A 72,089-nucleotide genomic window follows, 5' to 3' on the forward strand; every position below is an offset into this window, starting at 1 on the left:
CAGAACTCGGCTGCGAGGGCCATTTATGGCCTAAATAGGCGAGCCAGGGCTGCTGGTCTTCTGCAGTCGCTCCATTGGCTGCCCATCCGGAAGCGGATAGCATTCAAGGCCTTGACCTTGGCCTACAAGGCTCTTCATGCTGTGGGAGCAAAGTATCTCCAGAGGAGACTTGTCTTCTACCGCCCGGCTCGATCTCTAAGATCCGAATCTCTGCTTCTTGCGGTGGTTCCGCAGGTAAAAAAAGGCTCGTATTGGAGGCAGCTCCTTCAGCCTGTTGGCGCCACAGCTGTGGAATACTCTGCCGTTGGCGTTGCGAGGCGCCACTAGTTTGTTTACTTTCAGGAAGGACCTTAATACCTGGCTTTTTGCCCTTTAGCCTATCTACCTTGTTTTCTCTGCTTTTTTATCTGTTCTTATATTACTGTGTTGTGTTCACTCTGCCTAGGTTCTCAATAAAAGCGCCGGGACACTCTTTTTGAGTAGCCGTGCGCTATATAAAACAACGTATAACATAACATTACATAACATAACAGATTGCGTGTTCGGGAAGGTGACCGTCAAGAAGTCTGTCCTCCAGCGGTGAGGAGGCAGAAGGCTGCGTGCCCGCAGGAATGTTGGCTTGTAGGGAGTGTCGGACCTGAGCGTATCTGAAGTGTTCAGATTGGGCTAGTTCGTATGTTTGCTGAAGTGATGCAAATGATACCATCCCCTTCAGGCCCCACAGATCTCTCACGTGAGAGATGCCTATGAGGTCCCAGTTACGGAACCCCTTAGTGCGGCCTAGTCTGCCGAGTCTCTCTTAAACCCACAGGGGGCTTGCCATCGTGAGGGTATCCGCCCAGCCCAGTGTGCGCTGCACGATATGCCATATCCATACCGAGTGGTGCGTAGGCCCCGTAAGCGTTGTGTCATCCCGGTTTGGAGTAGAGTGCCGCCTCGAAGTTTCCACCCTCCAGCAGCCATCGGTCCATTCCAAACACTGGGTCATTCCCATCGCTGTAGGTGCATTGATTAATGGCCGAGAGATGCGCGGCCCAGTAATATTTGCGGATGTCAGGGAGTGCTATACCCCCGTCAAACCATCCCAAGGTCAACTTCTGTATGGATATGCGGGGCATTCCAGCCCACAGCAGTTCCCTCTGAATGGCCTTGATAGAGGCGAAGTACGCCTTCGGGAAAAGGTCCGGGTGATTTTGGAGGGCGTACAAGAACCTAGGCAGTGTCATCATTTTGAAGAGTGCCGCCCATCCGAGGAGGGACAGCGGGAGTCGCCGCCAGGAGGCAGTATCTTTCTTGAACCGCTGGAGGGGCGGAAGGAGGTTTCTCTCGTATCTCACCTCCGGATCTTTGGAAATGAATACTCCCAGGTAGCGGAATCCCTCGGTGGCCACCGTGATAGGGCAGTTCCGTGGAAGCATGGAAACCTCCCCCTGTAGTACGTAGAGAACGGATTTGCCCCAGTTAATGCTATAGCCAGAGTTTTTCCCGAAGTTGGTTATAATATCCATAACGACTATTAGGGACTTTCGGGGTCTGGTGAGGTACAGTAGGACGTCATCCGCGTAGAGTGAAATTCTGTCCTCCCAGCCGTCGGCCCAGTGTATCCCCTTCAGGAAGAGATCCTGCCTGATCCACGAGGCCAGGGGCTGTAGTGAGAGGGCAAAGAGGAGGGGCGAGAGAGGGCAGCCCTGTCTCGTTCCCCGTCCGCGTTCAAAGATTTTGTAAATTTTGTTGTTAACTGAGACTAGAGCTAAGGGCTTCGTATAGAGGAGGCGCACCCATCCTATAAAGCTGGGGCCAAATCCTAGTTTGCGGAGGACCGCCATCATGTAGGACCACTCAAGCGTGTCAAACGCCATTGTAGCGTCCAGGGAGAACAATACCGCGTCTTCTTGGAGAGTGTGGCAGCGGCCCAGGACTCCGTGTAGCCTTCGGAGATTGAGCGCAGTGTTGCGTTGTGGCATAAAGCCAGATTGGTCCGGGTGGACCAGAGAGGGGAGGACAGGCTTAAGACTGTTAGCAAGGACTTTGGCTAATATTTTGGGCTCTGCGTTCAGAAGGGATATGGGTCTGTAAGAGGCGCAGGAGTCCCTAGGTTTCCCTTCTTTGTGAATGGCCACTATCGTGGCTATGCGTTGATCCCGAGGCAAGATACCTCATTCCTTGCACTCCTCAAACATCTTTTTTAGATATGGACCGAGGCTAGAGGGGTTCAGCTTATACAGTTCTATCGGTAAGCTGTTGGGCCCTAAGGCCTTCCCAAACCGAAGGTCTAAGATTGCTCGGGTCAATTCCTCAACTGTGATCGGCGCCTCTAAGTCCTCCCTCTCCAAGTCTGAGAGAGAGGGCATTTGGATATCTGTCAGTAAGGAGACCGAGTCCTCCTCCGGCCGATCCGAACCTCTACTGTATACCTTTTGGTAATGGGACGCAAATTCTTGAACGATGACTCGGGGCTCGGTGAGTATGTCACCGGACTCCAGTCGGAGCTCAGCAACTACTCTGTCTGCCTGTTGCTTTTTGTCGAGCCAAGCTATGAGCTTGCCCGCCTTATCCCCTTGGTCGTACATTCTACCCTCTTTGTCTCTCGCAATGGTCAAAGCAGCATCGGTGACCAGTGCCCTATATTCCGCCGACTTGAGTTCCATAAGGAGGAGTGCTGCGGGGTCACCCCCCGCGGTAGCCTCTGCTTCTCGCTGCAGTAAGTCTCTCTCCATGCTTGCCATTTGCTCCGCCTGCTCCTTTCGGCGCCCTGAGATCGCCGATAGAGCCTCACCTCTAAGTACGGTTTTGAAGGCCTCCCAGAGCATCGTGGACGAGGTCACGGAGCCATCGTTTTCCGCAAAGTATCGTTCTATAGAGAGGAGGAGACTACGTCTGATGGGTTCGCATCGCAGGTACCACGCATTAATCGGTGCCGTGCACCCCTCTCGTTTGTCGCTCATAGTAAGGTGGGCCAACAGCAGCGAGTGGTCTGAGACCCCTCTTGCCAGATGAGTGACCTCCCGAAGTGTTGTGTCGTGGTATTGTGGTGCTAGTAAGTAATCGAGGCGTGAGAACGATCGGTGCGGACCCGAGAAGAAGGTGTACTGTGAGTCTCGTGGGTGACGGGTACGCCACAGATCTAAAAGGCCAAAAGCATCTAAAAAGTCAGTGAGCCATCTGTGGCCCTGTGGGATGTCTCTAGGTGGAAATCTGTCTAGTGTACCTGACACTACTGCGTTGAAATCGCCCCCTATCAGTAGGCGTCCCTCGGGGAGTGAAAGGATTAGTTTACCTAGCTCTTGGTATGATTGTGTTTGAAGCCCAGGTGGTATATAGACTGTAACTAGGTTGATCTTGTAGCCCTCCCATGAACCTGATATAGCAGCGAAGCGCCCCAAGGGGTCTGAATCGGAGTGTTCAATGATTATGGGGAAGTTGCGGCGAAGTAGTATGCCTACCCCTCGAGATCCTGAGGTGAAGCCTGAGTGAGTCGCCATATAGTAGCGCCACCAGTTCAGTGCTTGGCATGAGTTCCCCAAAAGGTGCGTTTCCTGAAGGAGGACTACGTCAGGGAGGTGTCGTTTAATGGCCTGTAGGATAGTGCATTTAGGCTTTTCCCCCATTCCGTTGACGTTCCAACTCAACACCTTTAGACTCTTATCCCACTTCATCGAGATGTGTGTGAGCTATTGGTTTTTCCCACCGAATCTCCTGCCAATGCAAAGAGGAATATTCCTGGCCGGATACCTTGCCCAGAGTTGCGCTTCTTGTACAATAACAGTAAAAGGATTGATGTGACATTGCCAAAGTTACCAAACTTTTCCCAACCCTTCCCACCCACATCCCCAACACCCTGTGCTCCATCCCCCCTCCCTGCCACCCTGCTCCGCGGTTTAGAACTACCCACATCCCCAATTAGCAGAGTGCCTTTCGCCCCAGATACACACCCCTAAAAGGAACCTACAACAATGAACAACCCACCCTCCCCTCAGATGGACCTTTCACTTGGAGCGTGTATTGGCCCGGCCCCACCAGCCGCCCGCGACCCTCCCCCCCAACCTCTATGTGAAAGTAGTTAATAAGTCCTGCAACTCGGAATTCCCTGTGTCTACGTTTGGTTATGATGCCAGATGGGTAACTAACCCCCTTTGGTTCAGAATCTAGGAGTCAAAGGCAACAGATCAATATATAAAGTGACACTTATCGGCTCTGTGAGTCTCTCGAAGTTCGCCTTCGGGCGTCTCTCTGCTGTGTCTTTCAGCTCGGACTCGCGGAGCGGGATCTCCAGGAACGTTGACTTTGGCCATATTGTTCAAATCTCCCGGCCGCTGAGCCCGGGGATGCGGTCTGAGTGTCTCTCCAGTTCTGAGGCTCCGCGCCCTCGCCAGTCATGGGCACCTCCTTGTCGATCCAGTCCTGCACCTCCGATGGCGATGAGAAGAAGAAGGATTTTCCTCCCATGAGAACCTTGAGTTTGGCAGGGAATAACATCATGTATTTGATGCCTTTCTCTCGGAGTACCCTTTTCACACCCGCAAAAGACCTCCTCTCGCGCTGGACCTGGAGGGTGAAGTCGGGAAAGAATCGAATTGCGGCATTCTCGTAGAGTAAATCTCCAGATTGCCTGGCCGCCTGCAGAACAGCGTCCCTGTCCCTGTAGTTGAGGAATTTAGCAATGATTGTCCTCGGCGGCGCTCCCGGTTTAGGTTTGGGGATGGGCGCCCGGTGTGCACGCTCGACGGTAAAGATTTTAGACAGGCGTTTTGGCTTGAGGTGATTGAGGATTAAATCCTCAACAAATAGCTCCATACTGGGCCCCTCGAGGTCCTCCGGAACTCCAACCAGGCATACGTTACTTCTTCTGGCCCTCCCTTCCTGGTCGTCCAGCCGTATCGTCATCTGTCGGTGTTGATGGACCAGATCATTGACTCGCTTCTCCAGTTGCTTCGTAGATGCCTGCAGGTCCGCAATATCGGTCTCATTAGCCTTTGTCTTTTCCGACGTTTTATTAAGGTCAGTCCGGAGAAGGTTCACTTCTATGGCCATCTTGTCTATTTTAGTTTCAAGGGTAGTGCCCAGTGACTGAATGGGCGTCATAATACTGGCCAGAGATGGTTCTTTTGGACTCTGATGGCCGCCCGCCGGCTCCTCCGTCCGCGGCGTCCCCCTCTGCACTGTGTATTTATCGAGATTGTTCGACTGGGTGGACGTACCCTGCTTAGGCCTCATGGTGAAGCTGACGTCGAAGAGCAGTCCCGTGGGCAGGGGCAGTTATCCGTCGCAACAGAGGGCCGCCGGCAAGCAATGTAGTGGCTAGTAGAGTGTAATCTCTCCGTGATCACCCCTCCAGCACCCCAGCGCATCAACCGGGCATGCGGCGGATCCCACTACAGTCAGGAGAGGACCACCAGAGTGGACAGGATAGGTCCGCTGTTTGAGGGAGTGCGTCAATGTTCAGGTAGTGCGAGACGAGCGGCGCGGGCACCAAAGGATGCACTACCCGGCCGCACGGCACTTCTGTTGATCACAGGCAGAGTCGGAGCCACTTCTATGGCATCAGAGTCCACACGACCGTCGGGCCGAGGCACAGCAGGGCCCCAGTTGCCTCCCCAGGCCTGCGCGCCACTCTCACAATGTCCTGGGTGCTGCACCAGGCCACAGCCACCTCCTCAGGCCCGTGCGCCGCAATCACTGGTATGCCGGCACTGCACTGAGGGCCCACCGACCCAGAATGTCCCGCCTCCACAGGGCGCCACGCAGAGGAGGCCGGGCGCGTCCCGCAGGGCAAAGGTCATCCCCGAGCAGACTAGGCCGCTAGTTGGGGCCTTGGAGGAGCGCGGCGCGCCGGACACGACTTACCACGCGCCGCCCCCTCACAAGGCAAGAGCGTCCAGCAAGGGGTCTCTCCGGCTCCTGTCCGAAGGTCTTCGGTCTAGGCGGCCTCACCCCAGCGGGTGCCGCTCAGTGGAAGCCGGGCGCTCGCTGCAGGGCCAAGGCCGCAAGTCGGGCCTCACGTTGCGCGGCACGCCGGCCGCGATGCAGGCACGCACTGGGGCCCCTCCCGGGCCGCTCCGTCAAGGGCAGTATCTCAGCTCCGGTGAGGCGTAGAGGATCCGGAGGCAGACCGCTGTGTGCGGCGGGGTTAGGGGAACTCAATGACACTGGGCATCCGCGGGAAGCAGCGGATTTTTTGCGGCTGGAATGAAGTTGAGGGCTCGGGCCGGCGGAGCTCCGGGATCAGGTGGCCATTCCTGCCGGCGACAAGCCACGCCCCCCGTTAAATCTGATGTTGATCAAAGTTTGCATAATTACAGGGATAGCTCTACTCTCAATGTCTCAGTGCCTGTAAGATTTAATGATTATTATTTGCACTAATAAGAAACAAACATTTATGACTTAATGTTTATTTATTCTCCCTGGGTTTGTTGCTAATTCTTTAAAACAATGTAAGATGATGTGGTGTATATAAGTTTGTGTTATGCATATTGTGTTGAGAAGTATTTGTTCTTACCTGCATATTTTCAGATGGTTTTCATATTTGGAGTTTCGCTTTCTGGTTCTCCTCTCCCTGGGTTCTAGCCAATGGTGCTCCGTAGTTGGATCCAGAAGTCACATTAGGAGGAGGTGTAGGATATGAGATCCTTTTACAACTTTGAAATAAAAACACTTTTCCACTTAACTTATAGTGAGAGTCCTAACTTTACACACTCATTCGCAATTATTGATGTGTACCCTAAGAACAGCTAAGTTTTCACAATGCACCCTTATTTTAACTTTCATATAGGGAGTAGCAGTGCTCCTTCATGTAATGTTCAAAAGCGTGAGGGCTGATTCACAAGTACCTTTGTGCATCAACCAGGTTGGAAGAGGTGATACAGTGCAATGTATGTCTGTTCATGATGTGTGCCCTGAAATTCCATGCACCAGCTCTTGTGAGTACACCCTGTGGGCACCACAATACTAAAGCTCCTCTATAAAGCAACAATGTTGGTCACTTTCAGGGTTTATTTATATGTAAAGTCAAAATGACCATTTAATACTGAGCTTATGAATTAATCTACAATTGTGACTTTGGGACAATAGGGTGGAATGAGGCAGGAAGTTAAGCGTGTGTCAGAAGCATTGAAGGTACCAAGACAGTTCTACTCAAATAGATTTGTTACCTGAATATTCTTTGCTGATGCATAAGAGTCTGGTGACATGATCATTGAAAAGTACCAGTTGAGAAGGAGAGAAATACAAAACTGAATAAATGTATTTGTTTTTGTGTTTGAAAAGTGGAATTTCCTGAAAGAAGGAGGATAAAAGCTATTTGTGTGATGTAGGAATGTTGGAGGTTGGAGGTTGGAGGTTGGAGGTGGTGGCAGCACCTCGATATTTCGCTTAGCGAAGGCGAGCAGATTGCGAGGGTTCTCCTCTGCTCTCTCCCACTGAATTACCGAGTCATCTGTAAAATTTCCTTCAATTGATTTTATAAATGTTTGCAATTAGTATTGTGCCTTTTTAAAACTTTTAAATACTGTTACCTTCATAGCGCTTGTGATTTGGGCCCCCTGTGCCCCGTTCCACCGCGGCTCCCTGGTGCCGATTGTTGTGGAGGGCTAGACGGGCGCCATCTTTAGTCAGGCTCGGACCCGGCTGGACCCGAGTTAGCGGTCCAGCGGAGGGAGGGGCTGTGGTTATAAATTGAAGCGGAGTAGGTGGGTCTGAGCGTTTGTTGGAGGTGGTGGCAGCACCTCGATATTTCGCTTAGCGAAGGCGAGCAGATTGCGAGGGTTCTCCTCTGCTCTCTCCCACTGAATTACCGAGTCATCTGTAAAATTTCCTTCAATTGATTTTATAAATGTTTGCAATTAGTATTGTGCCTTTTTAAAACTTTTAAATACTGTTACCTTCATAGCGCTTGTGATTTGGGCCCCCTGTGCCCCGTTCCACCGCGGCTCCCTGGTGCCGATTGTTGTGGAGGGCTAGACGGGCGCCATCTTTAGTCAGGCTCGGACCCGGCTGGACCCGAGTTAGCGGTCCAGCGGAGGGAGGGGCTGTGGTTATAAATAGAAGCGGAGTAGGTGGGTCTGAGCGTTTGTTGGAGGTGGTGGCAGCACCTCGATATTTCGCTTAGCGAAGGCGAGCAGATTGCGAGGGTTCTCCTCTGCTCTCTCCCACTGAATTACCGAGTCATCTGTAAAATTTCCTTCAATTGATTTTATAAATGTTTGCAATTAGTATTGTGCCTTTTTAAAACTTTTAAATACTGTTACCTTCATAGCGCTTGTGATTTGGGCCCCCTGTGCCCCGTTCCACCGCGGCTCCCTGGTGCCGATTGTTGTGGAGGGCTAGACGGGCGCCATCTTTAGTCAGGCTCGGACCCGGCTGGACCCGAGTTAGCGGTCCAGCGGAGGGAGGGGCTGTGGTTATAAATAGAAGCGGAGTAGGTGGGTCTGAGCGTTTGTTGGAGGTGGTGGCAGCACCTCGATATTTCGCTTAGCGAAGGCGAGCAGATTGCGAGGGTTCTCCTCTGCTCTCTCCCACTGAATTACCGAGTCATCTGTAAAATTTCCTTCAATTGATTTTATAAATGTTTGCAATTAGTATTGTGCCTTTTTAAAACTTTTAAATACTGTTACCTTCATAGCGCTTGTGATTTGGGCCCCCTGTGCCCCGTTCCACCGCGGCTCCCTGGTGCCGATTGTTGTGGAGGGCTAGACGGGCGCCATCTTTAGTCAGGCTCGGACCCGGCTGGACCCGAGTTAGCGGTCCAGCGGAGGGAGGGGCTGTGGTTATAAATAGAAGCGGAGTAGGTGGGTCTGAGCGTTTGTTGGAGGTGGTGGCAGCACCTCGATATTTCGCTTAGCGAAGGCGAGCAGATTGCGAGGGTTCTCCTCTGCTCTCTCCCACTGAATTACCGAGTCATCTGTAAAATTTCCTTCAATTGATTTTATAAATGTTTGCAATTAGTATTGTGCCTTTTTAAAACTTTTAAATACTGTTACCTTCATAGCGCTTGTGATTTGGGCCCCCTGTGCCCGTTCCACCGCGGCTCCCTGGTGCCGATTGTTGTGGAGGGCTAGACGGGCGCCATCTTTAGTCAGGCTCGGACCCGGCTGGACCCGAGTTAGCGGTCCAGCGGAGGGAGGGGCTGTGGTTATAAATAAACATGCACTCTAAGACGCGCAGCGGCCACGCGCAGCGGGCGCGCCGTCTGCGCGCCGAAGGAGCGCCAAAGGAGGGCCCGTCTGTGCCCGTCCGTGCCTCGGACGGGCCCAGGGCCAACATCTCTACTAACGCCCCCAGGCGCCCCTCTAACAATTCCATGCGTTACTCACGCGGGTACCTCATGATGCTGAAACCTAGCCCCTGCCCATGTAACACTCCTTGGGAAGTGGGAAACAGGGCATCTCGAGTCTGCCAGGTCTGTAACTTTTGCTTTCAGCCTACGCTCAACTATGTACACCTCCGACCCTCTGATTCTTCACTGGTTCAAGCGGGATTGATCAATGCCAGGTCATTGGTTAAACATGCCGCAGATATCTATGAGCTGCTGAGTGAAAGTCAACTAGATCTACTTTTTATAACGGAAACCTGGCTTAATGAAACCTGTGCCCCCTCTGTTGAATTGGCCATTCCACGCGGTTTCAAGATTTCTAGATCAGACCGACCCCTAGGTAGAGGTGGTGGGATTGCGGTTGTCTTTAGGGAACAGTGGACTTTCTCCTATGACTCCCAACAACAACTGCCTGAAGCCGAGATGCTCCACTTCTCCCTAAAGTTCAATGCTCATTCCTCCATCGGCGGTACGTTGGTCTATCGCCCTCCTGGCCACGTGGGTAATTTTGTACAAGCCCTAGAAGAGTTAATAGTCCCTCGGATCTTACGCCATTCCCGGTATCTTCTCCTGGGGGACTTTAATATTCATGTTGACTGTCCGGACCTGCCAGAGGCAGTTCGCCTTACAGAAGCTCTTTCTATGGCCCAGTTAAGACAATGGGTGGATGTTCCAACCCATCTAGGAGGACATATCTTGGATCTGGTATGCTCAAATTTCGACATTACCATGGCTCAACCTGAGCCAGTAATCTGGTCTGACCATAAGCTTGTCAGATTTTCCTGGCCTCTTTTGACTTCTGTTGCGGCTCAACCCCAAACTGCCCACACACAGAAGATTAATTTGAATACCCTCTCTGAGGGACTTGAGGCGTCTCGTCCTCTGCTTCCCCCTGATATTGAGGCTGCTGCCAGCACATTTAATTCATGGATGGAATGCGCGACTGCTAAATCAACTAATAGCAGCCGGGTTTGCAGGCTCCGCTCTACCCCCTCCAAACCTTGGTTTTCCCATGCCCTCCGCGACCTCAAATCAGGCTGCAAAAAACTTGAGAGGGCGTGGAGACAAGCTTATCTCCCCGAGGCGAAAAAAGATCTGCGGGCTGCACAAAAAAAGTATTATGCAGCCATTAGATCTGCCAAGCGTAGCTATTTTACAGGACGTATTAACAAAGCGAACAACAACAGTAAGGAAATCTTTACTATTGTAAAAAGCTTTACATCTCCCTGTGCTTCTCAACCTATGTTACCTGCATCAAAGGAATGGTGTGAAGAACTATCTGAGTTCTTCATTGAAAAAATTGTTAAAATCCAGGAGGACCTGAAAAAGGTTTGTAATGGCTCTCCATTACCTTTAACCACTCTGCTTCCCTCAATGCCTCCACGCACTGAGCAGTTGGCTGAATTCACCCTCCAATTAAATTCTGATATTAGCCCTACTATTGCTGCCTTAAAATCAGGATCTCCTTCTGACCCTTGCCCGGCTAGAGTATTTGCGGGCTTAGCAGAAACAGTGGGAAATGAGGTTACCCAGCTTATTAACCTCTCACTCCATACGGCTACTGTCCCCGCTTGCTGGAAGCAAGCAAAATTGCTCCCATTGCTTAAAAAAAATGGTCTAGACCCGACCACGCCGTCCAATTTTCGGCCTATATCTCTGCTCCCAGCTCTTGCAAAAATCTGTGAAAAGACCGTCTTCAAGCAGCTGGATAAATTTGTCGAATCAACAGAGGCTCTACATCCAGCTCAGTCTGGCTTTAGGGCTACTTATAGCACCGAGACGGCCTTAGTTGAAATCTCGGAGGCCATTCGGGAGTGTCTTGACGAGGGTGGCAGAGCGGCTCTGATCTTATTGGACCTCTCTGCTGCCTTCGATACGGTGCCTCACTCCCTCCTACTCGCCAGACTAGCTGATATAGGTGTTACCGGCCCTGCACTTGATTGGCTAACTTCATTCTTAGATAACCGCACACAACAAATTTGGCTGCCTCCTTTTGCCTCCACCCCTAAATTACTTTCTACAGGTGTTCCCCAGGGGTCCATCCTAAGCCCTCTACTTTTTAATGTTTATCTTACCCCTTTGATTTACCTTGCTGAACAGTTGGGTGCAAAAATTATGGCATACGCCGACGACACGCAGCTTTTGTTTACCTGGCCCAGAGGTAATTTAGATACGTCGGTGGCCCAACATTGTTTGTCCTCGGTCTTCCAATGGTTAGCACGTGCCCAGCTGAAATGCAACTAAAGTAAATCTGAGATCTTGTTGTATGGCTCTTTTCCTGAGGACTTTAATGAGCATCTCTGGCCTGCTGACCTACCCCCTCCAAAAGCTACATCTGGCCCAGTAAAAAACCTAGGAGTCTGGTTCAGTAAGAACCTTAAGTTTGAGGATCACATTAAGAAACTCACGGGGGTCTGTTTTGCTACCCTAAAAACTCTACGTAGGTTCTTCCCTCTCCTGCCGAAAGAAGCTAAAGAGACCGTTATTCGCGCCTTGATACTCTCTAGGTTGGATTACGCGAATGGTCTGTTTGGCGGACTACCAGCATACCTGATTCACCGCCTCCAGGTAATTCAGAACGCTGCTGCCAGGCTCCTATTCAATGTTCCTAGGCGTTCTAGTGCACACCCTTTGCTGTGTGCTCTTAATTGGCTTCCTGTTGCCCTCAGGATTCAGTTCAAAATCTTAGTGATGGCCTACCGAGCTATTCATCAAATTGGCCCTATCTACTTGTGGAAAAGGTTCCGCTTGTATGTTCCTAATCGCCTCCTGCGATCGGCCAACCTGTGCCAAATGTCCGTTCCCAAATTCAAATACTGCAGACTTGGCGGCCAATCTATTTCGGTAAGAGCAGCAAAATCCTGGAACACCCTTCCCCTTCACCTAAAAACTGCTTCGACTCTCAATGTTTTTAAGAAAGGACTAAAAACTCACCTTTTTAATATAATAGTTTAAACTGTTTTTTCTTATGTTCAAGTTATTAGTCATTAGTCCTCTCCCAACTGTTCTGCCTTCAACGCGCCAGGATACTATTTTTTTAGTAATAGAGCGCGATATAAAAGCCTTTAATAATAATAATAATAATAATAATTCTAAACAGCCAGAAAACTGTCAGAAATGTCATTTAATGTGGTCATAGTTTTGGGATGTTTCTTTCCATTTCTTATCAATGCTTCTTTTTTCTCCCACAGCCAAAGAATGGAGAGGACATGGAAGTAGGAAATAACTTCTCGGTAACAGGCTTCATCTTGCTGGGGTTTTCGGACAATCCAGCCCTGCAGGCACCCATCGTTGTTCTGCTCTTTCTCATTTACCTCAGTTGCGTGTTGGGGAATTTCATGGTTTTCTTCATCATTAGCCTCAGCCCTAATCTTCACAAGCCTATGTACTATTTCCTAGTCAATATGTCCTTCCTAGACATCGTCTCCACCTCTGTCACTCTCCCTAAAGCCATTGCCATCCACTTGACAGATGGGAAGTTCATCTCCTCGGCTTCTTGCTTCACCCAGATTTACTTTTTCCTGTTTTTTCTGGGTACAGAGGTAATGCTGCTTACCGCCATGGGTTATGACCGATATGTTGCCATATGCAATCCGTTGCGATATGCCACAGTCATGAGCAGAAGGATGTGTGCTCAACTGGCAGCTATCTCTTGGACCATAGGAGTAGTGGAGGCAGTGCCACACACGCTCCTGCTATCCAGCATGTCTTTCTGTGGGCATCAGAATATTGATCATTTCTTCTGCGAGGTACCTGTACTCACACAACTTATCTGCAGTGACATCACTAGCATTCTCATCGCCACCTTCACAATCGGGTTTGGTTTAGGAGTCACTTCCTTAATCATTACTTTAACATCATATTTTTTCATAATTTCCACCATCCTGGGAATACACTCAGCTGCTGGGAGGCGTCAAACCTTCTCAACGTGCTCAGCTCACTTCACCGCTCTACTCCTCTTCTATGGGACTGTGTTTGGCACCTATTTCAAGCCCTCCTCTGTGTATGCAAAAGGGCAAGAAAAGATATTCGCCTTGCTTTATGCGGGTTTCATTCCAATGCTGAATCCTGTCATATACACTCTTAGAAATAAGGAGGTAAAGAAAGCACTAAAACAAGCCAGTAGGAAGGACACCAATTTCACAGACCATTTTAGATAATTGTTGTTGAATCCAGTAAAGTCAATTCATTGTATTGCTTTTATTAACCAGACTTTTGCAAACATATTGGACTCAAACAGCCATTTTAGTGAATAATTATTACAAAATCTAATAACACAAAGTAGATGAAGAGAACATGTTGGGCTTAGAATGTATTTAAAACAGTTTCCCATATGGGTGGCACCAGCTTCTACGATTAGAATCAAAGGATAGAAACCAGGCTCAATAATTAAGGGCTCACACACTCAGAAATGGAAGAGATTCAGCGGCTAGTAAATGGATGTAGCCCACAGGCTGAGGAATGGACAATCGAGATCAAGGGCTATGGAACAGGTGGAGCTCACAAACTCAGAAACGGGTGGCACTCTGGCTCTAAGATAAGTAGTTGAAACTCTAAACCTGTCTTTTAGAACTGGCATCTTTTAGCGTGTTTCCCCAGCCTTTTTGCTTTCTGACCTCCTGGTTTTGACTCTGTTTTTGCTGGTTTCTTGTCTCTCTGTCTCTCCATACTTTCTCAATGCTGTTCATTGTTAATGAGCAAGTGCTCCTGTTGTAAATTGTTATTATGGATTGGAGTTTCCATGAATGGGATATTTGATTTACTGGTAAGCCCCTAGTAAAGTGCACTGAGTGAACGAGGGCCTGTAACTCAAAAGATATTATTGGGCCTGCAGCACAAACTGTGCATTCACATGAGTAGACCTGAAAAGGTATCTCAGACCTTCTACTACAGAGTCTGGACACAGTTTGTAATGTCCATGTTGACCTGCCAGGAACTAATCTTCCCTTTTCGTACATTTGTCACCCCTAAGGTAGGCCCAAGGTACCCCTGTGGCCAGGGTGCTGTGCATGTTAAAGGTAGGACATTTTCTGGTGTGTCTGACATACCCTGGAAGTAAAATGCAGTGCATTTTGTTTTTCACTATGGAAAGGCTATCTGTCGCATAGGATAGAATGGGAGTTTCACTTATAAAATCTTATAAGCATTACTTCTCATTGAGACAAGATAGTGAAATGGAGTTTAGTATGCCTGGACTCAGAATGTAAAAATGCATCTTTTAGCATAGATTTATTTTTATGTTCTGTGTTTGAAAATACCACTTTTAGAAAGTAGGTATTTACTTGCTTAGCCATTCTGTGTGCCTCTGCTGGGTTTGTGGATTGACTGTCTGGCTTGGGAGGGACAGTGGCTGGGGATGTGCATTCTCTTCAGACAGCCACTGGGAAGGGGGGGGTTGAGGTGTGTACTGCTTTTCCTAGATGAGTAAGGGCTGAGCTTAATAGCTTAATAGTCCTTGGCTGCATTTCAGAGTAGTGGGAGGAGATTTCTTTGCACCTGAATGGGCCTGGTCTGCTTTAAACAATGCTGTCTCTGTCTCCTGCTGGGAAGCTGGGCCAGAGAGATCCAAACAGGTTTGGACTAAGCACAGACACTCTCTTTCTGAGACAACAAAGGCATTTTGAGTATAAGTATTGGGGCCCAGAACCCAGAACTTTAGAACTCGCTGAAATCAAGCAACCTGGCAAGAAGAAGAGCTGGAAGAGCTGCCGGGAGGAGTACAGACACTTTGCTGTTTTGTTGATTTGTTGGGTTGGCCTGCAGTAACTGCTTCTGTTTCGGGCAGTGAAAGGACTGGAATGAACATTATTTATTTGTTTTGAGTATCTCCAAGGGCTTGTAGAGATTGCCTCCTATTCTGAAGTCTCAGGGACTGCAAAGACTTCACCAACCTCTGGGTTCTGCTTCTGGAATTGTTGTTTCAGTTGGCACAGAGAAAGGAAAGCAACCAACTCTGGCGCTGGCTCTGTGTCCTAAAGGCACCACAGACTGCAGAGCCGAAACCTGGTCCCATCAAAGACAACAACTGCCACCACCGAGCAGCTGCATGCACCGTGACCTGTGGGCAACTCATTCCGCACCACCTTGCTTCACTTCACCACCCTGGGCTCACTGACGCCATTGCTGCCTGCTGACTTCGACACACGCGACTGAATTGTGGCTGGGGGCAACGCTCGTAAGTTTCATGATGTACCGCCTCATCCCACACCACAGTCTGGGCCGACCGACGCTACCTCCTGTTAAGCAGCTCTGTCGCCCACACTGCAACGAGCACCCCTCCACTCCGCATCATAGCCCTGGTCCCACTGAAGTTGCTGGATGACTGTCACTGAGCTACTGCCTTCACCGCTTCACTTCCCTTCCCATCGCATTGCAAACGCGACTGTTGCCAGGAATGGCTCGCATCCACATGTCCGCCTTAATGAGAAAGGTACTGTTTACAAGTCTGCTGACACTCCTGACTGACGTGGTCAGATGGAACTGTTGTATTCTGTTGTTTTCAGTATCGCTGTAGCACAGGATGGAGCTACTGACTCAGAAGAACTGTGTTTTTGAGATATATCCGCAATTTTAAAGGACATCTTCCAAGGTATATATTTTTAAGTACTGTACGTTGGATTCTTATCGTATTGGTCATTTTTCTAAATCTGGTGTGATGTCCTTTTGTAGTGTTTTCACTGTATTACTGTTGTTTATGAGCAAATGCTTTACACACTGCCTCTGAGATAATCCTGACTGCTCATGCCAAGCTACCAAGGGGGTGAGCAGGGGTTATTTCAGGAGTGTAACTCCCTTATCCTGACTAGACCGAAGGGTCCCCACCTGGACAAAGGTGCAAACCCTTGCCAACAAGATATCCCATTTCTAACACTGTCGAACACATATATGAAATGAGCAGAACTCACAAGTGTAAGGGCAAGTAGAGCTTGAAGGCTCTAGAATAGATAAAGCTTGAAGTTTCAGGAAGAAGTTCAAGTTACTGCCTTGGGAAGGGGTAGAATACACAAGTTCACTAGTGGTAGCTCACAGGCTCAGGATTAGAGGATTGCTCTCTTAGTGATGGATGACTCAAAGGCACAAGGGTGTGTGGTGACAGGGTTCAAGGAGGAAGAAGTCGGCTCCACGTGTTGGATATAGCCTGTCAACTGGGAAGGATAGCATAAAGCACATAGGAAAGGGTCCCACTGTCTTAGGGACATATGAATCTCATTGTGTGGAGTGGGATTTTTACAGGCTGAGTATTTGTAGTAACTTCTTTATGTGCACAGCTGAAAAATTATCCTTTTGTTTAGTAATGTCTGCACAGGGTAAATAATTAATTGATATACCATCCTTGAGATAAGCATCCCGGGATGTGAAAATAGATCAGACCTGCCTTATCTTTTGGAGCTGATAATCCCCAAATTTCAGTGTAATAATATACCAAAGCGGCTTCACAAAATAAAATATTGTCCCCATAGCATTAGCCCATCACTTTTAGATGGGGTTACATGATCTATCATAAACCAGTGAACCACACACCAGAGTAGAACCACTGTTAGCTTTTCCGGCAGCCAACACCACCTTAGGGGAAGCCGCACTTAAAGTTGAATAGAAATGGTGCCTTTGTCCACTTTAGTCTGTGATCAAACCTTAGGCCATGGAGGTCATAGCGTGGCAAACCAAGGGTCATTCTCTTTGTTGTCTCTCTTTATCAACGGATCATTTTTTTGTTTTACTGTCATTCAAGTGTTTCAAAAGTGCCTTGCTGTGTCAAATTGGTGGTGTCAAATTTAATCAGGTGTAATGTGAAAATCCGCATGCACAGTTCATTGTTTTCAAAAGAACAACACACACCGGCTGCTCTGTAGTAGGTACTTCTGAAGGATAAATGTCAAAAAGGCTTGTTGCCAAATGTGCCCCTGTCTTAGCCCATCTGGGTGTAACTTTTCTCTGAGACTACGCCCCCTGCTTCCAGCTTCAATCTCATCCACATATTTCTGTAACATATTTCTATGAAGACCAGACAATAAAATAGTAATCTTTATTTAACACCTAATTGTAGTATGCAGATTTCTGGAAGTAAATCAACAAGAGCCAGGAAATATAAAACCAGCCGAAATGTATTCCACAAATGAACCCACAACCAAACAGAGCAAGCTCTGCTCTAGCAACTTTCAACACCTTAACTGAATGAGAAAATTTGGACAAAATCTCCAGAAACCACATCAAGCTTCTTTAAACTCCTCCTATCCTCAAAATACATCTTGGCTCTTTTTCACCCCTTCCTTAATATCTTCCGGTCCTAATTTGTAATTTTTATACCCTACTTTATCACTTCCCCAAGCAAAATGTATTGCGGAAAAAGGATGTCTTCAACTGAGAAATACAAAAAGAGAAACTCCAGTGGCAGTATTGTGTGTCCTAATATAACACAACACTTTCTCCTACAAATATTGTTGACATGCATTTTGTTGGCTATTGCAGTTTGTACCCCCTCTTTCAACATTCTATTGATCCTCCCAACAAGACCATTTGGTGATGGAGTATAAAGAGGCACCTCGACATGAGGCACAAGGAGTTTCTGCAAAAATTATACCATTGTTGATGACATTAAATGAGTGTCATTATCCATATCAATTTCTTTTTAGAAAACGTTCAATCCTAAACATGCATTCCAAACAACTAATGGCATTTTTAGTATAGGCTTCTTTACAAAATGCATAATACAGCTATTTGGAGAAATAATTGATTGCAACAATGAGAAACTTGATTTCACTAGATACAACATGGTAAAGTCCAGCAAAATGAACCGCTATTTTCTCCCATGAACCACCAGGCCAAGCAACTGGACATAAAGGAAACAATGTACCTCTCCAACGCTTGTCGGATCACAAGTGTTGCATCTTTCAACAACTCAAATACATTACCACAAGGCAATGTTTCCCAAGTGGCTATTATCATAGGTAACCCAAAACCAATACATCGCTCTCAAGGAATGATGAGTCAGAACAGCAGAATCAAAGTATATATTAAAAGGTTAGTTATTCACTCTATAGGCAAGGAACAATTGCATTCAATAAAATAGCATACATGACTAATAATCAACTAGTATATGATTTAATGAAATATAACAAGTCTCTGAGATTCAGGGAGAATTTGATGGATGATTAGGGAAATATTCCTCAGCCGAAGCAGATTTGGACACAATCAGCGTATGTATCTAAAGGAATAGGAAGTCAGGTGAGCCTTGTAAAGACTCTCAGGAAGATTCACCAAAGTTCCAAGATGTCAATCCAGTTCGTCTTAGACAGTAATCAGTCTCAGTCTGTTTCTGTAACAAGAATCACAACAGCATGACAAGAACGCTTAAATCCTAGGTTCAATCTGCATCTGCATCATCAGGACACCGGTCAGCAGCAACAAGTCCTAGTCCCAACAGCAGAATTGATATCTGTATCAAAATCAGAAACCCATATCACTAAAGGCAGCCGTGGCTCTAGTTTTCCCACAAATGGAACAATTATACTCAATAGGTTTCGAGGGTGACACATCCTGGCAGCACCACATTTCTCAGACCACTCAGTTCCATTGGCCAGTCCCAGTAGATGAGTGTGATGTAGCAGGAAACAAGATACACATCCAGAAAAATTAACTAAATGTATTATGCAGTTCTTAGGTCATGTAAGCATAGGACACTTTGAGCAACAGGACATTTTAAAGGAAAAGGTAAGAATTTGTGTGTGCTCTTTCCCCAGCAGCTGTTGCAGAGTGTAACAACATTTGTTGCAAGTACGCTATTCAGTCCAGGAGATGTCAGAGGGAACAGTTATTTCATTTCAATACAATTTGCTTTATTTTAAAATGCTCCCATATGCTTTAGAATATTCAGTCCATGGCATCACTGAAAAGACAAAGTAATGAGGCCTATATGAAATGTGGCTGATACCCGAAAAGATTATACCACACTTTGAATCACACGTTAACAGGGAAACGAACATACTAACTTCAGAATACATTAATAAACATTTCAATCTAGTCATAATTAATGCATGTTAGTATAGGGTACTCCTAAACATTTTTGAAAATGTTAACATTTTATGTATAAGCATTTTAATCTTTTTCACTTAAATGTTATGAAACTAATATATATGTGAAATATATGGTAAAGAAGTTTCAGGAAGGCAGGCAATTGTCATTTTAGGTGTACACGTTATGAGAAAATATTTTGTAACTTTTTTCACATGAAAATCAATTTACTTCACGTGTAATTCCTCAGATTTATTAATTTCACATTCATTACATGAAAATCAAATCCATTAGTAATAAAATATATATCGTGAGATTTTTCTCCCACATTATTCCAACATATACAAAGGAGTGAAAATAGTGTTTCATGATTAATAGTCACATCTATCTTAAATAAACATATATTATGTTTCAAATCAATATTTTCACCTGCATGTTTTTATGATGCAGTATCTGATTTGCATCACTTGTATCATTTTCATGCCGTGGAACTTAACAAAAGTTTGTCATCAGTTGCGTAAAAGTTGTCAAAGTCATTTCTTTTATCATTAAAATCATTTAATGTAATCTCTGCTCTATCACTTCCTTTCTGTCAATGAGAGAACTCTCAAAGAAACAGCTACTGTTACTTCAGAATCCCCCACTCTTTGACACAAAACAACTCCAAACCCAACAGCACTGGCATCTACAGTTATGTCGCACTTGTGACTCTTACATAGGTTATAACACACGGTACATTGGATGAAATATTTTTACCGTCATGGAAAACTCTTTGATCAACGGTACTCCAGCATAATTTTACTTTTTTTCATACCATTCTCTTAAGAGGCTCCGTAAGAGTACCATACCTGCAAACAAACCGGGAGTAGTAATCTCTTAGTCTAATGAATGATCATAACTAAGGCTCCCAGTTTTTACAGATTTATACAGATAAATACAAACAGAAAACCATTTATTTCCCTGTCTGTATTTATTTTTAAATGTGGATAAAAACGGAAATTGGATTGTTTTTTGAGTGATTCTGAATGCTGTCAATCATGACTGCCAGGAGAAAAGCGGTGCGGATTAACAGGCAAGGGAATTACAAAAATAAAGGAATTTTAGGAAAGAGCCTAAAACAGCAGTAGATTTGCACATCCATGATATTAAAATGTCCATATTTTCTTATAAGTGCATATTTTATGATCTGATTGTGTATTTATATCATTGAAAACTGTCAGGCATTCAGGCATGAGTGTACATTAACCAGTTAAATAAATGCAGCAATATACGCATTCCAGGTTCATTTTTGTCACAAAATCTAAAAAAAATATGGATAAATACAGGTAAAATTAGCACAAAAAAATATGGATAAATACAGACGGAAATGACGAAAATATAAATACCTTAAAACCGGAGCCCTAATCATAACTCATCATTTTTACTAGGGACAGGGACTTCTCTCAGGGCTCTAACAAGATACAATTAGGTTTGATCCCTTGGGCAGTGACACAATGTCACAAATCAACATTGTCAGTTAAAAACTTACATTTGTCCTTAGAAATGGTCATACCATACTAACATAAAATGTCCAGAACTTAATCCAATATACAATAAAGTTCCAAGACATTTTTTAGCACAAATTAGATTAAAATCCTGGAATGCTAGGACCCAGGTACATTCTTAAGCAACATGAATATGAGGATTTGAAATACACTTGCCGCTGATGCTAGATCAAACAGCAAGCGTCAGAACTTAAAAGCTCTGAGGCTTCAAGGAGAAATGAAGGTATAAAGACACTGCATCTCTTTTTTTAGCAAAACCTGATGGCAAGCTGCCTTCAGCTCTATATTACTAAAACCTTTAGCCCCTTCCAAAGTAGATAAAAACTCATTGATCTTTAGAAGGGGATGATAGACAATAATAATGTTCCTGTTCAAAGGGCATAGGTCTGCACACAACCGGATCTTATCATACCTTTTATTTGCAACCGCAACTAAACTGACTCACTCAGCTGCATTACCAAGGCTCAATTACCTTCTCCATATAAAGTTGATCTAAGTGTTTCCTCCAATAATTTCTGACAGATAGTGGAAAGTCCCTAACTTTGTGCTTACCAGGTACATCACCCTGTTGCAAAATAGTTTCTTGCTCAAAACCTTTGAGTGTGGTGATACAATTGGGGAACATAGTAGAGTACTTCTGCAAAATGTTGTCCCCACTATCACAATGACCCTCCAACAACATAACCTGAACAGTGGTCCCAGGTCTCTGCACTATGCCTAGTCTCCCTTGAACCATCCAGCCCATTATGTCACAACCATCAACTGCCACATATATCTTTGTGGATATAGATCTACACACAAATTGCAAAACGTCCTTAGAATACCCTTTAGAAACAATCTCTGACTCACCAAATGCCACTGCCCTGATATCAGCTGTTTTGAGAAAATCAGAACCCCTGTGTAATTTAAAATGTTCTTCTTAAAGCATAGTTACAGGTGACCCTGAATACATCATAATCTGTAAATCTACAAGACCAATTATTAACCATACAGAATGAACCTTTTCCTTTTAGCAATCATACCGACATCACAACTAATAGTTTGCATACAGATGTCTGACTGGTCCATATCTACGGTTAAAATGGTCACAGTATTAATAATCTATTCCTCTTCAGGTAAGTACTGCTGTACGACAGCAGGCACACAATTGATCTTAACAGCACTGGTACTTTTGCAAAATTTACAGCATTCACACTTGTGTATTTCATAACTCTAGACACCACACCAGACATAACAGCAAATACATTTCCTGAAATAGCGAATCGATCAATACCTTAGTTATTTTGACTGTTTCCTCCAAAGTTGGAAAATTGTTTCTTGCTCAAAACCTTTGAGTGTGGTGATACAATTGGAGAACATAGTAGAGTACTTCTGCAAAATGTTGTCCCCACTATCACAATGACCCTCCAACAACATACCCTGAACAGTGGTCCCAGGTCTCTGCACTATGCCTAGTCTCCCTTGATCCATCCAGCCCATTATGTCACAACCATCAACTGCCACATATATCTTTGTGGATATAGATCTACACACAAATTGCAAAATGTCCTTAGAATACCCTTTAGAAACAATCTCTGACTCACCAAATGCCACTGCCCTGATATCAGCTGTTTTGAGAAAATCAGAACTCCAGTGTAATTTAAAATGTTCTTCTTAAAGCATAGTTACAGGTGACCCTGAATACACCATAATCTGTAAATCTACAAGGCCAATTATTAACCATACAGAATGAACCTTTTCCTTTTTAGCAATCATACCGACATCACAACTAATAGTTTGCATACAGATGTCTGACTGGTCCATGTCTACGGTTAAAATGGCCACAGTATTAATAATCTCTTCCTCTTCAGGTAAGTAATGCTGTACGACAGCAGGCACACAATTGATCTTAACAGCACTGGTACTTTTGCAAAATTTACGGCATTCACACTTGTGTATTTCACAACTCCAGACACCACACCAGACATAACAGCAAATACATTTGCTGAAATAGCGAATCGATCAATACCTTAGTTATTTTGACTGTTTCCTCCAAAGTTGGAATAGTACAACAAAGTAAATGCTCCCTCACATTTTTAGAATAGCAATTCAATACATTTGATCCCATAGGTATTGATATTATGCATTCTCAAAATAACACGTGCTAGCAAATATCCAGAGAGCGGCAACATAGTTTTATAAGCTTTACTCAGAAGACAGCTTCCTAGAATGCAAGTTAAATTAAACCATTATAAAACAACACTGGTTTCCTCAGTAAAGTACTACACTAGTCTCTTTTCAGCGTCTAAACACATGTTCCATGAATCAAAAGCATTAGCACTCGGTGCTTCAACTTCAGGGAGGTTGTCAAAAATCTCCTGCCCGTCAGTACCCACAACATGGTACAAAATAGCCACTTTCCTTGCAGGCTTATAGCCCACTCCATTTTTAGTGACTATATGATTTTTAAAATCTCTCATCCCATGTTTACATTATAACTTTGGTTTTCCAAGCATGTCAAGAAAATGTGGAGACTGTTCCACACTTCCGCTACCTCTCCAGAATGACAAAAAGAATTATGTCAAAAGTTCCCTTAGAAAATGCTGGAAAACAAATTCAAATGACTACAATTTTCAAAAAGAAAAGGCAAAATCCTCCAAAACTTTCTTTGACCGGCAATAAATGTGGCAAACATGTAGGGATTACAAGCTCACTGCACACATGACTCCTGCACCGGTTGATGCCTCCGATTCTTTCATACCAGAACAGCAGTAATTGATTCCTAGTGCCACAGCGTCAGGACAGCTATAATCAAAATGGCGGCATGCTCGCTGTCGCCGTACTGACGTGTACAGTGTGACAATCAGGCAATCGTGACGGCAAATCCAAGATGCTTGCCTGGAACAGGCATCACATAACACTGTGCGCTGATTAGCTAGAAAAGGAGCCTACTCCAAATGGTGCTGCATACGCACACAGGGTCCACAGGAACAATGGAATTACAATTTGAATGTCAAATGCAGCAGCAGCATGTTGGTTGACTGCTGAGCAAACACAGAAATGTCCTGCTATGCCTAGAACTCTGCTGAAGGTGAAATGAAATGAAATTGTACTTGTATAGCGCATGGCTACCCTGAGGCCTCCCAGCGCTATTGATAGAAGAGCAGAAAAAACAGAGCTGTGATGCTTAAAGGGATGTCTTAAAAAGGTGAGTTTTTAAAAGCTTCCAAAAGGCCGCGAGATTGTTTTCCTTTCGTAGAGTGGGGGGAAGAGTCTTCCAGATATTTGCAGCATTAAATGAAAAGGAACGTCCACCCCTTCAGGATGTCCGTATTCCCTTGGGGGTGGCCAGACATAAAGAACTGGAACGCAAGGTTCTGTGAGGGAGATAGGGGGTGACCAGGGAATGGGTAATCTTCGGACCAGTCTTGGCTCTGTGAGTCAGGCACATGGCTTTAAGCGGAATAGGGATCCAGTGAAGACTCCTCAGTGCTGGTTTAGCAGATAGCCACCATGGGATTTGGAGAAGCAGGCGAGCAGCACAATTCTGAGTTAGTTGTAGTTTGTCCATGGTAAATTGAGGGGCTCCAAGATACAGGGCATTCCCATACTCAAGGCGAGAAAGTATAAGGGCCTGTACCATAATTCTTCTCACCTGAAGGGGGAGGAGGGGTATGATTTTCTGCAGCATTCTCATCAGTCCGTAACATGCGGCTGAGAGCTTGGTGGCCTGGTGGGTACAATCGAGAGAGCTGTCAAGGTGGGCTTCCGTTGCTCAAAAAAGAGAAAAAAACATCCTTGTTTTAGTTGACTGGTCAGGACTAAATGAAGTAAATCCAGAGGAAGGTAATCCACACTGTAAATATATTGTTTTACAAGTTAAATGATAGAGCCTATCCTCCAGCAGTCCTCCAACTTTGCTTGTCTGCAACTGACTGGTTGAAATGACAACCATCTGTCAGCACGCAGGGGAACAGAGCATGGAATGGCACTTTGAATATGCATAATTGAAGAAACAACATTAATGGCACCCGCATGTAACAAAGCATGGCCACATGTGCATTCACTCCCACTTCCAGATACAACACCCATCACAAGTAACTGTAGGGCAGATTTACAACTTCTGGCGCGTCTCTGCTAATGAGCAGGGATGCGCCAGAAGAGTTGCGACGCATCTGCCCACCCGTGCACCACCACTGATGCGCCACATTTACAATGCGGCGTGCTGAGGCGCACAGATGGGCAGCAGCGTGTCGCATCCCCTGGCAGAAATGTGGCACATTGCTGGAGTTGCTTCGCACAGGTGACGCGGCTCCAGCAAGGCTTAGGGGGGCAGGCACAGGGTTTTGACACAGCATGGCCGTAAAAGTGACTCCCTGAAATCTTGTAGATTTCACTGCGTCACTTTTACGAGGCGTACCTGCGAGGGAACTCCCACCCTGCGCTGGAACGCCCACATGAAACCTCACGCAGGTTTCATGTGGCGCAGGGGTTTACAACGTGACGCATCTCCCAAGATGCGTCACTTTGTAAATACGGCGCAACATGGCGCATGATTTACGCCGCCGCTGCATTCCGAAAGGGACACAGCGGCAGAGTAAATGTGTCGCAAGGGGATTGTAAATCTGCCCCACTAAGTTTAAGACACTTGCCCCATCATTGGCAACTGTAAGTAGTGTTTGGGTACAACTAACATGCCTCAGCACAAGCAATTGTAGGTAGTGTTTGCATTACAGCTTCACTGCCCCATCAGAAATAATTGTAAGTAATGTTTGGGTGCAATTAACACGCCCCAGCATAAGTAATTGTAAGTAACGTTTGGGCACAATAAACATGCCCCTTCACAAGTAGCTGAAATATTATGTTGGTGCAAAACATAACCCCCACAACAAGTAACAGTAAGTAATGTTTGAACAAGGTGCAACACTCACACCCTACACCACCTAAGACCATGCAGCACACAGGGGTTTACGCCTTACCACACAGATTTGCTAAGTAAACATGGTAATGACAGCAAAAAATCAGTAAATTAAGAAGAAAAATCACAAACCAAATCAATTCATCAGATATATACTTATTCCCAAATCTATGCATGCAGTAAATGTAGACCAGCATAGAACATACTATAAGGCAGTAAATTAAGCATGGCATACATTAATATAAATCTAGAGTAGCAAATAAAGAACAGCAGCAGACATATACTGACATCAACAAATTCAACATGACATTGTGACAAATTGAAAGAAAAGATCAAAAGTCTCAGATGAGCAACCTCTCATCCAAAATGCAGCAAACTACACAGGACCAGCATTAACTCCAACATAAGTCATTCTAAATGATCATAGTTGAGCAGTAAACACCAACCATTTCTTGGTGCTGGACTTTCAGCTGTTTAAAATTTCACACAAACGCGACCCTTGTTTCTCACCTTGCTCCACTACCAGATGATTTTATCAGATGAGACCGTGCTTAGTGCACTTGACATGGTCCCAAAATTCCCCAAAGCATACATATAAATTCATTCTTTGACATCATACTCACACTCTAAGCAGCAGGGAACTGGCTACCAAGGGGAGAATGCATAGAAAACAATTCAAGATACCACACTGACCCTCATTATTCAGCTTTGATAACACTGCCTCTAAACCATTGTTCTGAAACGTGTTTAGAACACAAACCTTTTGCTAAAACCAGGTGCCACTCCACAGCAAATATGAATACAGCCTGTTCAGTCATGAAAAAAAAGACAGACACTGGACTTTGGATCTACCTAGTAAAAGTATAGCAAGTGCGGCAAGACTACCATTTGTAAGGGAGCGTCAGACCTTCGTCGTACGGTTTCTATATTCTCAGTAAAACTGTGCATTTGCTGGACAACATAAATGTCAAAACTGCAAGGAGACTGAGACCATGCACAACATCTGGATATGTTGGCCTTAGTCCAGGTTAGCTCACAGTGCATCATTTGTATCCCTAACCTAATGAAATAACAGGTGTAATTTGCAACCTCAGCACCTGACAACCCAGACTCACCAAGGAAATCAAGGAAACAGATCTAGAACGCTTTCATTTGGTGACTCATGCATACCATAAGGGAGACACAAGAAGATTGGCATTTGAATATTTGTTGAAGCAAAATGATTCTTATGTAAAATATGTGTGCTGCAATTATCAATAGTAGCAAAACAGTGTAATCAGTATTACGAGAATGGTAAAAAGCAACCATTGTGCTGTTTTACTGATTGCAGGCTTGCATGTAAATACCATTATATTTGGTGCTCTACCTAGTGCTTCTTACCCTATTGTAGCTAGGGTGGGTGAATCTGCCAGAATACCTGTAGGGTGATTTACCGCCCGCATTACCTGTGGGTAAGTATCATCATGGAGCCTGTCCCGGTGGACAGCTGGGGACCATCCCTCTTAGGAAGTAAACATGAATCAGCTGGGCTGGTTTTCTGGCTTAGAGCGACCTTGACACTGTCAGCAAAATGCTCCCCTAACTAAACAAAAAAGGGATGTTGTTTAAATAAAAAACTTCACCCATGTTTAGCATGCCAAGGATCCAGTCAGGCAGCCATTTTACCATTAACTATCTGCCCAGCGGTCGCTGCACTCGCCCTAGTACATCCACGTGGACACTTACCTTTGTCAGTGAGTCAGTGTAATCATAGGGACGGAAAGCCGACGCCCAAAGAATGACACCAAGACAAAAAGGGAGACCAAATAGATAAATCAGGACTCTTTGCTGTTCACTGATCGAAGCAGCAGATCCTGACTGCGGCCCTGACCCAGTCTTCCGCTGTCAAGGGCAAGGGTCCTTCCAGGTCAGAAAAATGTCCCTTCTAGCGATAAGGATCAAATAAGAAAGCAACCTCCTAGGGGGCTGCCTCAGCAGCAAAGTTAATGCTTCATCATCTCTTAGGAGGATAAGTGTAATATTTAATTTGATCTCCCGATCAAAAATACCTTTAGGTGCTAGTTCCATAGCGTCCCAAATATTTCTCAGGCACGGGCAATCAATGAAGATAGGGACATCATTGGCTCCTATGCAGCTGCACTTCACATACTTGGGGAGAGGTTGAGGGGCAAACTTGAATATTTTTTGCGGAGTTCAATAGAGGCGATTAATAGTAAAAAAAATGGTTCTGCTTGAAGTTGGCAGGTATAACAGTTGAGTAGAGAGTCTTTAATGAGCTATCCCAGACTGACTAGATGCCGTCCTCTGTAGGAGTTCCTCTACATGTCGCATATGGGGGTGGCAACTTTCTCTCCTCTGCCACTGAGAAACCCTCATACCACCTAGCCACTTCTTAGGTCTAATGTCTTGGAGAGACAGCTCCAGTTCATAAACCCCACCATTCCTCTGTTGATGCCACAAACCAGGTGAATAATTGAATAGCCTTGAATCCGGACAGCTCTTTACTGATTTTTGTATTTAATGCTTCCCACGGGTGCACTCCTTCCGATGATAACTGGTCCGACCAGGTTGTAACCCCCACCCTTCTGAGGCGAAAACTAAGAGCATCCTTTAAGCATTCTGATGTTCTGGGGGAATCCTAAATTGGGGCAAAATCGGAGTAATATCCAATACCCCACCTCCCCTTGACTATAAACCAACCATCCAAGGCAGCTTTCAATACCTTTAGCTGGAAAAAAAATTGAAAACTAGAAGCGCTAAATTTATATGGAAAGCTCTCCACACTCCAATGCCCTACCATTTCCCGCAAATATTTCCCCCAAATGGAGCCATCCGTTTTTGCCAGAAGCATTCAAATGTTTTTAAATTGAAAGGGAACACAATACCAGTTAGCCTACCTCCTTTATAGGCGCAAATAAAACTCGACACCTCCCCCTGAATTTTATCAAAACCCTGTTTGGGAAACCCAAGAGGGATAGCATTAAAAATATATGTTAGTTTAGGGAGGACAACCATTTTTACCAGATTAACCTGTCCATAGATTGTCAACAGAAGCTATTTCCACCTACTTAATAGGCATTCAATTTCTTTAGAAACCTTTGACAAATTAAGATGTGAAATTTTCCCTATTTCAGTTACTATTGTGGTACGTAAACATCTAAACTTGGAACTCGCTTCCCCCCTAAACTGTAATGTTCCAACACATGACCTCAGTCTTGGCAGTATTGACTAAATAGCCAGAAAAATAGCCAAATTCCAACAGTAGTTGTTCTATTCGAGGACTAGAAGTCAAAGAATCTGCTGTGTAGATGAATAAAGTCAGCATAAATTGTGACTTTACAGTTATAAGGTGAGGAGCTAAATGGGATAACAAAGGCCTCCAGTCTCAGCTGTTCGGTATATAGATATAATAAAGAAGAGGGGATAAAGGGCAACCCTGCCGTGTCCCTCTTGGGATATTAAAATAAGGGGACAATATGCTGTTTAAGAGAATCCTGGACAAAGCTCCTGCATAGATTCCCTTAAGTGTGTTAATAAATTTTGGGCCGAATCCCATTGAACTCAAGACCTCCCAAAAAAAGACACAGCATACTTGGTCAAATGCTTTGACTGCATTTAACACTCCTACAGCCAAAGGGCCAGATTGTACTATGGCAAGATCTATTGTGCTAATTACCTGCTGGGTCTGTTCCTGTATATATCTCTTAGCGATGAAGCCCTTCTGATCTCGGTGGATAAGCTGAGGAGTGAGCTTAGCCAATCTCCCCGCTAAAATGCTAATAAAGATCTTATAATCCGCGTTGAGCAGAGAGATTGGCCGATAGGTTTCCACCCTACTTGGATTCCTAGAAGGTTTTAAAATAGCACCAGTTACATTACACAAGGACACACTCATTTTTGGTAGACACAGGGAGATTAAGTGATTTGCCCAGAATCACAGGATGCTGAGCTGATGTTTAGGCTCAAACCTGGTTCTCGAGCTCCAAAGTTGGCAGGTCTGGCCAAAAGGCCACATCCTCTTTCCTTTCCTCTGCACTATTCACATCTACAACTAGCATACCCTAATGCTCAATTATTCCTCTTCTCCTGTTAATTGTTTACCTTTGCTGCCTACTTTTGCTCACCTTCTCATTTAATTTCAACTGCACAAAACTAAAAAATCCATTGGACAATGCCTCCAAGGAGCTGACCACTGGAGCTAGTGAAACTTTCAAAGCCATATACTTCAAATACTGAGATATTAGCATGAGACAATTGGACCAGCTATCGCCTCTTAACCGCCTAGTCACCAGAGATAGGAAGACTCCCATCACACCCAGATAAACACCAACCTCCTCCTCATACCTTTAGTAAATCAAGTCTGCAAACAAATAGTTTACATGATGTGCTGCCAATGGCAAATCTTCATATACCTACGCTTACCTGAAAAATGTTGAAGCTAGGATGACTAGAAGTGGGCGATCCACTGAAAGTTCGATCTAGGCTTGAGCCGGATGCATAGGTCTGACTCAGCTCAAGGTTCTCTTGGACCCTCAAGATCAAAACAAGCCCAAAGCAAGCCAAGCTTTCATGAGGCTTTTACCTGCCACCCTCACTCTTACATCATGTGCCAGATATTTATGGCACACTTGAACCTTTGATTTAAGACAGAAGAGAAACAGTCAGCTATAAAGTGGCTGAATTGCACAACGTGAAATAGAAAACCAAAGATCAATCCCAGCTTCTATGCTTGACCACATTTTGTGATCTTCTGTAAACATTGTATTTCATTGTTCATCCTTTTTCTTGTCTATTGCATATGAGTGCATTTAGAAACGTATTCCAAATATCCGACGTTCAAGCTTTTCAAGTGTACCCTCCTTCTAACTCTTCTAAAAGCACCATTTTCTTATATGCCTTACCTATAACCCAACATCACCCATTGCTCACCACCCCATGTTCACACCTCACTCAACTATTGCATCCATTGTTCATTATTTGTGCAATAAGCCCATTAATAAGGTGTTTCTGACTCCTCCTGTGAACCGTGCTGTCTGTTGTAATGCCTGCCACTCATGATGTAGACCAACACATGGTCATACAAGCCACAGTGCTACAAACGCTCTATTTACCTTCAACTTTACTTTTGTAATTCTCACACCTTTTCTCACTGCAATCCACTCACAACCATCCCTAATAGTTACACTTCATAACCCATCAACACTTCAACCATTTTAAACACTATTGATTTTGCCAACATCCTCACTTCTCAACTTCCCCACTGTTCTCCTCCTCCTTACCCTTCAAATTCCTACTTCAACGATTGGGTGAACCCAATAAACTGGACCTACACAATACCTGTGGACTATATTACCAAACCCTCCAGACTCTGAGGCATCCATGGGGAAATACTGAAACAACCACTTGAACTGTTATATGTGAACCTCTGCACACTTATGCCAAATCCACATTGGCCAGCATGTCCAGTGGATCTATCCAGTGATGGCGGACACTCAAGACCTCAAATCACTGGACATGTGACCACTACATCCAGAACAGCAACCTACCTGAAAAATATTTTAGATGCATCATGATCAAGCTACCCTTAAAGAACAATAAAGTCAACATGCATAACCTAACAGTTATCTATTTGTGGACCTCCACGGAATCACATAAACTTGGTTGGAAGATGATGCGTCAGATATTCTACAGGATTCCATTCCCACAGGATGCTAACCGCTGTACATGCATTTACCAAACAAACAGTGTGGTAGGATTCTAGCATGCACAAAGGTCTCTCAACAAGGAGTGTGAAACTTTACTCATTTGCTGGTTCCTGCTTCCACCTTTAGCCGTCTCATTCCTCGTCTACCAACCACCTCAAGTGGCACTCACTGTTGCCCTCCAGGACAGCGGATATCACAATTTTCACTCTAATCCTGATATCTTTGGAGATCTTAACTCCTGTGTCGATAAATCTAATCCATAGTAGATAGCAGATCTACCCAATAACCTAGAAGATCTGAATTATCAACGGCTATCAATTGAGTGACTCTAAGGACCATTTACAGTCCTAACAAAAAAAGCCAACACCTGGCATGATCATCATGTTTTACTTCAACGGAAATCTCTCAAATACACAACCATTACTTAAACAACTAGCGCCTCCTCCCTTAACCGACCATGTAAGACATTCATCATTGACAAATGTGGAATCTGTGCCATGAAGAGTCGGAGTCAGGGTGATATTGTTTGATTCTTTTATTGGAAATATGAAATATCCTTAAAGGTTTGTTTGTAGATTTGCACTTGCCCTGCTGAGCACACAAATATAAATGAGCAGATTAGTCTGCTTATAAAAGAAGTTTATCTTTCAAGTTAATTCCAGGACTTTAATCCTGAACATCAATTTAGAGTTAGCAGTGAATTTATCATGTATTTTTCGACCATTGACATCATAGAATTCACTTTTGCCCTACAATAAGTTGATTAATTAGCTCCTATTTGCAGGTAAATTATTCGGAAAAGGGCAAGAAGTTAAAACCACAGAAAGTAAGAAGGCTCAGTATTCACTGTTCACATCTGTTCCTCCTAATAACAACATTATTTATGAAACCAGATCATTCAGTGTGGCTATCCCTAAATGACATGTGTAATATTGCTCTTACAAAAGTTGCCCCAGACATGCTGAGATTATTAGGGACAGTGGAGTAGTGTGGCTCACTGGTTAGAGGCGGCAGGCCTGAGAGCAGAAGTCAGCCTGGGACCAGGGTTCAATTCCCGACGCGGCAGGGTCGTGGACCTTGGTCAGCGGACTCGATAATTCTCGCTTCGGTGCTTACTCTAATCAGGGGTTCCACTCGGCAACTCTGGGCATTAGCTTGCCTAATCTCCACAACGGCCCCACCAATTCCGGGGATGCCTGGCTCCACCTTGGGGACTCCCAGCAAGGTACCATCCCACAGGGAAAGCCAGGACGGGTTCCCCAGAGTTATACAGCGCCGGGACGCCCCGTTGCTGGGGCAGCTGTGCGCTTTACAAGTATACTACATTTACATTTACATTTTAGGATTCCATGGCTTCTGCAGAGGTTGTAATTACGGAAAATAGCAATCAATACTCTTGTAAAATAGTGTTTATGGTCCTTTAGTCCATACTCTTTCTTCTTTTTTTCCTCAGGACATTTTTAAAATCTCTGTTGTTCAGACTGTATATAATGGGGTTGCACAGTGGAGGAAGAGTGGTGTATAGCAAAGATACAATCTTGTTGTATTTCATTGAAGATGTTGATGGAGGTCTCATATATGTAGGACAAAAAGATCCATAGAATAAAATAACCACAGCGAGATGAGAGCCGCATGTTGAGAAGGCCTTGCGCCTCCCTTCCGTCGACTTCATCTTCAGGATCACTGAGATGACCTTCACATAAGAAGTGATGACAAAAATGAATGGGGCAAGTGCAAAAATAGATCCCAATGTATAGTTCATTGTCTCTATAGTGTGGATTTTGGTACAAGATAACTTCATCAGGGCACTTGCATCACAGAAGAAGTGGTTGATGGTGTGGGACTGACAGTAAGAAAGTCCAGACATCAGTACAACGTGTGGCAGTGGAAGCGTGAGACCGAGAGCCCAGCTCACAGCCACCAGCTGGATGCACATATTCTTGTTCATGATAGTCCTGTAATGCAGGGGGTTGCAGATGGCCACATACCTATCCAAGGCCATGAATGTGAGGAGTAGGAATTCTGCTGCAAACAGCAGGGCAAAACAGTATACCTGCAGGAGACATGCAGTGAGGGAAATGAGTGCGCCTTTCAGAAAGAAATGGGCTAGCATATGTGGGAATGTGACTGAGATGCCACTTATGTCAATAAAGGATAAATTAATGAGGAAAAAATACATGGGCCTGTGCAGATATGGGCTTGAGTATATTGTTGACATTATAAGGAGGTTTCCTGTCAACGTCATCAGGTAAATCAGTGTGAATGCAAGAAAAAGGGGAATTTGGAGCTGTGGAAGATCCGAAAATCCCACAATTAGGAATTGCAATACTGATGTCTGATTTTCCCTTTCCATTTATCCAAGAACAAGATTTTGTTTATGATTTGCACAGAGTCTGGAATGAAATACACAAACATTATGAATTAACTTGCTGTTGGTCATCCCAGGAGATTGGACAATAAGAAGTATGTCTTGTGTATGGGGTTTTGTGCAGTTTCTGATTGTTGCGCTGGTCAAATTTGAAATTATCATTTTACATGCAAATAACACAGATATTCTCCTACAACACATGAAAGTGGATTAAAACACTCATCTGTAAAGATTCTTGTTGAAATGTATAGCAAAATAGATGTAAACAATTGTCATATCCCATGATTCAGAAAATGTTATAGCTTCTATGTAATTCCGGAAATATACGTTTTGCAGAGAAAAGATTTGCATACACTTGATTAGGTATAGGTCCTGGTGATGTTTTTTCTGATGATGAGGTGGCCTTTGTTTTTTATGTCCTCATTTTCTACCCTGGTCGTTCCATTAAGTTTCAAAGAGAGTGACACACAACCTCAGTAAACTGGATGGCAAGGCCATAGATCAAATATGCTACGCCAATAGTGATGTCATACCCACCAAAAGACCTTCGTACAGAGACCAAAGGAAAGCTGCTTTACAGAGTTTATATCCTAGAGCTCAGCACACAACCTGATATGTCTGGATATGCCTGAGAAGAGAGAAGAGGCGAGGGCAGCATAATCTTTAAACAGGGGGGGGGGAAACCAAAACAACAAAAAAAAACAGTCCGAAGACTCATTGTTGACCCCACTTCAACATATGCCAAAAGGCTCCCTTATTTTGGTTGCCCAATCTCACTAGGTCTAGCCTAGAAACCTGCAATACTGATGTCCACCAATCATGAAAGGAGGGTGGTGTAGAGTCCTACCACTTTTTGCAAATTTCTCTCTTGGTCAGGAGGATGGTATAGAAAAGAAGATTTTTGGCAGGACCCGTAACTCCGTCCATTAGAGCAAATATTGCAAGTACAGGATTTAGTATAATTTGACGGCCGATAGAAGTTGACAGTGAGCTACTTATAGAATCCCAATAAGGAGATAAAGATGGGCAATCAAAAAACATATGTAAATCCGAGGCAGCTATAGCTCCACACCTCATACAGGATACTGGTGAGTCTTTTGAAAATTTTGGGAGCCTCTGTGGTGAATAATAGGCCCTATGCAGTGTGAAATGATGATTCCTACGGAGCCATGCTGGTTTAACAATATCCCACAGTAGTTTAAAAGAATTAAGCCAGAGGCTTACCACATGCTGGTCGAAGAAGGAGCTCCCCCAAAGCTTATTGGCCAGTTGGAATTCACCGTCCATCTCCTCTAGAATTGCATGGTACCAAAAGGAGATTTCCTTTTTAGCCGGTATTTTATCAAGATGGTTGCCTCCTCCTATTGGGAGTCTACACTTAGTGATGGACTGTGACTGAGCCCAGCTCGCTATCAGTAGGTATTTAAACCTTGAAAAGTCTGGGCCGATTCTATCTCTAAGAGATTCCTATGATAAAAGAACCCCTTCTACAAACAAGATGCCCCATACTTCCATCCCTGCCTCTCTCATGGGCAAAGCAAGACTATCCTTAAGCCAACCCGAGCCCCCAGGTAAGTCCCACATAGGTGCCTTACTAGAGAAATACCCTAACCTTACAGAGCCACGCAGTTTATCCCACGTTTTAGCCATGCCTTCTACAACCGTTTGTTTTATTTTCTTAAAAAATGTGGGGTCCCCAAATTTAAACAAGAACCCCTCCTGTGATAGACTTGTCCGACTAAGAATAGCCCTGAACATACTGCCAATCCCGCTGTTAGTGGGCATCTTCAATAGCATACGAGAATGTGTATATTGGAATGCCCTTGCATACAATTGAAGATCAGGGGCTGCTAAACCTCCCTTTTCCTTTCTGCGCCTACGTTTTTTCCAGGCAATCCTGGGTATGTGCTGAGCCCAAATAAATGAGTTAATATCGCTCTGCAGCTTAGAGAAATATGAAGGTTCAAAATAAAGAGGAATAGTGTTAAACAAAAAAGTATCTTTAGGAAAAATAGACATTTTTATAAGATTTACCCTTCCGAAAATAGACAAAGGTAGTGAAGACCATGATCTTATAAGTTTTCGACAGTCTTTCGCTACCACCGAAAGGTTGGTTTCAGCGAATATATTGACATCCTGGACAATAGTGATACCAAGGTACCTAATTTTTAAACTGGGCTGCACCCCTACCACTGACTCCTGATTGTTCCAAACCATGATCTCTGTTTTAGAAGCATTAACCTCAAATCCAGAGATTTTTCAGAAATCCTGAGCTTGTTTAATCAACGACGGAAGGGCTGTAGACAATTCCGAAGAAAAGATCAGGGTGTCATCCGCGTACAGGGCCTACTTCTTCTCCCATTCCCTATACCTGAAAGACTTGATGTTAAGGTCATCCCTCAGCTTTTGGGTGAAGGGTTCAATATACAGGTCAAATAGGAGAGGGGAGAGAGGGTAGCCCTGACGTGTTCCCCTTGTGATGTTAAAAGGGTCAGACAGTGCTCCATTCACCAGGAGGCAGCCTGAAGGGTTCTGATATAGCAAACTCACAGCTCGACGAAATCTGTCCCCGATGTTAACCCCTTCCATGCTGATGATGGCCCCCATCCGTCATGCATCACGGTGGGCCTGGGCTGATGACGGATGTGAGCCATCATGTTCCCGCCCACTCTTAAAAACAGCCGCACAGCGCAAAAATTCACCGCGCTTGCAAGGGGTTAAATTTACCTAAGACCCCGACAGGTATGACCAATTCACCCTGTCGAAGGCCTTAGTGGCGTCGAGCATAAGAGGTGGCATTTTTTTTCATTCATTTACCATGCATATAGGATCCCGGAGCCAGAGTACATGTTCTTTCAAACAGGATGGCATTGTGGGCCAAATAGAAAAGTTGAATTTTGCACAGAACACTATACTTATGGCACATTTTTAGTGGGTCATGTCTACTCAATTGGAGTCTCAGGGGGAAAACAGGAAAGGGTAACAGGCCGCCCCCCACTCAAATCATAATACACAACTGAAGGCCTGTCACCACAAAACACTCTTAGTTTAATTTAAATATAAAGCTGGTCAAGTGATATGAAAAAATTCTTATTCATCACCGGCCAAGTAATCTTTGGCTATTCATAACCATACGAGTGTCAAAGATTAATATGGTACTCACGTAACAAGACAGTCGCTCTACCATCACCCATCAACAAGTGTTCATAGGAAAAAAGTGTGGAGAAGAGAGTGAGCCCCTCACGGAAGAACCGCCAATCGGGTTTACCTGACTAGCAATTGTCAGTAATCCCAATTATCATCATCGGTGACTCACTCTCATAACAGTGGGAAAAGGAAACGAACAACAGAAAAAGACCAACAACATGTAACAGTGCTTTTTCTCAACATCAGCCCCACAATCTGCTGATTGTTATTGTAGCCACGGGTTGACGTTTTTACCTTCGCTCCGCTCATGTGCACAGTTAACACAAAAACAACACGCACCCCCAGTGAGAACAAAAACGTGAATCTCACACAGTTAAAAACGGAAGGATTCACTGGCCACTCTGAATTTATTCTGGGCTGTGTATCCTGCCAAGTTAAAAATGACTCACACCATATGTAATCTCAGGCGGGTCATCACTGCCAACATGTTTCGTTGCCAATACTTTCTGCAACTTCTTCAGGGCAGGGGGTTGCCCACTGTATATTAACAATTTTTACACACACCTAAGATGGTAGAAACGACATAGATTTAAGATGAGCCCAGGGTTAATAGCCCCAATTATTCACACATGCCAAATATAATCCATGGTAGTGGTATTCAAAACAAAACAAAACACATAATCACCTGGGGTTAGCGACTTTCTCGCATACCTGCTACCCCTTTAAATGCCAGTATATTTGTGTCCAACTGGATCACGAATTAATTCTGGAAACCCACTGTCGTCAGGTTTTCTGCACAGAGAGGCAAGAACAAGCACAATACCCAAGTACAGTTAGTATTTTACCGACCTCATTATACTAACTGTACTTGGGTATTGTGCTTGTTCTTGCCTCTCTGTGCAGAAAACCTGACGACAGTGGGTTTCCAGAATTAATTCGAATACCACTACCATGGAGAAGTTGCAGAAAGTATTGGCAACGAAACATGTTGGCAGTGATGACCCGCCTGAGATTACATATGGTGTGAGTCATTTTTAACTTGGCAGGATACACAGCCCAGAATAAATTCAGAGTGGCCAGTGAATCCTTCCGTTTTTAACTGTGTGAGATTCACGTTTTTGTTCTCACTGGGGGTGCGTGTTGTTTTTGTGTTAACTGTGCACATGAGCGGAGCGAAGGTAAAAACGTCAACCCGTGGCTACAACAACAATCAGCAGATTGTGGGGCTGATGTTGAGAAAAAGCACTGTTACATGTTGTTGGTCTTTTTCTGTTGTTCGTTTCCTTTTCCCACTGTTATGAGAGTGAGTCACCGATGATGATAATTGGGATTACTGACAATTGCTAGTCAGGTAAACCCGATTGGCGGTTCTTCCGTGAGGGGCTCACTCTCTTCTCCACACTTTTTTCCTATGAACACTAGTTGATGGGTGATGGTAGAGCGACTGTCTTGTTACGTGAGTACCATATTAATCTTTGACACTCGTATGGTTATGAATAGCCAAAGATTACTTGGCCGGTGATGAATAAGAATTTTTTCATATCACTTGACCAGCTTTATATTTAAATTAAACTAAGAGTGTTTTGTGGTGACAGGCCTTCAGTTGTGTATTACATTTTTAGTGGGGCAAAGTCTTGGAGCAGAAGCCAGTCTGAAAAACCCCTTGCTTTAAAAGAATTACCTAGCATTAATTCCAGCACAAGGGAGCAGTAAACTATATTGTGTTACATGTGCTTGTATTTAGTCTCTTACAGAGTGCTGGCTCCCTTATCTGAACTTACATTTGTCATTCCCAGGGTCTGTGAGTTTGTGTGGCATTTCTAGTACTTGATGTAGTGTGTAGATATCCCTGTAACTAATATTTCTATTCCTCCTTGCTTGAGTCATTAATTCCCCAGGTCTGTGTTTTTATCCCCTGTGTCACTGTATCTGTCAGATACAGGTGCTAGTGCACAGGTTGGAGGGCGGGCTTTGAAGTCTGGAAAACTAACCATTTATGTTAGTGGGGGACTGTGACACCAGTAAATTATTTCCTCCTAGTGGTCCTGCAGCACAAGTAGTCCTTTAAAACATGTCTCAGGCTGGAATTTCAGCCTGTATGCATTTTGAAACTGCCAAGTCGACCTGTTGAAACCTTCTGCCATCTCTGAACTTCATTTTATAAAAAATATAGCCTATATGTTTTGTAAAACAAAGCTTAGAGATATACATAGCCCTAACGTAGGCCCCAAACAGCCCACAGGGCAAGGTGCATGGTATTTAAAAGGTAGCACATGTATTTTTAAGTTTCACAAGTCCTGGTAGTGAACAACCCCCAATTCATTTTTCACTACTGCGAGGCCTACGTCTCCCTTTGGACAACATTGAGTTACGTTGTTACATTTAGTAAACAATAACTTTTGATTGGTAACAGGTAGAAATGTCACGATTGCTTTCAAAAGACCTGTAATTTAAAAAGCGTCCTTAATGGCAAAGTTGAATTTTAAGTCAAAATCCTGAAAAAGCCACATTTAGAAATTTCCCATTTTACCTGTTCTAACATTATGATGCCTGCAGCATTTGTTCTGGGTCACATGACTGGGTGCGGTTGGCATTTGGTATTTCATTATTCCTCCCAGGCATTGAGACAAAGGGAGACTAGATGTTGGCAGGTTAGGCCACCCTACCAGGATGGCAGGGGCGTAGCTAGTTCCTGTCCACTTTAAAGGGCTTCCTAAAACACACGCACAAAGAACTTGAGGCTTGCCTTTTATCACCCTGTACCTCTTAAAGGCAGGGCAGTGAAAGGAACGAAAATGTCCAGAACCAGTTGTTGGCGGAATTCAAGTTGTTTCCCCCACTTCAAAGGCTGGCACCTGGTATATGTATTGGACCTCTTGAGCCACTCAACAGTTCGCTCTTAGACCTGCAGAGGACACTCAGAAGGAATGCCTTGTATTCCAGAGGGCTGCCCTGCTGATTGAGGCCTGCTTTATACCTCAGAGGATTGTACTGCTGCTAGCAGAGGACTGATCTGTGGCTTGAAGCCTGCCTTTTAGCCTCAAAGAATGGCCCTGTGCTTGAGGCCTCCCTTACTGCCTGAACCCAAGACTACCAGAGTGACTCCAAGGACTAGTTGGCTGGTCTCCTGACCTCAGTTACAGGGATTCAATAGGCTCTATAAATCTTGCATGATGTGAGTCCTGGTCCCTTAAGTGGTGCCCACCAGTCCTAGACCCTTGTTGGTTGTGCTAAAGGTGATCTGTCAGCCTATGCTGGTAATGAGGTCCATATTTCCTGAACTACAACAGTAAAGCTAACGTGCTATAGTTAGTGCTCTGCACCCAAGTTGAAACTGCTCCTGGCATCTTCGAATGAGATCAATTGGGATATAGATCCTCCAGCATCTTGCAACCACCATCCCACCAGGTGGACATGTTCGCTCTATCCGTGGCCACTTGGAAAAACACTTTCATAGCGCATTCCCACAATGAAGCAGTGTGTTTAATTAGATATGGCACATGGCCCATGGCCCATGACTCGGCCATCCACCATCAGGATCTGAGGAAAAGAGAAGCCACTAGCAGAGTCCTTCAATAACATTTTCTCCCAGTTACTCCCCTCAGTGAGCCAACGCGTTGTGTGCTTTAGCTGGGAGGCAGGTAATGCTATTCCAGATTAGGTGCTACCAGCCCCCCTCTCTTAGTGGGAGGAAAAGAAAGTCCCTTGCCACCCTACAGTATCCACCCACCTAGATCGAGGGGTTAATCAGGGAGTGTATTTGCTTGAACATTGTCTGAGGAAGACAGTCAAATGAGTGCTGTAAGGAGTAGAGACACAGTGGCAAAAACACCATGAGGGAAAGAGAAAGGTTGTTCTAAAATAGAGTGGAAGACCCTAGTGATAATATATTGCAAGTGTTTCTGTGCTATATGGGCCAGCATCAAGCCCAGGAGGCAGAAGCAATTAGTTTACAATTGAAGAGGAAATTCCGGAAAGGTCTGCAGCTAGAGAGAGAAGCGTAACTAAGAAAAACGCCAAAGATTTAATATAGTAGATTCAGAGGCATAAGACCTCCCCATATTCATCCAAGTACTCCAATTGAAGGGGCAGGGGCATCTGGGTAGTTTACAATAAAAAAGCGTGTCATCAGTTTATCGTAATATGGTAAACATCACCTTCTGTAATTACTCAACTGATCCAATTCGTTCCATAGAAATGGCAAAGAGGAGCAGTGAAAGTGAAAGTGGGCAGCCCTGACACGTTCTCCTGCCAAATAGCCAAGTATCAGATCATAATTTACCAACGCGAACCCTAGCAGTGGATCTGGTGTACAGAATCCTCACCCAAGCTCGAAACTGTGGACCTATTCCCAATGCCTCCAAAACATGCATAGTGTCTTGCCAATTGACCGTGTCAAAGGCCTTGTCAATATCAATGGAGTCAATGGTGAGCTCCTCGTTCTGACCCTCCACCTCATGTATGACATGCTTTAACCTCCAGATATTCAAAGTGGTGTTACAACTGAGGATGAACCCGCATTGATCCTCATGCAGCTCTCCTACTAACCTGCCCAGCTACGAATACCTCACATTTTCGCTTGATTTCTCCCCCATGTGTACTTATTCAGGGACTCTTGTTTACCGGCCGCCCGGTACCCCTAGCAACTTTATCAACAACCTAGCACCTGCATTAGCTAGCGGAGTCTGTAATCTCACGAACTACACTCTGCTGGGTGACCTCAATGTCCATTTAGATGACCCCCAGGACTCGGCAGCGGCCGAACTACTCCACAATCTTGAGGCACTAGAACTCTCCCAGTGAGTACAGTGAGTATTGGAACCCACCCACTCCAAGGGACACCTCCTGGATCCAATCTTCAGCAACTGCATCCACCTTACAGTTAGCTCGCCCATTCCTCTCCCATGGTCCAACCACTTCCTGATCCCATTCACCTGGTCAACCACTCTGAAAGCCTCCGTCCCAGAAAGCAACCCCGACCTGGCCGTCAGTAATGACAACTTCAATAAATGGATTACCAATTCCTTAGATTGCATTATTCCAATCAAAGACATTAAACTTGAACAGAGACCAAGGAACGCACCGTGATATTCCCAAGACCTACGGAGTCTTAAGGAGTGCAAAAAACTAGACAGAAAATGGCGCATTGACTACTCACAAGCTAGTAAAGATGCATACCGGACTGCCATAAAACACTACAAAAACGCAATAAAAAAGGCCCAAGCCATTTTTTTCGAAAACAAAATAAACGAAGCAGCGTCTAAACCCAGGAAGATATACCACATCGCAAAAACCCTACTCAAACTTCCGGACAATTCACCAGATCCTCTGAATGCTCAGACTCGCTGCAATGAGCAGGCCGAATATTTCCATAATAAAATAGCCATGATCTACTCCTCCTTCCCTCAATCCACTCACATCCAAACAGGTCACAAGGAAATAAGATCGCCTTCTCCTACTACCCTGGAAACCTTCCGACCACTGAAGCCTACCACCCTGGAAATTATAATACTCCAGGTTAAATCTGGATCTCCCAGTGACCCGGTACCAGCTCAGTCCCTCAGGAAAATTACTCCCATTATTTTGCCCACCATCCTCGACCTGATCAACAACTCTCTATCTTCAGGTAGCGTACCACCGAAGTGGAAACAGGCGACAGTTAGGGCCCTTCTGAAAAAAGCCAATCTGGATCAGAAGAACCCGGGGAACTACCGCCCGATCTCCCTGTTACCATGGATAAGCAAAATTGCGGAAAAACATGTAAACCACTCTCTCACAGAATTCCTGGAAGTGAATAATTTACTGGACGCATCACAGACTGGGTTCCGTCCCATGCACGGAACAGAAACCGCACTCCTTGCTGTGATGGAAGGAGCTAGAATGATTGTGGATCAGGGCGGCACTGCGGCCATCATCTTATTGGACCTCAGCGCCGCCCTCGACACTGTGAATCATGATATCTTGATGCACAGAATCTTAGAACTAGGAATCACCTCTAAAGCAGCAGCCTGGCTCAATTCATTCCTATCAGAGCGCTCTTTCCGAGTTTGTGAAGGCAATGTCACCTCGCCCAGTAAACCACTCAGTTGTGGGGTTCCTCAGGGCTCCTCCCTGAGCCCCACACTGTTTAACATATACATGCATCCCCTTGCTGAAATAGTTCGCCCTTTTGGCGTCCAAATTGTGTCCTACGCTGATGACACTCAGCTGGTGGTAACTCTGAATCACCCCTCCTCCTATCCAAGTGATCTAAGGGGTTGTATGGAAGCAGTATGCACCTGGATGACCCAGTCTTACCTAAAACTAAATGGAGATAAGACAGAGCTAATGGTACTGGGTAATCCCCCACAGATATCCATTGACACCTTGTGGCCACCAGCACTGGGCCCAGCACCCCTAGCCAAGGGCACCATTAAGAGCCTAGGAATCTGGTTGGACAAGACACTGACACTCAGCTACCAGGCAACCAAACTTTCTGCCACCTGCATGGGCATTCTGAGACTCATCCGGAAAATCCTTTCGCTCCTTCCACTCAAGGCCAGACAGATCATGGTCCAGGGCCTAATCCTCTCCCGGCTGGACTTCGGGAATGCCCTCTATATAGGAGCCCCCCAACTAACCCTGAGAAAACTCCAGGTGATCCAAAATTGCGCTGCCCGCACTCTACTGCGCATCCCCCACCGCCAATCCGTGAGATCTGAACTAAAAGATCTCCACTGGTTGCCAGTAAGAGAAAGAATTGATTTTAAAAGCATGTGCATTGCCCACCGTGCCTATTGGAGGAAAGGAGCAACTCTGAATCACACCCTGATTACCCCCTACCATCCCAACAGACAGCTTAGGCCGGCCCATACCTTCCAAGTCATTAATCCTAGGATTAAAAGAGAAAGGAGTGGAGGCAGATTGTTTTCAGTAAATGCTGCAAAGCTCTGGAACTCTCTTCCAATCTCACTCCGGTCAGAACCTAACATTCTGCTTTTCCAGAAAAAACTAAAAACCCTTCTTTTCAGTAGATAACTCAGCCCCTGCCACACGCACCTGTTTTCTCTTTAAGCGCTAGGACGCCTGCGGGTAGCTATCGCGCTTTACAAAAACTAAATCCAATCCAATCCAATCCAATGTATTAATTCTCTAATTACCAATTGTGACCCAAGGAATAAGGCCTTACAGAGCACTCTCATGTTTTGTTGTTCATAGTGAGTGATCTCCATGAGATCGGGTCAGAGCTATTAGACCCAGGCTTCGGCATCATAGAGATGCAGCCCTCCCACATGGACTTCGGGATTAAGCTGGTGTCTTTAGCTTCCAAACAGTCCTCCAGTAGATGATGTATGAAAGAGGGATAGTAGGTCTGATAAAACTCTGCATGAAAGCCGTCTCTGCCCAGCACCTTTCTCCTGGGCAAGAGCTGGATGCTGCCCAAATCGCTCCCAGTGTAAGATTCACCTCAAGGTCCACGACAGATTCATGGTCCAGCCATGGTAGTGTCACAGCAGTCTGAAATGCAGATATGCGGTCTGGGTCAGGGGGTGAGAGCTGTGGTATACCTGCTCCAAACAGTTACATTATTCCCCCCAGATGCTTAAGATAGATCATGGGTGAGAGGGGGGTCCCCGTGTATGAATCTGTGCCAAGAAATGTCCATAGCTATCTCCCTCCCTCCCTATGTAGACGATGGCAGATATGATTTTAAAGTGTATGTGTCAAATCTGTCCTGCAGGGTGGGTGGCAAATTCCGTTCTGCTCGCAGAATTTGCGATATTTAGGGATTTTCGCATTCCCGAATACACAAAATGTTCAATCTGGAGAAGAATAATATCTCGAGCATTATAAAACCTTTTGTAAATGATGATTTGGATGAAAAAACTCCTCAGATTGACAATTGGCTGTCCTTTTTTGTGCAAGGAGTCCTTTTTAGTCTGCCAACAGGCCTTTCATTCAGTTGGCTCAGAGGTAATAACAGGTGCAAGAAACAACTGTTTCTGTGTGTTCTATTGAATTTAATCATCAATAAGTGCATGTATGGCATTGGTTGGAATTGCAAAAGGTGTTTTTGGGGGATATTTCTGTTTGTGGGTGTGTGTTAAATAAATGCCTTTGTTGTGTGTGTGGTGTGTTGTTGTGTACATTGCAGACCTTGTTTAGCCCTGTGGATTTTCATGTTTTGCATTTTATTGCATTAAAAGGCAAAGCAGTGGGGTTTAGAATGCATCCTTTGCCTGGCTATTAAAGGCCTTTTGTCAGTACATTGTTTTCCAGTCTGTTAGGATCCAAGTGTTGTTTCTGCAGGAGTGTCCCAGACCTGAAGACAGACCCAACCCCTCCCACCTACACCTATTGCGTCTATCAAACTCTAGACCACAATGGTGATATGGAGAGAAAGGAGGGAACAAAACAAGGAAAGGAAGAGGGAAGAGATTCCTTGGACTGGATGAGTCTTCAATCTGGCTTGTTCGACACAGGTACTAAAAAGAAGGATATTGATCAATACACAACAAGAGAGAGACAAAAGAAAACAGGCTATTATTTCATAAGTTTACCTACGGTCTTCCTGCAGGTTCCCAGAACCCAGGTTACTAAAATCTTCTCACAAGATTCCCCAAGAGATTGGACCAGAAACTATAAATATTCTAAGCAGACTAAATAGGTAAAGAAAAGATATGTAAGTATATGTGAACCTGCTCAATGCTTTACAGTATGACACCAAAGCCTAATAGAGGTCTCACCCTATCCGGCTGATCTGTAATTATTATTATTAATATTATTATTAGAGTTTTGTAGAGCGCTTAGTAACCCGGAAACCTCCCAGCGCTAAGACCAGGACAAATCAAGAGGGAGGATAGCAGGGAAAGGAAAGGGGAGGGGGGATCAGAATCAGGGGAAGAGGTGCGTTTTCAGTAGTTTCCGAAACCGGAGGTGGTCTGGTTCCGTCCTTAGTTTGCGGGGGAGGGAGTTCCAAAGGGTGGCTGTGTTCACGGAGAAGCGCCGTCCGCCTGTGCGCGCCTTTTTTACTCTGTGAACTGTGATGAAGTGTTCGTGGTCAGAGCGGAGGGACCTTGTAGCCTTGTAAGGCCTGATAAAGTTTTTGAGAATGGGGGGACCTTTATCCTGTAGGAGTTTATGGGCCAAACAGAGAGCCTTGAATTTAACTCTTTCTCTTACAGGAAGCCAGTGAAGGAGCTTCAGAGCTGGTTTGGCCGAGGATCTAGCCGGGGTGTTGGTAAGAAGCCGGGCTGCGGCGTTCTGAATCCTTTGTAATTTGTTGAAGGTGGCTTCGGGTGCTCCCAGATAGATGGCATTGCTGTAATCCAGCCTAGATAGGATGAGGCCTTGGATGAGCAATTTCCGGGAGATGGAAGGCAGCAGAGGCGTAAGTCTAAGGAATACTAGAATCTTTCAGTTAACATGTGTGTTCTGAAACATATAAAGCATGGTAAGCTCACAGGTGCATTAATCTGGAAGAAGTAATATATATTTAGCGCAGGGTGCCTTTAACAGTCCTTCAAGAATTCACAGCCATGACGGGTGCCTGGAGCCAAGACTTCAATGATATCCAAGGAGAGTAAAAATATAAGGGGAGATGCCAATAACGTAGTGCGGACTTCAACTACCACAATGCCGCCTGAAAAGCCGACGGAACAGCACTAACCAAGTCCTGCTGGCCGACGGAACAGCAAGTCCGACCGGCGGGCAGAACCCAGAAGAAACAGTCCGGTCAGCCCACGGGAATCGTGGAGAAGAAAGCCGGCACAAAGAAAAAACAAAAGGGTGAGATTCTCCATTGCCGCCCTGGGAGCAAGAGCGGCCACGCTGCTCGGGAGTTTCAATAGCTGCCAAGGTTGTGGCTCCTGGGAAGACAAAGAGCCAACAGGGGAATTTTCAGGGATGCGAAAACAACAAGGATCCAAGGGGCTTTCCGGACGCAGGAAAAGCGACGGGGACAGAACAGAAGGTGACGCGGCAAGGCGGAAGTGACGCACCAAAGAGTCGAGCACTAGAACGCGAAGCACCTCACACAGGGGAAGTCAGGCTTTTAATGTTGCCTGACCTCCTCGCACATGCACTGTGCGTGGCGGCCATCTTTAATGTGGAACTGGAACTGGCAATCGTGACATAGGCCTCCTGCTTGTTGCTTGTGATTTCTGAGTGTCCATGTGGCAGGTGGCTATTTCTGGTAGGAGTTATTAGGGTGCTGCTTTTGCCATATAGGCTTGCATGTTATTCCTTTGTGGGCTAGGTTTCTTGTTGTGGGCCTGGCCATGAGGCTGGCAGATTTCTTGAAGACACACAGTGTGCTTTTGCAATAGACCTGCATTGTCTGTCTTCAGTTTCTTGTAGTTGTGTGGCCTGGCCATGTGGCTGGTGGCCATTTTGAAGCCAGGTAGTGTGCTTTTGCCATAAGCCTGCAAGCTGGTGGCCTAGTCTGCCAACAGGCCTTTCATCCCATTGGCTCAGAGGTTGTCACAGGTGAACGAAACAACTGTTTATGGGTGTTCTGTTGAATTGAATCATCAATTAGGGCATTGATGGCATTGGATTGAATTGCAAAATGTGTTTTTTGGGGTGTTTCTGTTTTTGGGTGATGTTAAATAAATGCCTTTGTTGTGTGTGTGGTGTGTTGTTGTGTACATTGCAGATCTTGTTTAGCCCTGTGGATTTTCTTCTAAGGACTGGGGTAAGCAGCACTCAGCAGCATGTGCCATAATAGAGGTTACAACAGCAGACCACTAAAAAATTACTAACTCATACTAATAAGTAACTTAACCTAAGTATCAATCCACCACTGTCTTTTAGTGACAGGAGGACAAAGAAAGGACTAGAGTCTCTCTAGCATTACCTAACTTAAGTTCTCTAAAAGAAACTCTTCCATAATCACGCTAAGCGAAAGCAAAGTTGAAACAAGTAAGATTAGTAGCACCAAGCACCTGTGTCATAACAATCACAGAAGATTTTTAAACGTAATTTACCTGCTGTGTAAGCAGCAGCATTCCTGCTGGTCGAAAGAAAAAAGAATTCGCAATATATAACACAGAACAGAAGAACAGACACAAAGTAGTAATATTGAATAGCTGCTCACCAAATCCTCCACTCCTAGCAGGTCCAGCAGGTCCTGCTCCCACTCCAGGATATTGGACCACAGGTGTGTCAACTGGTTATGGGTGCGCGGACAACAGAGCAGCGAAACACTGCACCTTACCCCAATGCTGCCTACGCTCCCGGAGCCCGTTCCCAGACGCAGGCCTGCCGCCTGCTGCCAGGTTTAAGGGGAGGTGGCACTGCACAAAAAAACCCAGTGCACCCATCTCCGCCTCACTGAATAAGGCCTGTGGCTGCACCCCATGTTGGCGCCGACTGACTATGAGACCTGCAGCCATTTGCCATGGTTCTGGGTAGGCGAGGGGACAGAAAAGAAAAGATAGGAATGAAAAGAGTAAGGAAAAGAAATTAAAAAAAGCAGGTAATTTAAAAGAGGGAAAAAGTTGTGAAAAATACACAAAAAGTAGAAAAAAACTCAAAATATAGAATCAGGAAAATAGAGAGATGGATAATAAATAAAAGAGATTAAAAAAAAGTTTCCAGAAACAAAGTATTGAAAAGATAGAGAGAGGATTGAAAAGCAGGTCCAGAATCATAGCAATAGAGTGAAAAACAAGATGGCTCCACCCATTGCGACCCCATGGGCAATTTCACGTGATAATTCACCCCCGAGCACGCACAAAGTGTTGCAAACACGTAATACGCATTCCCAAACAGGAAAAACTTATCGCGAACGGGTGGGAGCATGCAATACATGACCTGGAACAGGAAATAACCATTGGGAGCGGGCGGGACAAGTGAAAAACAAGATGGCCGCACCCATTAGCGATCGCATGGGCAAGTTAGCGATATATTTTCCCGCGATCACGCAAAAACACATCGCGAAAGGGGGGGACAAGCATCTCTGCGTCTTCGCGGAGATTTCGCCTGCTCACCAAAATTTGTTACAATTTCACTGACATTTTCGTAACACGACTGCGCAAATTCAGCCCACCCCTAACTACCACACTAGATCTTCAGGAGAAAGCTGCTGTGAATGGGTTACTTCTTCCTCCTTTCGACCCAGGTCAGCCTGCAGCATATGCCTAATCCACATGTGAGCCCTACACAGCCCTCCGCATCACAGCCTTCATTGTCTCCTACTTGGTCGAGGACCAGTTAATCTCGAACTCCGACAACACCTCTGCCAAGCACCTCGTTGCCGTCTTTATCCTGGTTACTCTCTGGAGGGAGTCTCCAAGTTGCGGATAATCAGACCCTGCTCCCCCGGCCGACCTCACAGAAAACCAGTGCATGAGCTGATAGGTATTGAGACATTTGGGCCACCCTGACAACCTCTCTCCCCCTATTATGTGTGGGTAAACAGCAAGTAAATTCCTTTGAGGAGTGGTGGGTATTCCTCCAAATGTCACAAAGCTCCAGGTTGGTGATTGCCCATTGCAGTAAAGAGGTCATCAGAGGCTTAGTGTTATGGCATGGTGGATGAATATCACCTGCCAAAGAGCTTATCAATCCAGTGTCAGCAAAACCACACCTCACGTCTTTGGAAAAAAAGTGCCCGTCTTCAATGTTAGGTCCTTAGGCATTAACAGTAGCTATGTTTATAACATCTGATGTGTCCTGTACAAGAAGAGAAGGCAACCCTTAATATCAGCGTCCATGAAAGTAAAGGCAAACAGAACTCCAAGTATCATATAGGGACGCCCCTAGAAAAAATTCAAATATTTAAAATAGAGGATTTGTCTCCTCCACTTTTTGGTCAATTTGCTAGACCCCATGTCAGATTGGTTCATCTCCTGTAAACAGGCAATATCAGAAGCATTTCCCTTAGGACGGAGATGATTCTATAAAGATTCTCTTGGATGTTCAGCCCTTTCACATTCCACAAGATGAGCTTATGTGTTCCAGATTTTCCCATTGACAATTAGAGTATGCATGTATATAGAGGCCTCCCTTCCTGTGAAAACAACCCATTTGGCAACTTTAGAAAAACTCACAACATTCTAACCCCACTCCAGACTATAATAACTTAACTACATTATCATGCAAGTCCAAATGATTTCATGTGTCAGGACATACACTATCATATGTCAACACCCCAGGACACCAACATGTGTGAACACCAATTTTGAGAAACCTCTCACTGCACTGAAGCATAGGAGACATACCTCCATGCATATTTCAATGGAAAATATAGACTCAAAGCTTCCATCACTTTAGTGCTATAATCCCCAGGAGAGGAGTTCAGCACCATTGCAGTGAAAAGGATGGGCCCAGTAGCTCACCATCCAGCACCAGTACTTACTAGCATGATCTCATGCTAAACCAATATTTGTATTAAAGAACCCACAGGTACCTCAGCAACCAAGGGTAAAGTAGAACCCCCTAACCAAAGAGATCGAGGGACAGCACAAAGCTCTTCCAGACATACAAATACACTTCAAAAAGACAATTACAGAGTCCCAGGAAAAATTTCACTACAGTCAAAGCTCCCTCCCTCTGCGGGACTGCCAGGTAAGGTGGCAGGGAGATTTCAATGGCAGAAGAGTCTATGGTTTCATCCTCTCTGAGTACAATGTGTGCCTAGCTCCACGATTCTGGCATTTTTCTGCTGCTTTTCCAGGGGCATCTACCCACACCCCACCTCGTATGGGTGTGGTAGGGGTCTACACAACTCTGTGTTTGGAGGGGGATCCTGGCCGACATGTCCAACCAAGACCAGACTTCCTCAGGGCAATCGAAGAAGTGGAACTTTCCTGCTGCAATGATGCGGAGCTTTGCGGGGTAGAGGATCAAATACTTAATGTCCATCTCCCACAACTTCTTTTTCACCTCCCAGAAGGATTTAGAGCAATCCTGCACTTTTTGAGTGTAGTTTGCATAGATTGCAATGTTGTGATTTTCAAATTGCGGGGATTTCCAGAGAATAAACGCAAAGCAAATTTACTTTGATAAAGACTCCCACTATCTGTCCCACTAGCACCGCTCTAGAGCCCCACATAGCTCCCAGAAGGGCTGCATAGGAAGGGTCTCCTGACTGCTCCATGTGGAAATCTGGAGTCCTCGACTGGGTCTGTCTAATAAGTCTATGAGTAGGCTGTCTTGGGGTAGTGTACTATGTAATGGTATTACACTGTTAATCCTGTTGGGTCCTATCTTTCCCCATGCTTGTTAGGAGGGTAAGAAATAAATCTCCGGACGTGGTCCCACAGCATCGCCAGGGTCTCCCCAGTTTACCACCACACCAGTCGGAAAGTTCCATGTCCGAGCCCTTGAGCATCCAGCGGTAAGCACACATTCAGGGGCAGCCGTCCCAACCCTTAATTCCACTGTGGGGGCCATCCTGTTCCTCCAACCTCAGCCACTGGCATCCCCAAGCAGGCCGAGGTGTGACAAGATTCTAAGAACCAACTGACACTCTGTGAGCCCCACAAAAGGGGATTCCTGGTTTCTACACTAATGCATCACCCAGATGACTCCAGAGGGCTGTGCAGCAGTCCTCGGAGGCCCAGAGGTAAGACATGGGGATCCCCCAAAGCCATGCCCGAGCTCCATTTACCCAGGGCACCCCTCTCTAATCACCCCAGGCGGAGGCCCTTTAAGGGGGATGTAAGGCTGTGGCACTTCTCTGCCTCAAACAAGGCTGCAATTCTCTGCTCACTAGGGCCTGCACCAAATCACCAGGGCCTCCGGTGATTAACAAAGGATCGGGGGTCCACATCAAGCATCACTAATCGCCCCACCGAGTCCGCCGACAGCAGCCACAGGCTGATCGAATCAGGTCAAAGCCGGGAGATGTGTTGAAGCCGTACTAGCCCAAGTCATACCGCTGCACAGGCCTCTAGGTCCTCCAAGGACAACTGGGCACACCATGACCCCCATAAAATGTCACAGAGTTGCCTTGGTTCCTACACTTTTGGTGGCACCCAGATGACTCCAGAGGGCTGTGCAGCAATACACAGAGCCCCAATGACAACACAGGGGGATCCCCTCCAAGGCATGCCCCCAGTATCCAGTTACACAGGGCACCCTTCTCTATTCACCCCGGTCGAAGGTCATTTAAGGGGGTTGCAATGCTCGGTGTAGTGAGCCACCCGGCTCACACACAAATATGTACCCACCTCAACTCCCTGGGTTAGGAGCGGACCAGGGAGTATATAATAAAGGTGATGTCAGCACTCATGGCTGGTGTCACAGACCCATACTGGTGTGTGATTGTATCTTCGTGTGCCAAATGTGTTGCTAGGCCCACGCACTGATTTATCCCTTAGGCCCTCCCACGCCCCCGAATATCACATTCGGGACGAGACAGAACAGAAAAGAAACTCACGGCATGCCATCGCAACGTGGTCAGCGTTGAGGACACCCGTCTCGGGGGCTTTGGGTCCAACGGACCGAGGGGTATATTATCAACAACTAGCGATAATTTTTGTCTCTAACTTGTTTAGAGACAAAAATTATCGCCGCACATCGGCGATTTTTATCGCAGATAAACCTTGCTATTAGCAAGGTTTATCGCAAATGCGATAAAAAACGCCCGCAATGCATGAATATCGCAGAAAAGTCAGCGATATTCATGCATTATCGAGCAAATGCTCTTAGCCATGTTATCCACCTCCCATTGGATAACATGGCTAAGAACTGCTCAGGGCAGGTGTTAGCTTTTGGAGATATTCGCCCTTAGCGCAAATATCTCCAAAAGTTGGTAATAGGAGATAGCGATGTTAGCGACTGTTTCCAGTCGCTAACATCTTGGCACGCCCACTTTGCATATCATTAGTGATAAATATCACTGACATGCAAAGTGGGGCCCATGATGGTCGCTATCTCCTATTAGCTGTCGCTAACTGGTGTTAGCGACAGCTTGGTAATAGGGAGATAATTTTATCTCCGCTTTCTTGGCTTTTAAAGCCAAAAAAGCGGAGATAAAACCCCTTGATAATATACCCCCGAGTGCCGACATTGAGGTGCAGGGCTGTGGGAGATACGCAGTCAGAAGAGGTGCAGGCAATGACGTGGCTGGGAAGTGGACTTCATAGTGAGGTGAGACACGTGTGGTGGCCATGGCTCAGGTGGGTGTGCGCGAGGCCATATGTGTGCGCCGCTGTCATTCTTCACCGGAGGGGCACCGTGCATGTGCCTTCGGCCTGCATGAGTGCGCACATCAGCATTTGTTGTCCTGGGCCTGGTAGGAGGTCAAGAGCCTGTGGCTGGTAGGGGGAACATCACTTACAACGAATTTTTTACAACGCACTACCATTACATCGCAACCATTACAACGCAAACCATTACAACGCAATGCGCTGGGGGGCGTTCTAGGATAGGGAATGTATTTAATATACTATCCAACACCTTCCCTGCTATCCACGGGGACTGGAGTTGGAATAGTAAATTAAATAATTCACTATCCAGCGCCTAAAAGCATTATGCGTTGTAATGGTATGCGATGTAAAAACCGCGTTGTAAAGGCATGCGATGTAAAAGCATGCGTTGTAGTGACACCAATCCGGCTGGTAGGCGGAGTGCTGGTGCACGTATGGCCTGGAGGCCTAGCCCATCGTGTGGTGGAGCTGCGCGGGTGTGCACGCGCCATGTCAAGATTCTGGGGAGACTGTCAGCAGCCCAAGGGAAGACAACGCACATGTTGTGCACCATGACTGCGTAGTAGCTGGCAGCAGAAGTGGGCAAGATTGGGAAGTGCTGCAGGGCAAACAAGGATCATTCCCTGGTGGCAGGTCCAGAAGCTAAGGCTTGGGTGCAGATCACAAAAAGAGGCGCAGAGGAGACTCAGAGTGCCAAGAAGGGTGTCAGTGCAAGCTGGGGGAGATACCCAAGTGTGCCTGCAGAGAAGAGCTTGTGCACGTTCTGGCTGACCCAGTGACGGCCTGCGGCGGTAGAGCAAATGGATTGGACAGCTAGACAACTCTTTTATTGCAGCGTGTCAGACAGACGGTGCAGTCAAATGTTCCACTATGTGGCACATGGGTAAGGATGAGTTGTATGAGTTATTCCAGGACGTACCAGACACAGGAGACATGAATGACTACGAAAAGGATGTGAGGGTGCTAGATCGATACTTTGACCCTCAGGTCAACCTGGATTTTGAACATTTTATACTGCGGCAGGCTAAACAAAAAGAGGAAGAATAAGTTCTTTGCACGCCTGCGTAAATTAGAAAGCTCCAGTACCAGAATCGACAAACAATTGGCGATCAGAGCGCTGCTGATCCATGGATGCAAGTCGTCAGATCTACGAAAATGAATCCTGCATCAGCCAGGAATCTCCTTAGATGACATTCTGGTTCTGCGGAGATAACATGAGTTGGCAGATGCCAGGGCCAGAGAGATAGAGTCTGCACTGGTGAAAAGAGTGGCAGGGCATCATCCAACATATCCCAACACCATCAAAGAGGAGCGGGTTGATGTACTTTACAAGGGTGCAAGCCATCGAGGAGGTAATGGGATCTGAAAATCAGGAAGCAAAGGGTGTGAAAACTGTGGGATGGAGAGCCATCCGCTGAGAGGATGTCCGTCACAAGGCAAACAGTTTCTGATGTGCAACAAGTTTGGACAATTTGCAAAAGTATGCATGAACGTGACTAAGCAAACAGCAGGAGCAAGCAAACGGAAGAAGCCAGGGCCCAACAAACACGTGGTACATGCGGCAGAGGCTGTAGACAAAGCAGAAAGCATGTGTTGCAGAATGAACGTCATGGAAGAAGATGAGAAGGATGAGGAGTTTGTGATATCGTACACGGGGAGAGAATGTCGAGTAAGAGGCCACCCCCAATGTGCCCGGTCAGTATAGAGGAAACAACATCGTGGTGCCCATAGACACTGGAGCATCAGTCAAACATTTTAGATGCTATGCAGTAGGAACAACTCGTACCTAAACCATCACTTTTCAAGACGTCTGCATGCATCTTCACCTACGGAGGAGATCCCCCCCACTCCACTCCAAGGGATGGTAGAGGTAGAGGTCACCCACGGAGACTCGTCTGTAATGACAAGATTCCACGTAACCAGGGCAAGTGCAGGGACCCTGTTGGGCTGCCACTTAGCAGAAGATCTGGGATTGGTGATGTTTGCAAAACAGATCCACCAGTCACATGCAGAAGGAATAATGGCGGAATTTCCGGAGTTGTTCAAAAAGGTCTGGGCTATTTAAAAGGGTAAAAAGTAAGATAGACGAGACAATCAAACCTGAAGCACTACGACACCGAAGAGTGCCATTTCACTTGTGACCTCTAGTAGAGGCCGAGTTGGACCATTTGGAAAGGGCAGGAGTTATTGAAAAAGTATCTGGTCCTACCCCGTGGGTGTCCCCACTTGTAATTGCGCCAAAACCAAAACAGCGAGGGGCAGTTCGTCTATGTGTGGACATGCGATTGCCGAACAAAGCGATCAAAAGTGAGCGGCATATAACGCCTACCATTGATGAAATAGTGGCCGACATCAACTTTGCCAAATGGTCCTCTAAAGTAGACATAAATTCAGGTTATCACCAACTGCTCCTGAATCAGAAAAGCTGATACATAACCACATTTTCCACCCATGTGGGGCTTAGCAGATTTAAGCGACTCAATTTTGGGGTATTGTCAGTGGCAGAGGTCTTCCAGAATGCCATCGGAGAAGCCCTGTCAGGCCTGGTTCGTGTAATAAATGTTAGTGACGATGTGCTAATTTTCTCTAAGTCTAAGACCTAACACCACATACATCTGAGAGCATTGCTACAGAGGCTTTTAGATCGAGGACTGACCTTGCAAAAAGAGAAATGCACATTTTACACCAACTAAGTTTTTTGGCTACAAGTTCTCGACACACGGATTGCAAGTGGACCCCGCAAAGTGGAAGCTATCCGTGCAGCGGCAACATCCCAGACTCAGATGGAAGTAAAGATCTTTCTAGGGATGGCGAACTACTGCTGCCAGTTCACACCGCACAGCACCGCCAGTGGTTCCGATGTCGGAACCACTGAGAGCACTGATGAAAAAAGATTGAAAGTGGCAGAGGTCCAGTACAGAAGCTCAGGCTTTTATGGAGATTAAGGGGGCACTGTTGCAAGGCGTGACGATGTTGATGCCAGCCTGCTGGGGCTGGGGGGCTGTGCTCCTGTAGAAAGACCAAAGTGAAGAGTGGGTACCGATTGCATACGGCAGCTGACCTCTCAGAGCAGTGGAAAAGCAATATGCCCAGATTGAAAGGGAGGCATTGGCCATCCGGTGTGCCAGTAAACACTTCAATATATATCTGTGTGGACATAACTTCAAGGTGGTTACCGACCACAAACCACTAATGCCATTGTTTGGAGGTACAATGTGTAGAACAGAAGAGTACACGAGTCCAAAAAGGTCCTCCGGTAGCCTGGGCTACTAATGATTCAAATTTAGTGTTAATCAAAAATGAAACAATACAAGAAAGTCCCATAAGGACTTGTATACCTAATATATGTTAGGACACAAGGTTTGAAATGACAACTTTTTTTTTTCATAAATAGAGTATCATATACGTCAGTGATAGTTCCAGTGCTCACACATAACATGGACGTGCATGAAGTGGGGGTAGTGGTGGTGACATTAAAAACACATAGCATTGAGAAAACAAAAATAGTAATCGAACATTTCCTGAATACATTGAGTACAGTGAGGGAGTTTTGTTGGAAAGGTCGATGATGTTTCGATCTCATAAACTTGGGATCATCATCAGGACAGAATAGTGTGAGCAACAAGAATTTGTGAAAAGGAGCGCGTGTATGTTCTTGAGGTCCCGACAGTGGGGTTGTTTAAGTCCGTGTTTAGAGCGTCTGTAGTCGGCTCAATTATGTATTTAGGTTCAGGATAGCTTTTGCTATAAACTGGCATCAAGTGCGTGAAGGCATCTGGAATTAGGCAGACCGCATGTCTTGCACCGGGGTTTCAGGTAGCCGCGTGTGGGCGTATGATTAGTTCCAGGGATTGGAATAATTTAGGAAGAGCCGATTGCAGGAGTAGCATAACGGTCATTGACTTGATTGCGGAGGACGCTGGCTGCGGGGTGCACCAGGGGATCTGGTGTCAGTAGGGGAATGAATCTCAAGGAGGTTTGGCACGAAGTGGCCCACCATGAACCGAACGATGGGCAGTGCAAGTGCTGTATGAGTTATTCCAGGACGTACCAGACACAGGAGACATGAATGACTACGAAAAGGCTGTGAGGATGCTAGATCGATACTTTGACCCTCAGGTCAACCTGGATTTTGAACATTTTAAACAGCGGCAGGCTAAACAAAAAGAGGAAGAATAAGTTCTTCGCACGCCTGCGTAAATTAGAAAGCTCCAGTACCAGAATCGACAAACAATTGGCGATCAGAGCGCTGCTGATCCATGGATGCAAGTCGTCAGATCTACGAAAATGAATCCTGCATCAGCCAGGAATCTCCTTAGATGACATTCTGGTTCTGCGGAGATAACATGAGTTGGCAGATGCCAGGGCCAGAGAGATAGAGTCTGCACTGGTGAAAAGAGTGGCAGGGCATCATCCAACATATCCCAACACCATCAAAGAGGAGCGGGTTGATGAACTTTACAAGGGTGCAAGCCATCGAGGAGGTAATGGGATCTGCAAATCAGGAAGCAAAGGGTGTGAAAACTGTGGGATGGAGAGCCATCCGCTGAGAGGATGTCCGTCACAAGGCAAACAGTTTCTGATGTGCAACAAGTTTGGACAATTTGCAAAAGTATGCATGAGCGTGACTAAGCAAACAGCAGGAGCAAGCAAACGGAAGAAGCCAGGGCCCAACAAACACGTGGTACATGTAACACAGCAATGCTCTCGCAGCCACAAAAACAGTGTAAAATAGGAAAAAGAAAAACAGTAGCAATACAGATGAAAGAAAGCAGCAGATCTCTATGTTCAAGTTCTTTTTCAAATGATGTTTTAATTGGATCCAAGCTCAGCCAACACGTGGTACATGCGGCAGAGGCTGTAGACAAAGCAGAAAGCATGTGTTGCAGAATGAACGTCATGGAAGAAGATGAGAAGGATGAGGAGTTTGTGATATCGTACACGGGGAGAGAATGTCGAGTAAGAGTGCAAGTTCAACATTACAACTTTAAGATCATGTACAGACCAGGAGCGAACAATCCGGCATTATCTGTCGTGGCATCCATTAACTATCTGTCCAGAGACTCCCATGGAGGTAGATGAGGGTACTGAGTCATTCGTCAAGCAACTCGTTGATGCCGTTTGTCCAAGAGCACTGTCTGTAGAAGAAATTGTGGTAGCTACTAGAGAAGATGCCTTCCTCCTGGCTACTAAAAAAGAAATTCACAACCACCAGTGGAAGACGTTCTTGGATGGATCCCACAGACTGGCAGATGAGGAGCAAAAAGTGCATCCGGAAAAATGCAAATGCAGAGAATAACTGAGTGAAATTTGTGAAGGAGTGATCTTACGAGGGACAAGAATAGTGATGCCAGCCAAGTTGTGGAAGAGAACGGTGGACCTAGCTCACGAAGGACACCAAGGAATCGAGAAAACGAAAGGTCACATCAGGGCAAAGATGTGGTTCACAGGGATCGATCGCATGGTTCAGGAAAAAGTAAGAGGATGCCATGACTGTCTGATAACCGGAGTGGATCCTCCGGCTCTACCAGTGTTCACAGAACCACACAGCACTCGCCGTGGGACACGCTCAGTATGGATTTCGGAAGTTTCCCGGATGGAAGACACACAGTAGTCATGGTCAGTGGCGGCTCCCCTATTCGGGCGTGGGGGTGTCGCCCTACTGCTTTCTCGCAGTGCGAGAAGGCAGAAACATAAATGGTAAAAACTATCATTCATGTTTCTGCTTTCTCGCATTACGAGAAAGCAGAAGTGCCTCTGGGCCTGGATAGGGGTGGGCGGATGGGGGGTCCTGCTCCAGGGCAGGCGGGAGTGGCTTGCCCACTGTTGTGCATACTGACTGTTTGGGCAGCCTGACACCGCCCAAACAGTCAGTATGTACAACAGTGGGCAAGCCTCTCCCCCCTGCCTCGATAAGGACCGCCCACTCTCTCTTTTGCTCAATGTAGGCTGATGCAGCAGGCAGCCTATATGGAGAAAATGGCCCGGGTCGGGCACGCTCCGCTGCACCTGCAACGTTCTGATTGGTGGAGGGGAGGGAGTGAGGGAGGCTACCTGTGATGACGATGAGACCTGCAGGAAATTTGGAACATGCAGGACGGCTGGAGTCGGGACCCATCTGAGGTGGCGCGGCCGCGCGGGATGGTAAGTTTTATTTAATATTGTTTTTTAATTAAACCCCTCCCGCCCCTACCCGTGACTACCCCATTTGCACCCCCCCCTCCCGTCATGCCGGCCGCGATTGCGAGACCTAGTGACCTTGTGGTCGGCCTGAGTCTCTGAGCCTGATGGTGTGGCCTGCTTCGTGTACACAACCACTAGCATTCACGGGCCTCATTTTTGAGGCCTTGCTTCAGTTTTGCGCTTTTGATGCGTTACTTTTGTGACGCATCGGCGGCGTAAAACATGCCTCCTGTTGCGCACTATTTGCAAAGTGACGCATCTAAGTAGATTCGTCATTTTGTAAACCCCTGCGCTACATTATACATTGCGTCAGGTATAATGTGTGCAGGGGGGGCGTCCCCCCACAGTGAAATCTAAGAGATTCACTTCTAGGACGCCGTTGCGTCAAAATCTTACGCCTGCCTCACATCAGGCGTAAGACTGGCGCAGGCCCTTTCACATGGGGCTTGCCCCATGTGAAAGGACGCATTGCTGGAGTTGCATCACTTTTCAATCAATCATTCAATCAAGACATTTATAGAGCGCACTACTCACCCGTAGGGTCTCAAGGCGCTAGGAGGGGGGGGTGCCGTTACTGCTCGAAACAGCCAGGTCTTGAGCTTCTTCCTGAAGGAGAGGTGGTCTTGGGTCAGGCGCAGGTCGGTCGGGAGGGAGTTCCAGGTCTTGGCGGCCAGGTAGGAGAAGGACCTTCCTCCTGTTGTCGCTCTTCGGATGCGGGGGACGGCGGCGAGGGCGTGGCTGGTTGATCTGAGGTGGCGCTTGGGAGCGTAGAAGTTGATTCGGTTGTTGAGGTAGCTCGGGCCTTGGTCGTGTAGGGCTTTGTGTGCATGGGTGAGGAGACGGAAGGTGATTCTTTTGTTGACGGGGAGCCAGTGCAGGTCTCTCAGATGTCCGGAGATGTGGCTGTTTCGTGGGATGTCGAGGATGAGTCTGGCTGAGGCGTTCTGGATCCGCTGGAGTCTCTTCTGGAGCTTGGCGGTGGTTCCGGCGTAGAGGGCGTTGCCATAGTCCAGTCGGCTGGTGACGAGGGCCTGGGTGACAGTCTTCCTGGTTTCGGTAGGGATCCACCAGAAGATCTTCCGTAGCATGCGCAGGATGTTGAAGCATGACGAGGAGACGGCGTTGACTTGTCTGGTCATGGACAGGGAGGAGTCCAGGATGAAGCCCAGGTTGCGTGCGTGGTCCGTCGGTTTGGGTGCTGTGCCCAGGGCGGGGGGCCACCAAGAGTCGTCCCTGGTGGAGGGCGAGGAGCCCAGGATGAGGACCTCCGTCTTGTCTGAGTTCAGTTTCAGGCGGCTGGTCGTCATCCAATCGGCTACGTCTCTCATCCCTTCGTGTAGGTTGGCTCTGGCGGCGGCGGGGTCGTTTGTCAGGGAGAGGATCAGCTGGGTGTCGTCGGCGTAGGAGATTATGTTGAGGTTGTGTTGGCGTGCGATGGCCGCGAGGGGGCTCATGTAGACGTTGAAGAGGGTGGGACTCAACGAGGATCCTTGAGGGACGCCGCAGATGACTTCGGTGGCCTCTGACTTGTACGGTGGTAGGCGGACTCTCTGTGTTCTTCCGTCGAGGAAGGAGGTGATCCATTCCAGTGCCTTCTCCTGGATTCCGATGTTGCCGAGGCGCTGCACTAGGGTGCGGTGGCAGACAGTGTCGAATGCCGCGGAGAGGTCCAGGAGGATGAGGGCCGCTGTTTCTCCGTTGTCCATCAGGGTTCGGATGTCATCGGTGGCAGCGATGAGGGCGGTCTCGGTGCTGTGGTTGGCTCAGAAGCCAGACTGTGAGGGGTCGAGGGATACATTCGTCTCGAGGAAGGCGGCCAGCTGTTTGTTGACGGTCTTTTCGATGACTTTGGCCGGGAACGGGAGGAGCGAGATGGGGCGGTAATTCTTGAGTTCGGTGGGGTCCGCTGTAGGTTTCTTGAGTAGAGCGCTGAGTTCTGCGTGCTTCCAGCTCTCAGGGAAGGTGGCGGTGTCGAAGGAGGTGTTGATAATGTCCCGCAGGTGGGGTGCGATGACAACGTCGGCCTTGTTGAAGACGTGGTGAGGGCAGGGGTCGGTCAGAGATCCGGAGTGGACGGAGTTCATTGTGCGGACGGTGTCTTCGGTGCTGATCGGAGTCCAGGCGCGGAGGGTGGTGGTGGGTGGCGTTGCTGCGGTTGTGGCGTGCGTCGGTTGGATGCTGAAGCTGTTGTGTATGTCCGCGATCTTGTTGTGGAAGTAGGAGGCGAGGGAGTTGCAGAGGTCTTGCGACGGGGTGATGTCGTTGTTTCCGGCGTTGGGGTTGGAGAGCTCTTTCACGATGTTGAAGAGTTCCTTGCAGTTGTGTGCGTTGTTGTCCAGTCGGTCCTTGTATGCATTTTTCTTGGTGGCGCGGATCAGTTGGTGGTGTTCCCGGGTGGCGAGCTTGAGGGTGGTCATGTTGTCCATTGTTGGTTCCCTTCTCCATACTTTCTCGAGGGCTCGGCAGTTCTTCTTGGAGCTCTTGAGTTCGTCGGGGAACCATGGGGCTTTTCTGCTGCCGGGTCTGCTGGGCGGGGTCCTCAGAGGGGCGAGTTCGTCCGCGCAGTTGCTGATCCACTTCGTGAGGTTGTCGGCGGCCTGGCTGGGGTTTGCTGAGCCGGCAGGAGGGTGCTGGCTCAGGGAGGCGGTGAGCTGGTCGGCTGTGATCTTGTTCCAGCTTCTTCGGGCAACCTGTTGCTGGTGGTGGTGGATGGTCGTTCTTTTGAAGGTGAAGTGGACGCAGCTGTGGTCCGTCCAGTGGAGTCCTGTTGCGTGGCTGAAGGCGATGTCTTTGCTGGAAGAGAAGACGGCGTCGAGTGTGTGTCCGGCGAGGTGGGTGGGGGTGGACACCAGCTGCTTGAGTCCGAGGTTGGCGAGGTTGTCGAGCAGGGTGGTGGTGTTGCGGTCGTTGTTGTTCTCCAGGTGGAAGTTGAGGTCTCCCAGGAGGATGTAGTCGGCGGAGGGGAGGGCGTGCGGGCTGATGAAGTCGGCGATGTCCTCGCTGAATCGTGTGCGTGGACCCGGGGGTCGGTAGATCAGGGTGCCTCTGAGGGTGGTTTTGGGGTCGGTGTAGATCTGGAAGTGCAGGTGTTCGGCGGTTGTCAGGGTGTTGTCGGTGTTGGTCGTGATGCGGATGGTGTCTCTGTGGATGATGGCGATGCCTCCTCCCATCTTGTTGGCGGTGCGGTCCCTCCGGGTGATCTTGTAGCCCACTGGGATGGCGATGGCGATGTCGGGCGCTGAGGAGGCGTTCATCCAGGTCTCCGTGAGGAAGGCGATATCAGGGGCTGTGGTGTCGAGGAGGTTCCAGAGTTCGATGGCGTGTCTGTGGACGGAGCGGGTGTTGAGCAGGATGCACTTGAGGTGGTTGCTGCTGGTGTTCGGCTTGGCGGGTGCTGGTGCAGGGTAGGTCCGGATGCAGGTGAAATTGCAGGCGTGGCAGCTGAAGGGTCCGTGGGTGTGCCTCTGGGAGGCTCGGTGGCATCCCGGGATGCCGCCGGTGTAGAGTGCGATGAGTTCGGCGGCGTTGTAAGTCAGGCGGGTCGTCTTCCTTCGGTGGGGTCCAGGGGTCCTGGCACTGGGCGCGGTCCAGGCGCGGACGGGCGCAGACGGGCTTACCTTTGGCGCGCCTTCGGCGCACAATCGGCGCGCCCGCTGCGCGTCAACGCTGCGCGTTTGCACGGTCGCCATATATGGCGAAGTGCGCGGGGGGGCGGAGCAGCTGGGAGGCGGGGAGGGTACAGAAGGCAAAAGGGGCGGGGTTAGCAGCGGTGGCGGGAAGCGGGGAGGGAGGACGACGGGCAGCTAATAAACAGGCAAAACAGAAGGAAAATACAAATTAACTGGAAACCAGGCAATACAGAGAGACGAAGTACAATTTTAAAACAGCAAAGACAACAGGGGCCGGTCAGGCGAGCACGGGCCACAGGGGCCGGTCAGGTGAGCACGGAGGACGAAGGGCGGCAGCGAGGCAGTCAGGCAGGGGGGGCGCACGCAGCAGCTGGTGGCCGTGCGGCGCGGGGGTGTCCTAGAACTACTTGTGACACTCCAGCAATGCGTCACTTTTGCTCCATACAGACACGTCAGAAATACCGATGTATCTGTAACTCCTTGCGGCATGATGCATCATACAGTAAATATGACTCATCAGGTATGTCGCAAGCAGTGCGCATTGAGAAGTGACGCATTGCTGCTTTCACGCAGCGATGCGTATTTTCTCATAAATGAGGCCCCAAGTGTTTAATTTGGCACGCAGTAGGTTTAAGTCTTGTCATGCGAGAGATTGGGTCGGGACCTTGGCTGACATTAAGTGGTGACTCACCATCCGTGAATTATGTTAATGTTTCTGAAAGTCAGCCCTTATTTAACGTATTTATTTATTTATTAATGCAATTTATAGAGCGCGAACAATTGCCCGAGGGCGTCTCGGCGCAGTAAATGATAACGACCTTTGGTGGGGCTTGCTGTGTGAGGCATAGAAGGCATTTGCTGATCACGTCACAGCAAAACAACTTTCAGTAGCACAAGTTTAGAAGGGACATGAGCCCATTGTCTGTGGACCTTGTCAAAGCCTGACGCCTAAGCGAGTAGCGAGAGAGTCACCATCAGGTAGCAACACACACTGTGCCGACGTACGTTTGCTGGTTCGCTGTCATTATTCCTCTAAAGCATAAGTGATTTTGTAAAATATGATTTTAAAATGCACTTCTTCCATTAAAAACACTTATTACATAGGTAGCATGCTTTAACCCCTTTGCTGCGCCGGCAATTCTGCCACAGCGCTAGAGGGCCGGGGGGGCCCGCGGCGCTCCCATGCTCGTGACAGAACCGCTCCCTCATGAGCCTAGGGCACGCTGTGCTTGTGACGGAGCATTTCCGTCACGGCCCCGCCCGCTCAATAGAACGCGCAAGCGCGAAATCAGCGCCGCGCAGGTGCACCGAGCAGCCCGTGATGGAACCGCTCCGTCACCAGCACAGCGCGACCGAGGCCGGTGACGGAGCGGTTCCGTCACCAGCATGGAACGGTTTAAAGACATGACTATTTGGTTTGAAGGCCGCCTTTATTTCTCCTACAGATATTGTGTCTTGGCGTCAAGGATAATAATTCAACCCATAGCAGAGTAAATTCAAGGGCCTCAGAGATGTACGTTAAGCGCCCAGGGTCAAATTTTGCCAGTGGCATTTTTTATTTTAAAGTTCCTGTTGTACTCTCACTCATGTTTCAAACACCTACTGAGTAGCCTATTTGCCTCTCTAGGGTATGAAGTATTATTCTCTTGCATGGTTGTGTATTGCTAGGTGTTTTGAACATTTGCACTAGATGGAGCCTTATATGCCTATTCACTTCTTTCGGTTAGTGGAAATACATGTACATAAGGTTATAAGCATATATCCTGCCAGCTGATGCCTACAATATGTTCCTGTATTTATGGTTAGTAGCCGGCATGCTAAAAAGGCTTTTGTACCGAGGGAATTGAAACATCTGCTAAGCTGAAACAACACGTCGCTGTACGTTGTTGCCATAGTCCAAGCCATAGATGGATGGGTGGGCGTAAGAATTACAGGAGAGTTTCTCCAGAAGGATGGGTGGATATATAATGAATGAATGGACGAATGCTCCATATGATGGACAAATTAATGGATAATTTTCTAGTATATGGATACATGGATGGGTGGGTGGAGGAGTGAATGTGATAGTCTCTAGAAGGATGGATGTATGGATGCATGCATGAACAGATGCTGTGAATGATAGAAACAGGGATGATTCATGGGGGAATGATTCAGTTAATGACGAATGGGCTGAATACCCTTATGTTGGCTGGACTCATTCGCAATGTAAAATGAATCACCAACTTGTACGCCTCACCACTTTGAAATGTCACCAGCCGCCACTGGTCATGGTTGACAGCAATTCAACATTTTCAGGGATGGAAGTCGCGGGTTCGACTTCAGAAGAAGACCTACCGGAGAGAGAACACCCTTACCGATTGAGGAGCACCACTTTGAAATGTCACCAGCCGCCACTGGTCATGGTTGACAGCTATTCAACATTTTCAGTGGTACCGGAGAGAGAACACCCTTACCGATTGAGGAGCAATCCACATCCTAGTCTGAGACTGAAAGACTTTCTGTGTTAAAGAACTCAGCAAGACGAACAGACGAGTTTATTATGTTAGTTTGTTTTGTTGCCTTCCTTATTTTAGTTTAGTGTTTGACTAAACGTTGGTGAGATGGGATGTAGTGAGCCCACAACAATGTATCTACCTCAACTCCCTGGGACAGGCGCGGACTAGAAAGTATATAAAAAATAATGTATATATATATATATATATATATATATATCCAACCAACTCAGGATGCACAAAGCGGAGGGAACACAAGGAAGTTCAAGTGCGTGGATTCTCTTTAATATCGAACAGCATGCCAGCAGTTAAACAACAAAATCGGCCCCTCTTTTCAAAGCCAGACGCGTTTCAGGAAAGTGTTCCTTTCATCAGTATATATATATATATATATATATAAAATAAAGGTGGGTTTGTGTCTTTGTGTGCAGGATGTGTTGCTAGGCCTACGCACCCCTAGACCAATGAATTATCCCTTAGGCACCCCCAAGTCCCGGAATATCACACCCGGGAACTGCCGCTCTGTCCAGGAGAGCCTGTGTCATATCACCAGGTCCCCCGGTGGGAAACTACCATCAGGGATAGTCTGTTTGACTTGATGTGGGGGCCCACATCAAGCCCTCCCGTGTACACTGTTGGGTCCTGTGACAGCTGCCACCGGTTCATCGAAACAGGCTACAGATGGGAGAAGCACAAAGTTGTGCTGGGTGTAGTACATACTAAGTTGTCATAAGTACATACTAAGTTGTCATAAGTTGGCTTTCTAGTCTTCATAAGAATATCTGTACCTGATGTTCCATATTCCATGTTCCTTCTGTGTTTGTCTGGTGGGTTCTACACTTTGGCAGTTAACTGGTTGCTGCTGCGGTGGAGGGTCTGCTCTTACTCTACCTCCTAACTTCTACAATAAAGAATCCTACTACCAGCAACTACTGTCTCAGGACATCTTTACTACAATATTTTGGCGACGTGTTATAGAACCCATGGACCCTCGCTACTAAGAGCAGACCCAAATGAGATGATTCTCGCTTTGGGGTTACTACGCCACTACAGTACTGCCAGGAAGACGCGCTGCACTCACGGAGGACTTTCAGAAGCAGTCGGCAAGTTTTTTCACTTTATTACCTTGCCCTTCACCTTCTCTGTGCTCTGCCGTCTTTCCTCTGCCTGCCTCCTGCTCCGCTCCCTGCCTCTCTCCGACTGATGACGTCTTGGAATGCTGAGGGGGAGTTGGTGATTGCGCTTGTGACGTCTGCCGGCTTGTAGTCTTCGCGCTCCCAGTCCTGCGCTTGAAGACGAGCTCAATCGCGCACACACGCATTTGACGCACTCGACGCTAGTGAAGCCACGTCTCACGTCACCACGCTCTTGGAGGCCATTTTCTTTGTTGCTGTAGTTACCGACTCATCTCCAGCGATGCAACGACGATGCGCACGTCTTTTGCGCATCTTTTTCAAGTAAACCTTGAATTTAATTACCTGTGGTAGCGACATTTAACAAAACGCTCATCTGCTGTGGTTGGTTATAATTTTTACACATTTGATTCTCTCACAACCATCTCTGACTGACATTGTTAAATCTTTACTTCAAACAACTCGATATTTACTAGACTTCATTGACATATTTTTAACATCAGCCATGTCTGAACAAGTGGCTTTGCAGAGTGGCAATGTTGTTCTTCCTCCCAGTTTTCTTCCCATTCCAGGCCAGCCCAGTATATCATGGGAAGATTGGTTTCCCATGTTCGAGAATTACCTGGATGCTCTGGATGCGCAGGAATACTCTGCCAAAAGGAAAAAAGCACTTCTTCTGAGTTCACTTGGTAAAGAGGGCCAGCGTGTTTTCAGGTTTTTGCCGCAAGCACTCCAAGCTGGTTCTCAAGTTGCTTTAGATGAGTATAAAGAGGCGGTTTCCCGTCTTGAAGTCAGATATGCTAAGGAGGAAAACCTCGTAATGAATAGATATAAATTTTACACCAAAAGTCAGAGAATGGGTGAGACTATTGATGATTTTGTTTCCAGGTTGCGTGAGATGTCCGTCAAGTGTAAATTTGGAAATATGACCGATGAACTGATTAGAGATCAGCTCATTGTACAGTGTAATAACAAAAAGATACAAGAGCGTTTATGGGCAGCAAAGAACCCTAACCTTCAAACAGCAATTGACTTGGCAAAAGTTGTTGAGCAATCTGAAGGGTGTATGAAGGAGTTGGAAAAAAGAACAATGTCAAACGATGTTAGTGAAGTGTCTTGTCATTCACATTTATTCTCCTCTCAGGAAGATAATGACCAAGACGATATTGCCCTCATCAAACAAAAGAAGTTTTTCAACAGGAAAACAGTTAATGTCAAGAGTCAAAATGCTGTCAAGTCTATTACTCCTAGACAATGCTTAAGATGTGGTAGTTTAGCACATACTTCTGACTCAAAATTTTGTTTTGCAGCTAAACAAGAGTGCATGAAGTGTGGCAAGTTGGGGCACTATGCTCGTGTGTGCAGGGGTAAAGCACGTTCATCTGTATCATATGTAAGCGATATTTCTCAAGTCAAAGATGATAAAGATAAAATTTTGGTTGTTGGTGATGATAATGACCTTCAATATGAAGAGCTCAAACGAAAAAACAGACCTAAAGCACTTTTTATTATAGATGGCAAAGATGTTTATTTAATGGTGGACACTAGTTCACGTTACACTATCATTCCCAACTCGTTATATGTCAACTTATGGGGAATAAGTCCACTTCTTCCCAGAGATATTTCACCAGGTGGGTATCAGGGTGAACCTCTGAACATCTTAGGCTATTTTGAGGCCAACATTAAGTTTTGTACGAGACAAATCTTTGGTAAGGTCTATGTCTCAGAGTCAGGTCCTGCTATTCTTGGTTGGATACACCAATATGACCTCTCTATTATTGTTAATCCACGTGCTGATCCCCAGGTCATGGTAGTAGAGGACATAGAGTTACTCTCTTTACTCTCTAGCTTTAAAGACGTTTTTGGAGAGAGCTTAGGCCGTCTTAAGGGCTACTCACATAAAATCATACTTAAGCCCAACTCGATTCCAGTCCAGCACAAAGTGAGACGCATCCCCATTGTTATTAGGGATGAAGTCAAGGTCCTTCTTGATGACATGTTGGCGTCTGGTGTCATTGAGCCAGTTGAGGCTTCTCCTTGGGTTTCGCCCATTGTCGTCACTAAGAAATCGGATGGCAAGCTCCGTTTCTGTGTCGACCTCAGGTCTCTTAATCATTGTGTTGTAGCAGATACTTTCCCTCTTCCTAACATAGCAGAATTAGTCACTACCCTTAATGGTGCCAGATTTTTCTCCAAATTAGACCTCAGGAGTGCGTATCACCAGATTGATTTGCACAAGGACTCCAAAAGTTTAACGGCCTTCATCACACCTTGGGGTACTTATCAATTTACTCGTCTGCCATTTGGTCTCAAGTCAGCAGCGAGCGTCTTCCAACGCATGGTTTCTGGCATCTTTGAAGGAGTGTCCAGGGTAGTCTACTTTCAGGACGACATCCTGATTTATGGTCTTACTGAATGCCAACACAATTCCACACTCAAAGTTGTCCTAGAAATATTGTCCAATGCTGGTCTTACCCTGCGCAAAGATAAGTGCTTGTTTAGAGTAGATCAAGTGGACTATTTAGGCTACACTATCACCTCCTCTGGTATCAAACCCAAGAAAGACTTATGTGAGGCTATTCGCTCTGCACCCCCTCCTTGTGACAAAGATCAGTTGCGTTCCTTCATGGGGCTCATAGAGTATTATTCGAAGTTCGTCAAGAACTTTTCCGATAAAACTGTGTGCATAAGATCTTTGTTAAAACGGGGTACGAGTTTCACATGGACAGTTGAACAACAAAAATACCCAGTACTATTAGATTTCTAGGTAATCTTTTCAAGGATGAAGGGTTGCCTTCTGTCATAATTACAGATAATGGTCCGCAACTCACGTCCAATGACATGCAAGTTTTTTTGAAAGAGTGTGGTATTTCACATCATTGTACGTCCTTGTACAACCCCCAGGGCAATGCTGTCTGTGAGAGGGCGAATAAAGTGGTCAAGGGCATCATTCAGATGGCTTCCAGTGGTGGGCACATTGTCAGGAAAATGGTGAATGAAATGTTGTGGGCCTATCGCACCACTCCCTTAGCTAGCGGAGATTTGTCCCCTTTTCAGCTGATGAGAGGACGTGATCCTGGATTGAAGTTGTTTCCATCTTGGATGAAGAGTGTTGTCACTTTGCAGTCTCAGGATAATGTTTTGGATAGTAAGGAAACCAAGGTTGATGCACTTCCTTTCCAGTCGGTGTCTTCACCTTCTTTTTATGTAGGTGATTTGGTCAAGATCAAGTTGGGGAGGTTACAGAAAGGTCTGTCAAAATTCAAGGGGCCTTTTAAGGTCAAGAAGGTTCTTAACCATTGTGTCATTCTTAATAATGGAGAATGTTGGAATTTCAGGAGAGTCGCTCTCTATAAGAGGGAGAAGTTTTGTGTTTCTCCGTCTCCTTTGCCTTGTGATGATTCCACGTCTCATTTTTCAGTTTCTAGTGATTGTTCTACGAGTGGCTACTTGTTGGCAGATGAATTACCTTCTAGCTCTATCATTCCAGCCGGAGTTGATAATTCAGGGGGTGGTGATGCTCCAGTTTCTTCACAGGCTCTTCGTTCTGTCCAGGGTGATTCCACTTGCACTCGTTCACTGAGGTCTAGGAGGCCTCCTACTTATTTGCAAGATTTTGTTTGTTAAGTTTTTTTTTAATCTTTGTAAGTTTCCTTTATCAGTTTTTTTTCCTCTCAAACAACAGAAAGGGAGAAGATGTGTAGTACATACTAAGTTCTCATAAGTACATACTAAGTTGTCATAAGTTGGCTTTCTTGTCTTCATAAGAATATCTGTACCTGATGTTCCATATGCCATGTTCCTTCTGTGTTTGTCTGGTGGGTTCTACACTTTGGCAGTTAACTGGTTGCTGCTGCGGTGGAGGGTCTGCTCTTACTCTACCTCCTAACTTCTATAATAAAGAATCCTACTACCAGCAACTACTGTCTCAGGACATCTTTACTACACTGGGCCCAAGGCAAACCGCTGAACAGTCCTCTAGGTCTCTAAGTCTCTAGGGTAGCTACATTCCCCTATCTAGGTGTACTGTTTGACCAGAAAGGGTCCTGGGGTCCGCAGGTTAGAGCTAAGAGGTTGGCTGTTATTAGATCATCTTCTGCGCTCCTGGGCTTCGCCGGTAGGCTAGGGGCTAGGCCCATGGAAGCTATAATAAAAATCTATAACAGTAAACCCGTAGCCATTGCCTTATATGGATCCGCATTGTGGGGCTATGTAAATGTGGATCCAATACAAAAAGCGGAAAACAGATTCATCAGAACCCTACTTTCTGTTCCCCAGTCGACCCCTACGTATTCGATCCATAAAGAAGTGGGCCTACAGTTTCTTTCCGACAAGCTGAGCATGGCCCCCTTGATTTTTTGGCTGAAAATGTGGATGAATGAAGATCTCCCACTGAACCACAAGATCATGTCTGACGTGCTGTCTTTGGACAGATCCAAAAAGATCCCTTGGGTGGCTTATTTGAGCAGGGCATTTTTGGATCTTGGCCGTCCAGATCTTTTTTCCTCCCCCGAGAATATTAAGTTCCAAGACATCGAATTTGTTAAAAAGTCATTTCTGGAAAGGAAGGAAGTATGTCGTGAAGAATGTGAACTGGTAAAACCGGCAGTGAGGGACCACTGTTTATTGGTCAACTCATTATCACTTGCACCCTACCTTGGTTTTGTAACAATCCCTTTCCATAGGTTCCTTTTAACTAAATTTAGATTTAATTTGTTACATTTTTATTTAGGTTCTTTTAAAAATTGGCAGAAACCAGAATTAGCTCCCCCCTGTAGCTGTGACCAGTTCTCAGTGCAGGACACGATGCATTTTGTTATGTTTTGCGGGTTGTTTTCAGAACCACGGAAAAAATATTTGTTGCCCATACTTAAAAAGGCCGGCTGTACTCAAGTAAGACCGGCTTTGCTTTACTTACAATTATTACCCAACCCCCATGTTACTTTTTGCATTGCTAGTTTTCTGGTAGCCGCCTCAAGGGCTAAAGCTGCCTGTCATGATTAGTTTTACAGAAAATTGCCTTTTATCTTTCTTATATTGATGTGTAAATGATATACTTTAATTATATGTTAAATTGTCATTCATGTAATGTTTTTTATGTATTCAGGATAGTTTTATAAGTAATGTATTTTATCCTTTTTGCTTTGTATGGCTTTTGAGTAAGCCGAATAAAGTTATTCTGACTGACAGTCCTCTAGGTCTCTAAGTCCTCAAAATGGCAGGGAGTGACCCTTGCACAGTGTTGATCCCCTGGGGGGCCCAGGTAGGATGTGCAACATGGATGCTCAGTATACAGAAGGCAGATGTGGGATAAAGCAGTGGGGAGATGAAGCTGCCCAAGGGCCCATCCTGTCGGCCATTTATCTTGGCCATGCCCCCTTTCATAAGAATATCAAGTATGTTTTTGTGCGCAGACAAGGGTATGTTTGCCAATACAATAGATTCACTTTGCAGTAGTTGGACGTGACTACAAGGATCTCTTTAGTTGCCAAGGTGGTGTTTAGTATGGTTGTTTATAAAAGGTGCCACATGGAATG

The 72,089-nt window shown here is 46.2% G+C and overlaps 1 protein-coding gene across 1 annotated transcript; it reads right to left on the minus strand.

The window, feature by feature from the left end:
- Nucleotides 1-32,881: 32,881 nt before the first annotated feature.
- On the minus strand, nt 32,882-33,814 carry LOC144767843 (olfactory receptor 5V1-like). The gene has a single exon (XM_078651207.1). It carries the CDS (start codon nt 33,812-33,814, stop codon nt 32,882-32,884), a length of 933 nt encoding a protein of 310 aa, XP_078507333.1.
- Nucleotides 33,815-72,089: the final 38,275 nt, after the last annotated feature.

The sequence above is a fragment of the Lissotriton helveticus genome, chromosome 7 (genome assembly GCF_964261635.1).
Source record: "Lissotriton helveticus chromosome 7, aLisHel1.1, whole genome shotgun sequence".
Classification (NCBI taxonomy): domain Eukaryota; kingdom Metazoa; phylum Chordata; class Amphibia; order Caudata; family Salamandridae; genus Lissotriton; species Lissotriton helveticus.

What these genes read in the sequence shown, in the direction of transcription:
- LOC144767843 (XM_078651207.1), bottom strand. Translation starts at nt 33,814, where the DNA reads ATGGAAAGGGAAAATCAGACATCAGTATTGCAATTCCTAATTGTGGGA.